This window comes from Ctenopharyngodon idella, chromosome 16 (assembly GCF_019924925.1).
Source record: "Ctenopharyngodon idella isolate HZGC_01 chromosome 16, HZGC01, whole genome shotgun sequence".
NCBI classification, from domain to species: domain Eukaryota; kingdom Metazoa; phylum Chordata; class Actinopteri; order Cypriniformes; family Xenocyprididae; genus Ctenopharyngodon; species Ctenopharyngodon idella.
In genome coordinates, this window is record NC_067235.1 from 10,962,702 (window position 1) to 11,034,790 (window position 72,089).

The 72,089-nt window shown below is 36.3% G+C and overlaps 2 protein-coding genes across 5 annotated transcripts in view; both read left to right on the forward strand.

The window, feature by feature from the left end:
• Positions 1-1,394: 1,394 nt before the first annotated feature.
• Positions 1,395-58,477, forward strand: ncalda (neurocalcin delta a). Of its 4 annotated transcripts, XM_051865280.1 has the most exons (6): positions 1,398-1,577; positions 5,211-5,288; positions 40,102-40,166; positions 49,495-49,894; positions 53,248-53,353; positions 55,931-58,477. In XM_051865280.1, the coding sequence occupies exons 4-6, from the start codon at positions 49,517-49,519 to the stop codon at positions 56,026-56,028; spliced, it is 582 nt and encodes a 193-aa protein (XP_051721240.1). In that variant the 5' UTR covers positions 1,398-1,577; positions 5,211-5,288; positions 40,102-40,166; positions 49,495-49,516; the 3' UTR covers positions 56,029-58,477. The 4 variants fall into 4 exon arrangements, with proteins under 4 accessions (XP_051721238.1, XP_051721240.1, XP_051721241.1 ...); XM_051865278.1 differs by lacking the exon at positions 40,102-40,166 and having other exon boundaries at positions 1,395-1,577; XM_051865281.1 differs by lacking the exons at positions 1,398-1,577; positions 5,211-5,288; positions 40,102-40,166 and adding an exon at positions 16,001-16,131.
• A 5,065-nt stretch (positions 58,478-63,542) lies between these two features.
• The window catches only part of grhl2a (grainyhead-like transcription factor 2a), an 18,424-nt gene continuing 9,877 nt past the window's right edge, over positions 63,543-72,089 (forward strand). Inside the window, exons 1-8 of the mRNA XM_051866344.1 lie at positions 63,543-63,829; positions 65,405-65,591; positions 65,689-65,747; positions 66,042-66,390; positions 66,531-66,589; positions 66,854-67,010; positions 67,107-67,218; positions 71,377-71,471. Of these exons, the coding sequence (XP_051722304.1) occupies positions 63,813-63,829; positions 65,405-65,591; positions 65,689-65,747; positions 66,042-66,390; positions 66,531-66,589; positions 66,854-67,010; positions 67,107-67,218; positions 71,377-71,471 (1,035 nt within the window). The 5' untranslated portion in view covers positions 63,543-63,812. The remainder of the gene's footprint in view (positions 63,830-65,404; positions 65,592-65,688; positions 65,748-66,041; positions 66,391-66,530; positions 66,590-66,853; positions 67,011-67,106; positions 67,219-71,376; positions 71,472-72,089) is intronic.

The window sequence follows — 72,089 nt, forward strand, 5'->3', positions numbered from 1 at the left end:
AAAATATATACATCAATAATTATTCATACTTACAGACTGTGATTCTGAGGAGCAAGTTGGTCCAAATAAAGTGGCTATTGTCCTATCTTTAATTCGAATTCCTAACGATTCGTTTAGGCTGTTCAGAGTCGATTCTTTCTTTTGAGAGACACTTTATTTATTTATCGTGCACTTTCGGCTTCACAACCTTGCAGATCGTTTACATTTTCAGACAGCTACATTACACATTGCATGAAAGGTAATATTCAAAAAAGCATAATGAGGCACTTTAACACCATTTGCTTTGTGTTAAATGAATAGGCTACTGAGTCACTCATTAAGACAGTAACTTGCCGCCGCCTACTGGCGGTTTTAATTTCATAATTGAAAGTTTAATTCATTTTATTGCATCATTTAATGTTTATACATTCATAATTTAATATTTAAAATATTAATCTCATAACATTATTTAGGGTATGCAGTTGTAATTGCAGTCATGCTACCTCTATGATGCACACACTTAAGGGGAAATATCAGCCCTTAATGTGATAAATCATAGAAAATATAAGCAACATTAAACATATGGAATTTACTGTAAAACTAATATAATTAATGTTTATGCATCGCACTTTTGCATTTACCTCAAATGTTTTTACCCTAATTTTATTAGCCTATAATAAATCAGAATTATAATGTTTATTATAAATTATTATTATTATTATTATTATTGAAAATGTATTTTAAAAAGTTCATTTCTGAGGAAAAAATAAATAAGTAGGTTGTGGCAAATATAAACTGTATTTGTTATTTGGTAATGTGACTTGATCCTTAGCAGGACTCGGATTACATTTTGTATTTAATCAAAATCTAATTATGAATGCTAAAATTCAGAAGTTGCCTTTTAATAATTTTTTACTCGTTAGGCTATAACTATAACATGCAGGAGTTGCTCTTAAAAATTTGATGAAAATGTAGTAAACTACACAGCGGTGAATGTTTGATAAATGTTACTGTAACATTAGACACCACTAGATGTCAGTAAATTCATAGATTTGAGAATTGAGAATTTGATTCTTGCCATTTGGGTACAAAAATATATAGGTATATATTTACGAAACATGCATAATGTCAAATCAGACGGTTTCGTATTACAGACTGCATATTTAATCCATGTTATCTTATTTAATATTAACAATTAGAATAAATTAAAATAAATAAATAGTAAAAATCCAACACGTGGATTTGATGATTAATATTAAGACTGTTATAGGAAATCTAAAAACGTAGCCTATTTGAAAACAAAAGGTAGGCGAAAATGCACCAAGATTCTCTGAATTATACAACAAAAACGATATCAATAATGTCTAAGAATAAAATCCTCGAGCTTGTTGATGCTCCTCTGCAGCTGTGAGGAAGGCGTGCCGCGCGGATGACGCCATCAAGCATTTCTCGTGCCACATTCTCCAAACGGCGCGAGGGCACGCATACGTTTTCGGTTTATTTTCTCAGTTCTCGTTTTGTTCTCTGCTGTCACATTGGACCCTATAGCTGATTTTGATTCTAGGCTTCCTCCAGCCGTCTGCAGAAAGTTTGTTACCGTAAGTCTATTTTTCTTGTTTTCCTAAACTTTTCTTCAAGTTTGCCGCAGTTTGTCGTCCTTTCTCTGATCTCTGTTTGTTTTGTTGTTCAACTCATCACTGTCGACTATGATAAACAACGTTAAAGCAGCTAAAGAGTCGGACTAACAACAAACAGAGTTTCTTGTTATTAATAACCGATAACGTCGAGTGTGTTTTTAACACAACTCGTTCTGTTTTGCGCTGACATAACGTGTGCTTTTAGCCAGTTAGCTTGATAGTAGGAAGTCTTCTCAAACCTCAACTTGTTAATTAAGGTCTATTGAACACTAAACCGAAGGGAAGCTCGTTATACTCGGTTCAACTGCTCTTCCAGCTCGTGACGCAAAAGATTTTGACCGGCTTCTGAAGAAAATGAGTTTGTCATGTATTACCGTTATGGATTAACAAGAACAGAGGATCCCTCTGTTTTGATGACGTCTGTTATCTGAACAGGACACGAACTCTAGAGCTGTGCCTTGAAAAGACTGTTTAATGTTTCCTTATTTCAATATGCTTGTTGACACGTTTTGAGTGAAGGTTCATCTAATTGTGTGCTGGATTTCTATCACTGATGACTGCCAGAGCTCAAATGGATGTCATGCTATGTCAGACATGTGAGGTTTGACATTGAAATATCTTTTAATGTTTAAATCTTTCAAGTGTCATGAAATAAGTCAATGTTTTTGTCTTAGTGTGAGGTTGTTTTGATTATGAAAAACCCTAGGAAGTATACTTAATGTGAAATATTTGCTAGATTCATTGTGATACTGATGAAATCCTTTTTAAAATAGCTATCTTTTTTTTTTTTTTTTTTTTAAATGGCTTGAATGCTTCATTTTGAACTTTTTTTTTTTTCTTTTCACTAACCATGTTTGAAGAGTCCATTCATCCCCATTACTTTTCCCAAAAAAGATGAAGTCCTGTGTAGTTTCATGACTGCGGTTGAGGAGCCGAGATCTGCCTCCTCCCTCATTCTCCCACTAATGCAGACCAGATGGAAATTAGAGCCACTGATGCAAGCCAAGTGATAACACTCACAACCGTGTGTTCCCATGCCAAATCCCCCCCAAACAAACACACGCACGTCTGTGCTATCTGTTGGCCAATTTCACTAATGCATATAATTTACTGTGAAAGAAGGAGTTGGCATACAGAAGCCAAGACGGCTGAGCATCCTGCTGTCACTTTGCATGAAGAAGAGCCACTTAAAACACGCATAACATGTTGTGGAGGTGTGTCAACCTCGCAGGCCATGAAGCTCAGCAGCACTATGGGTTGTCACCCGATGCTAGCAGGCTGGCATGCGTGACAGTGCCGATTGTGGTCAAAGAACATGTAAATATGTGGGAAAAAAAAATTATTCTCATAAAAAATTGACAGTGGTATTCCTATCAGGGCTTGATGCTAGCTTACTTTTCTCCCAAGGTGCAAAAGGTAAAAAAAATTTAGGGAGCATGAAATATCTTTAGTGGGATCCAAAATGACTTCCACTGTGGAAGGAGCTGGTTTAATTCTTTCGTCTATTTCGTTTCAACTAATGACCTGGGATGGTAAAGCTAACACCCTAAGCCCTTGGATCAGTTTGGAATCTTCTATGGAGATGATTTATTATTTACAATATTTTTCCTTCTACATCTGTTTATGCACCATTCTATAGGCTTGTATGTATGCTTGGGCCATTAAAAAAATTAAATATTAATATTAAATATAAAATATATACAAATAAAAATATACAAAAATACACAAACGAAACTTATAACAATACAATAAACTATAACTGTGTAAAAAAAAAAAAAAAAAAAAAAAAGCTTAAGGTAATTAGAAGTATTATATGCGGTTAAATGTCAATTTCTCTAATATCATACACTATAGTTGTGTGTGTAAACGAAATTCTATCTGCTGTGACGTTACAATTACAACTGCATTGTAGTCTATGGATCTGCCTGAAATGTACATGTTGAGTAGACTTGTTCACTCAGCTAAAATCGAGGGTCAAGGGTCTGTCCAAATAAACTTCCCTTGACCACTTGCCGAAGTTGAACACACTTCAAAATGGAGGCGGGGATTCCCCTGAGGGGAGATGCTTAGGGAAGTTCATGATTGTATGTCTAAAAAGACTTAAATGCAGAAATGAAAATTATACAATGATTTACTCACCCTCAAGCCATCCTAGGTGGGAAAATCTTCTTTCAGACGAACACAATTGGAGATATATTTAAAAAAATAACCTTGCTCTTCCTTTTCTTTTTAGTTGTAGTAGTAGTAGTAGTAGTAGTAGTAAAATGCATCCATTCATCATAAAAAATAATCTGTACGGCTCCAGGGGGTTACTAAAGGCCTTCTGAAGTGAAGCGATGAGTTTTTGTATGAAAAATATACAAGTTTAAAACTTTATTAACTATAATAACTAGCTTCAGGATAAATGGCGGAGGATTTTGATATAAGAAAAGAGGAGCCTGAGTTTGTTGCCCAGCCCTATTTGTTTAAATCACGAGAAGCGTCTAAGCTTACGATACTCCTACATCATGATGTTTTTCCTCCTACGTGTATGATATTTTTTAGAAGGCCTTTATTAACCCCCTGTAGCCGTATGGATTATTTTTTATAATGGATGGATGCATTTTTTGGCTTCAAAGTCTCGCCCCCCATTCACTGCCATTATAAAGCTTGGAAGAGCCAGGATATTTTTCAAATGTATCTCTGATTGTGTTCGTCTGAAAAAAGATGGTCATATACACCTAGGATAGCTTGAGGGTGAGTAAATCATGGGATAATTTTCATTTTTGGGTGAACTACCCCTTTTTTTTTTTTTTATAAAAGATATTTAAGACTTTAAGACCTTGTAAGTCTTGGTTTCACAGGATTTAAGCCAGGATTAGGCCTCAATTTGGACATTTGAGTAGCTTTTATAAACGTGCCTTAGAAAACATTACTGGTGTGCATATTTTAAGATGTCAGCGCAAGTTGCTTTTAGTTCAAAAAAGCTCAAACGTGCATTTTAGTCTGGGACTAGGCTTAAGCTTTGTCTTTGAAACCAGGGGTATATTTCATTAAACTTTTTTTTTAGACATTATAAGGACCTGTAGGGACTTTTGCATATGCTCCTAAACACATTTTACAGTTCACACACATCTATTTTAGTCGCAAATTCGAGTGAAACGCTCGCGCTGTCGAGCCCTGCCTATTTTAATATCAATTCAGCCCTAATATATTGTATTTCGTAGCTTGTGTGTTTGAGGTGTTTATTGAACCAGGTTCAGTAAACATCAAAGGGCTGATGAAGAGTCGATGGCAGATGTACATACAAAAGCAGCCAGAGCAATAGGTTCTGTTGTTTTATTTTTTGTAGCTGTTGAACAACATAAGAACAATGAGGGGATGAGTCAAGATTTCTGTTGCTTAGAAACAAGAGCACCCACCCAGAAGACACCAACCTCTTTTTTTTTTTTCTTTTTTTTTTTAACAGCATCGACCCCTTTTTTCAATAAATAGTTTTTTTTTTTTTTTTTTTTTTTTTTTTCTGCTCTCTTTTTCATAATTCAACCCCCCAATTGTGATATCTTGTATAAAACAAGTGCCTTCTCTAATGGTAATTTTTCTGTGGTCTTTCAGGTGAAGAGTTCACTGGTCGGCAGCTAAAGAAAGCAGCCTGGTCAGCTGGTCAAGCCTGTGGATTTCTTCTGGCACTTGGTGAGGATCTCTGTTTCTTTAAGAATAACTTTCATGATAAATCTATTGGTAAATCTGTTCCAGAACATTTGGTAGGTTTTGTTTTAACCAGAAAAGGCCTTACAGTCTGTGGTGATCGTCAAAAAGGAAGGAAGTGACCTTGAGGTTTATGTTTTTGTATTACTTAATCGGTTTCATTTGTTTTTAGGTAGTAATGACTCTTTCAAGAACATAACTTTCTTTAAGCTGCTGTTGCCTAGTTACAGAAAGGAAATAAAAGCCCACCTGTGTCACTCAAATCAGTACATTTCTAGCATGGTGACTGCCTATTGAGAGCACTGAAATGTCAGTTTTGAGTCATGACGTGTAGCAGTATTCATTTAATATAAGTGTTTTTCTTGTCAACACCAAGAACTCAGTACCGTCCAAACAGTTTTAGGCTGACAGACATTCATTGTCATGGTGAGCTATATGCAGATCTTGAAATTGTAACGAATAGTGGATAATAACTGACCATTCCTGACTGTCTTATTGCGTGTTCTCTAAACTGGTGAAGATCAGCTGACTTTCACAGGAATTTTCTTTTGAAAACCACTCTAGTGTCGTTGCCCAAATCATGGTGCTATGCCTGAATGATTACGCCTACTGGCTCTCATATCCGTGATCATGAATTGCCTGCAGAGCTTGAAGTCTCACGTCTGCTGTTTTTTCACTGGCTGCAAGGCTGTACTCCTGTTTGCATTCTTCTTTTTCCCAAAACCCTGCATTAGAGTCTCAGAATATGTTGTTTGGATGACCTTTTCCAGATTATTAACATAAAAGCCATCCTGTTGGTTAGAGCTGCACCATTCTGGATAAAGTCACGATTCTCCAATGATTCTACAGACAACAGAAAACTAAATAAAATAACACAGTTTACTAGAGGTTCTGACAAAATATTAATTGCTGCAATCTATTTAAAAGTGTTTAATTAGAAATCGTCACACAATTTCTGCAACCTGACACTCAAACACCAGAACCACACACAAAATCTGCAAAACCACACACTAATTCTCGGCCTTTGACTCAGTTTTCAATTTCATAAAACACTTTTTGCAAAACACAACACACAATTCTCTATGTAACACACAAAAATCTAACAAGACCTATCTTGATTTCTTTTTTCAAACACAACCATTGTTTCTGTCCAACTACACATATGTACAAAAAAAAAAAAAGTTTGCTTTCATGTTTACCATGAGTTCTTCAACATCTCTACTTTCAATCTTGTACAGAAATGTACATAGGAGCTCATGAAAGAAGAGCTTTAGGTTTTGATTAACTGTGTATATGATATATCCAAAAATAGAATATTATGATAAAGGTGTTTGCAACATAAGACAAATATTTGCTTTTGAGATGTGTTTGTGATATTCTGAATGCAGTGCTTCATTTTGCAAGAGATGTAAGGCATTTTGCATTTTGTATGTGCGATTCTTGGATTTGTGTGTAAAGTTTTGAAAAAAAAAAGGCACAGTTTTGAAAATGTGTGTAAGCAGTTGAAAAAACTGTATCAGATCTCTTAAATGAATGGTTCAATGACTTACTCATAAAGACTTCGCTTGTTTCCATTACTAGATGAATCAGGGTTTTTGAACAAATCTCTTGAATGAATGATTCAGTGATAAATACAAGTCACTTGTCGCCACCTACTGGTGTAACAGTGTATTTGATACAATCGTTATTTGAAGTGCCAAGTTACTTTCAAAAGGGAATCTGCTCTATTTCGATCACAACTGTAGACATCAGTGTTTATATCTGAACTATAAACTTTTATCCCGGTACTTCTGTGATGATTTGAATTAATGTAAGACATAAATAACAATACTGTGTGGTTGAAAAGACTGTCTGTGAAGCTATTTCATACCTATACACCTACGAGGAGGGTGAACCAGCTCAGGAAAAGGAGATGCGCTTCCTCTTTAAAAACATTTAAATAGAAAGTCATGAAATAGTTTCATATTACATGTCACCTAGCAACAACCTACACATTCCAGCATAAACTCTCCCAAGATAATTTTTTTTTTTTTTTTTTTTTAACAAAAACGATTTTCTGTTCAAGTTATTAATTAATAACTTGAACAGAAAAGCAAGCATACTATATGCGTGATTTGGTATGGCAGCCAATTTGAATAATAAATAACCATTGCCTTAACTAATGCAGCAAAACAAGTTTTATTCAAATACTGAATGGATTATCTATCACATAGAAAGCACGCAAAGAGCGCTCCCTTAATAATCGCTAAAAAGCTGTCACTCATCTCAGTTCATCACGATCACAAAGTTCTGCTATCAATGAATTTGACTGCACAATGAATCTCTTATTTAGCCTGTTGGTAAAACTGTGTGAATCTTCTTCTTTCCTTAAAAAGTGCTATGTTAAGAGGCTCTCAAAAACAGTTTGTCAGATTAATAAGATGTAAATAGCATAATGACAAGTGTAAAAAATATACCAGGGTTAACCATATCTTTGAAACCAGAACTTAACATTGCATTAGATATTTTTGACTGCTCTGCCTAATTCGTTATCTTAAAAAAAAAAAAAAAAAAAAAAAATACAGCCCAAAAATGGCATTACACTACTGTGTATTCAGTAGGTAAATACTGGTGAAATCATTCTCAATTGAGATGCGTTATGGAAGTGCTTGATGCATTGGTGAAACATGGTGGAAGGCAAATTGAGCAGTCCAAGCAAAATCCATGTGTGTAAAACTCCCATCATTATAATAAGATATAGTTTAACATTTACATCATACGTATGTTTTTGCATTGTTAAATATCAACCACAAAATTCAGTGGAAAATAATATCTCTCGACAAAATAGTGTTTCAAAATTTAAAAAATCATTCTTGAGTTGATAAATGTCTTTATTTTGTGTTTCTGACACGTTGCTTGTGGTAAAACCGCAGTAAAAATAGTGGTCTATTAGGAGGTATTTAGATTAACCTCTTAAACCCGAAGTGTACCACAGAGAAACTGAGCTTTTTAATGCATGTAACCATTTTGATCAACTTTTAACGAGTGCCGAGTCGTTCCTCTAAACCAGAGTATACTGCCGGCGGGCGACACCCTACGAAAAATTAAAAATCATATTTTTCAAAACTATTGCCTTGATCAACACAAAATGGGTGTCATTTGAAAGCTTAGAGTCTGAACTTTACAATGCATGTTAATTTGATTAACTCTAGTGCTTTTGCTGTTAAATATATATATTTTTTTTTTCCCATAATTTATGAATTTCTTTTTGTACTATGTACTGTAATGTCAAAACAGTACATAGTACACAGTACACAGTACATAGTACCCCCCCCCCCCCCCAGAGTTCCTGAGTTATTGAAGAAAGAGATGTAAAATTTCCCTTCAGCTCACTTTTTTTTTTTTTTTTCTCAGCATGAGAATGTCCAAATATAATGAATTTATTTTCTAAAAATGTAATGTTGTTTCTTTACTTTTGTGTATGTCACTTAGAAAAAAACAACTATTCCTCAAGCCCTTCAGTTTACAAATTTTGTAATCTAAAATGAGAAATACCTTGCAGCGATCTATAAATAATCTTAAGCCCAATCTTTTTTTCACCTTTTCTGAGGACAGAGGTATTCAAAACCTGGCTTAACTCCATAGCTGATCTCATTTAACCCAGTGGTAGTGTTATCGCATTGCTGATTTAGCCCACACAACACTATCTCTGCCCAGTGGGTTGGTTAAAAGGTGGTTTCGCTGAGGCAGTAAATCATTGTTTTTCTGTCCATGTTTAAAAGACTTGGCTCAGTCGAAAACCTTAGGTTATTTCAAACTGAAAAAGCAACACCTTTTGATGCTGCTGGTACTTTGTCATAAGTCCTCTATTGTCTGCTGTTGGCTGAATCCCAGAATTGCAGTGATGCCCAGACTAGTGCTAGATGTGTTCTCTTTGCTTTATATGGTTGGAAGAACTTACTAAAGAACTTGTAAGTAGTCCTCTAAAATTAATATTTGAAGAGTTCAGATGCAAAAACTTCTAAGTCTGTCTGACACATTTTCTTTTAAACAGTGTTGGGGAGTAGCTAGCTACAAGTAGCGACACTACTAGCTTAACTAAATTTTTCAGTAGCTTGTCAGTAGCTCAGTTACTTTTAAAACGGTGTAGCTTTTCCAGTAGCTAACTACTTTTTACAAGTAGCAGTGTAACGCGACCAAAGGCTACATTCCATTTGCTTTCTGATGAGTCACGAGCCTATAAATGCAGTGAAGCAGAGCAGCGTTGTATTCTTACTAGATCACAAGCTAAATGTGTTAATTATATAATCTGTTGTTATATAACGCATCTTGCGGCTTTACAGTCCGTCAACCAACAGGAGATCATCTGAAGATCACTTGAGTCGACTGTAAGTTATGCAAACCAGTAGGGGTGTAATGGTACGCGTATTCGTACGGAACCGTTTCGGTACAGGGCTTTCAGTACGGCGCACATGTGTACCGAATGCATTACATTGCAACATTAAGGTCTCCTGTTTGGAAACACTTCGGTTTCCCGGTGAATTATGACAGCGGACAAAGACAGGTGCATAAGACGAAAGCAGTACACGACAAATACAGCATTGTAGCCTAACCACCATTAACCACCAATAATCGCAATAAGCTCTGCGTTTTGTTAATTTAGATAAGAAACAATTTGTCATTCTTCAAATTCTGCCCACGAAATCACAAAATTTAAACAGAAAATACTGTTTTGACACGCTTGGATGTGGCGTGACATATCTCTGTATAGGCGCCTCAGTTCAACCGGCAGCGCGGAGCGCGAGTGAACGCGATCATCTCCTCCTTTTTAATACTAGTTACAGAATAAACATGAATAAACATCAGAAGGTATGTTAAAAGAGACAGTACAACTTACTGAAACGTATCATATCCCGTGTAATCGTTCAATCCGTGTTTCAACAGCGGAAAGACATCAATAAAACTGCTTGTAAACAATGTCACGTAGCATTTACCTCAGAAATGCCATTCAGTGTCCTCCACAGCTTGTTAGTTTGCAAGAGAAATGAACTCTTTCGCTTAATATATGCACTGTATTAGCCTATATATTTCATTATATTTTATTTAACCTGTTGGTGATGTTTTGATTTAATGTATGTTTAAATAAATCTGTCTTGAAAATGACAGCCACTGTGTATAAATGATTATATTTCAACAACGAATTGAGTAAAAACATAATTTAATAATTAGATTTAGAAGTTAATGCAAACACTGCCTTATGTACAGCTTACATGTTTACATACAATTTGTCATTTGAGTGTTGACTATTATACTAAAAATAAATAGCAACTGAATTTAGACTAGTTTGGGCTCTGTTGTTAACCTTTAATATAGTAATATGCAAGTAAGGGCTCCATACAGTTTACAGCATTAACAGACATAATTATTTTTATCCTTAATGAACTTCTAGTTATAATTTAATTTATTTAAAGACAGAGACCCAGTTTGTTCAGTAAACTACTGTTTAATAAAAAAAAAAAGCAATTTTATGTTTAGTTTTCTCTCCACCTGCTGTACCGAATCCATACCGAAACGTGACTTCAGAACCGAGGTACGTACCGAACCGTGAGTTTTATGTACCGTTACACCCCTACAAACCAGAGATTAAAACGCTGTCTACGTCGAAGAATTAAAGCACATACAGGAGGTGAATAATATACTTTTTTAAATGGATCACACTGCTTTATTGCACTTTATATCAAATGTCTATTTCTGATTTAATTTTAAAGATGACCCGCTATGGTTTAATCTGTCCCGCCACAGTTTTGTAATGAACCTAAAGATCACTACTTGAACAGAAAATAAAATCGCGATATAGTAGTGCACTTATCACATGCCAAAGGCTGGTTGCGGCAGGATTCCAAGCAAAACATACTGTGTTCACGCGAACAGCTCATGATTTGCGTCTCAGAGCGGTTCTGTTCAATAAAAATGAAAAAAAAATGTTCCACTCAACCTGAATTTACCCTGCTCTTTGAAATCATAATTGTATTGCATTATGTTTTAAACCCCAAATAGTTTACTTATAACATTCTTCATTAACAATTATTCAGTTATTTGTAACAATGTCATTGTAAAAAAAAAAAAATATATTGAAAACTTAACTTGAATATAACTTAACTACTTTAACTTATGAGTAGCTTGTAGCTTGTCAAGCGGTACAGTTTCAGAGTAGCTTCCCCAACACTGCTTTTAAATTAACATTTTTTTTTTTTATCAAGCTCCTATGTTTTGGTTCGGTAATTTCACTTTAATGGCAATGAAAAGGTTATTAGTCAGTTATTGAAATGCCTTATTTTCAAATGTCACTTTAGTCAATTCATTGGCATTTAACAAATTTGCCGCAAAACCTCTAAGTCCACCTCTTTGGACAACAAGACAATCAGTTTCTGTCAGTTTTACACAGGAACACTGTTGTGTTTACTTGCTACTTGTAAAATCCTGTTATTGCCTTTTTTTAATGATGGACAAAACATGATAACTTGCAGCTCAGCAATTGAAAGCCAGCTCATACGCACACCGTCATTCATCTTGAAATCATATGATTCAATTTGCATCTTCTGATTGGTTCTTCTGGACTTAGAGGCTTTTGCTGACAAAGTGAAGTGGCGTTTAGTGGTTTCTGCCAACGAACCGTTATTTCTGAATGGGATGACACTGAGATTTAGCGGAATTGAAGCGAAAGTATTTGATGAACGTATACTATGTGTAGAAAGCATTCGCTCAATATAATTATCTCATTTTTGACGGAAATCCCATTTAGCCGCTTTTGCATCTAAACTCTTCGTTTATGTATTAATTATTTATTTAACATTTAATATAATATATATATATTCAAATATTTTAATATTTTAGTTTTTGTTTTAGTTATTATTAGAAGTCTTGACATTAGCATTACTAAAATAAGAATTAATATTGAGACTTTTATATGAATATTGGCCAAATGCAACCATGCAAAAGTGGTATTCAAAGTACCATCATAAAGAAAGAGTCAAACAGAAATAAATAATCTATTTTTTTGTTCACCTCAAATATGTGGAAAATATTTGCTCAGGGCTTATTTGAACACCTGTTCTTTTGTATGTGCATGGGTCAGGTTTAATAGGCCCAGCAATAATCTGCGGTAACCTAATGTTTTTTTTGTGGAAAAATTTGCAGATTAATTTTTGCATGTTGTATTTAAAGAGCAGGTTCTTTGTCTATGTCTGTGACCACAAATGTGAACTGGACTTAAACAAGACTCTGGAGTGATGTGACATGAACTCAGGCCTCAGTGACTTTCATACCTTTTTAATACTACTTAATCAATGGTGGCTACTAAAAAGAGTGTGACCAGAATGGTGAAGTCAGGAAAATGTGTGCTTTTCTGCTGCAGTGCTTTGTAAGTGTGAAAACTCACAGAGAAAAATGCTCTGCCTGGCTATTTGCGTCATAGCTCATTTAAGTTTTTTTGGACGGACAAATTACTTGTCGCTGAAATCTAGCTGTGTTGTGCCTGGTTAGGATATAGTTATTAGTCCTTGATAGTCATGAAGTTTCCATTGGTCCAGTCATCTCCGTTACTACATAATCATCAAGGAATTTGTTTAAGAAAATCTGTGGTCATCGATGCAGACGTCTCACTGAGGATGTTGACATGAATTAAGCTCCCAGCCACATCCCCATTCTCACATTCAAATGTCATCTCGCACCAGCTGAGTGGAATCAATGAAAACTAAATGCAACATGACGACAAGGTGTTTTTGCTGATGGAAAAATGTATTTTCGTGTTCTGTGAGGAATTGGTTGAGTATTTAAGGGTAGAAGAGGTTTTTCTTCATGTTCTGATTCACTATGAAAGCACTCTTCTGTACATCGTGAACAGAAAACAATGAATCAAGAGTGAGACTGCAGGATAACGCCCAGCTCTGTGGGAGGCATACAGACAGCCATCCGTCGATAATGTTTTATCAAAGGCTGAGTCGATGCCGTCATTGCTTGAATAATGATGTCTGTAAATGTCATTATTATCCAGGTGGTCTGCTGAAAAGAAGTCAATAACAGATCGCTCAGCTAAGCACAAACTCTGTCAGCAGACGCATGCCTACACACTGAAACCAATCACTGCAGCACATGGCATTGACTATTGGCAGAACCTGGGCTTTATGTCTTTGGATATTATGTGGATGGAATGTGTGGTGGAACGCTTTCACTTTTTCATTCAACATTGGGAATGTTTGACCTCTGCGATTTAAATAAGACTAAAGAGTCAAATTTTTGCATTGTAAAGTTTTTCAGTCATTTTATGCTTTGGATTTTACCATAGACACTGTTCTATTGTATTAATTTTATTTGGGCAGGACATAAATAAGGTCTTTACAAGCCTTAAATTTGATTTTAAAAACCCTGCAGATACCCTGTAAATAAACTATAGAAAATTTAATGATGGCATTGGTCAAACCATCGTTGACACTAAAGTGTTTGTCCGTTGATGGAAATGCCTTGGGTACCTACATCACTTATATTATGAGGAATCAAATTGTCCTTGATCTTTTGAGATAAGAGCTCATTGTACCACCATGAAGACACGCTGAATTTCTTCCGTACCAGTAAACACGCTTCTTTGTAAGTGTCAGGTATTGTTTCTTCCACCACAAACGGAAGTGAAACAGCATAAAACATGCATCTGTTAAACTTAAAGTTTAAACTTCTCCTATTAGTATTGGTTGTTGTTACTGATTGGCTAATAGACTAATTTAAAAGGTTCACACAAAAATAAAAAAGGTCATTTAATAACTAACCCTCATGTTGTTCCAAATTCTTAAGATTTTCATTCACCTTCAAAACACAAATATAGAATTAAAGATTATACAAATAAAGATATTTTTAACATTCTTTCATAATTTTTGCTCGTCCATTGAAGAATGTTAGGGTGAGTAAATGATGACAGAATTTTAATTTTTGGGTGAACCACCCCTTTAAACACTTCTGATTGACCATTGATGGATTGGGTCATTCCGTGTCAAATCAACCAAATTTTGGAAACTTCCCCCTCTCAAATTTTTTGTTATGTTAATATTTTTTCTGTAGAAGGACAAACATACACTATATTGGCAAAAGTTTTGGGACGCCTGCCTTTACGTGCACATGAACTTAAATGATATCCCATTCTTAATCCGTAGGGTTTAATATGGAGTTGGCCCACCCTTTGCAGCTATTACAGCTTCAACTCTTCTGGGAAGGCTTTCCACAAGATTTAGGAGTGTGTTTATGGGATTTTTTTTGACCATTCTTCTAAAAGCGCTTTTGTGTTGTCGAGAAGACCTGGCTCGCAGTCTCCGCTCTAATTCATCCCAAAGGTCTTCTATCAGGTTGAGGTCAGGACTCTGTGCAGGCCAGTCAAGTTCCTCCACACCAAACTCACTCATCCATGTCTTTATGGACCTTGCTTTGTGCACTGGTGCAAAAGAATCACCCGTAGTTCAAGCCAGGGTTGCCAGGTCTGCGTTTTTTAGCTACATCAAATATTATTTGTAGCGCCTCCCATCCAATAATCGCAAAAAGCTTTGTTACTTCTGATGAGAATAAAAGTTTCAGTTTTCAAATTATGTCCATTTTATCATGAAATTCAAACAATAAATGGCATTTTGACACTCTTAAAGGTGACGTGTCAGATCGCTGTAATGCCTCAGTTCAGGCGGCAGTGCAGAGTCTTTTCTTCCTCTTCAATACAAGTTATATCTCGAAAAACATGCATGACCATCAGAGGTATGTTGAAATATATTGTACAACTTACCGGAATGTATCATGTCTCATGTAATCACTTTATTTGCGTTTCAACCACAGAAAGACGTCAATAAAACAGCTTGTGAACGATGTCACATCATGTCACATTTACCTCAGGAATGTTTTCCAGTGTTCACAGTTCCTAGCTCAGTTCTCTATATAAAAAAACACTAGAGAGGAGCTTATTTACTGTTAATTATGTTTGTGTAAATTTGCCATGAAGACAAGTGCTCATGAAAACTACCTTATGTGATGCTAAGTTTTATACAAACATTTCAGTTTTTATTTGAGTGTAATTATTATATCCGAAAATAAACAGCAGCTGAATATAACTTCTGTTGTTAATTGTAACCTCTAATATGGTAGTGTACCAAATGAGAGGGTTCCCTGTATAGTTTGCAACATTATTTGGGAGAGATTTTTTTTTTCCTTAAGAAAAACCAAACTATCAGTATCGGCCGATATCATTCTGACTAATCGGCTATCAGTATAGGCAGAGAAATTTAGTATCGGAGCATCTCTACAAACAATAGTTGTGTAGACATGGTACTTTGCATTAAACATTTTCCAGTTTAATTATTTTTGTTCATTCATGATGCAGCATATACTTGAGTGATGTGGGTTGTTTTGTGAAGCTGAGCTGTTTTGAAACAGTCTGTAGTAAGAAATGTTAATGACTTTGGCAACTTTCCCTTAATGTTTTAAATGTTTTTCATTTTTTGGACCGTTTTGACAGGAAAAGTTTCATGAGTTATGTAATATGTTCATGAGAAGTTTGATAGGAGTGTAACTTCAAATTGATTTTAGCTGTGTTGATTTGAGGTTAGCCTTTTCACTGTTATTCTGGGATGAGTGACATCAGCAGTGTGGTGACCGCTAGCGTGACACACTGTTGAGACAGAGTTGGGAGGGGTAACTAAGTGCTGCTGACAGCCCTGACTTCACACACCGCATAAGACAGATTCTGGCTTTACCCTCCTGAGATGGCGAAAGGGTCCTGGGGCATAACAGAAGCATGCTTTTGGCAAAGGTCCTTAAACTAAGAGTAAGGACTTTTTAATATATATATAAATGGTAAACCTATTTTAGCTACACTGATTTGACTTTAAAATTCAGGAGTAAGTTTTAGATTCTTGTATTGGGTGGCAGCAGACCACTGTTTCCTGAATGCATAAAATAAAATATCATCTTACATGATAATGAAATGACTTCCTGTGAAATAAATCCGTTAAACCAGTTTGGGATACTATCAAATATCTAGAAAATAGGGCTTGTTTTTTTTTTTTAAGAATTGTTTATGAAAGTTCCATTTAAATCTGCAGAGCTGTTATATAAGACCTGACAAAGAAACACTGACCTGCAACAGAGACCAGCAATGACGGTGTAAAACCGCCAACCTTGTCCATTATGTTAAACCACTACAGCTTCTCTTTCCTCCCACATTTTTTAAGTACTGAATGCATTTCCTCCATTAATGCCAAATACATTGGCTCACATATTCACACCCCCTGTTACATTTATACTTCATCATAAATTCATCATTAGTTTAGTCCATTCAATCATTTTTTTTCCCAAGATTGAAAAATCTCACTCTCTAGCAACCATTTGTATAAAAAAAAAAAAAAAAAAATGAAAAATCTGCTAATAAATGTTCCTTATTTTGTGGTGTTTGAACTTAAAAAATATATGGTTTTTACATCCTGTCAGGTTAATGTTGTAGACTAATCCTCACACTCCGACCAAAAAAATCTAACATCTTATATGCAATGATTTCTGCACTCCTGGATTTGATAGAAACCTTTTTATATTAGATGCCTATTAACTGTCTCTCAACTCCAGAATGGCACTTACAGAGACAAAAAAAAAAAAAAAAAAGACATTTGAGGGAATTCTCTCAAAATAATTTGCCACGCATGGGTGTCATGCTGTCAAAATAATTAATATTTCAAAATATATATAAATATATATATTTTGTAATATATAAATGTCTGAAATGATTCAAATAATCCTTTTCTGCAGTATTGCTAAATTGATACCACCTGCGCGTTCTTGACCTCTCTTCTCTCTGACCGCAAATTGACAGTTTGACACACACCCGCCGCCTCTCACTCACTCATCTCATTCGCTTTGGTTGAATAGTGTTGGTGTTACAGGTCCTGAATTTCATTATGGGGGTTGCAGGTATGGTGAATAATTTTACTCATTTGTGCAGGTTTCAAAATTCCTGTCTTGGCAAGTATTCAGGAAAACATAGTCCGTTTTAGAACGTAATGCAGAAAGAAAATGCATGTTGTGTAACAGTACATTGGATCCATGCCTAAGCTCTAAAAGTTACAGCAGCCTAATATACAGTACCTGCTGCTGTTTGTCATGTTAATCAGAGAACAAAAGAGAAAATCACTCTTTGCTTTTACATTTGATTACTTTATTCAACTTCTGTAGTATTTCTTACATGAATACTACTGTTAGACCCACCTGAAAAACTTAAAGCCGTGTTTAGTTCATTTGCCTCTTTGTTCTATTGTATTTGTGTGCTGTCTTTTGCAATTAGTTGATTTGTTCTTATTTTATTACTGACTGTTTACTTGTCTTTTTTTTTTTTTTTTTTTTTTTTTTTAATTTAGTTCAGTTTCAAATAAAGCTGTAAGCTATTGCAACAAAGTTACTTAAATTATCAAAAAATTATGGTAATAATAAAAATATCTATATGGCAGTTTTCCGCATGGTATGAAATACCTATATTTTTCAGGTATCGTATCGAGGTTAGAAATTCAAGTATCATGACAACACTAGGGCATAGTTTAAGAGAGATTGAGAAGTACCCAAGATGTTCAAATCCAGAAGTCATCAACCGTGTTTAACATGCCTGTCCATGTGCGTTCATCTGAATTGAATTGTAAAAGGAATCACCCACGCGGCTCTGTTGACAGAATAGAACCACTGCAGAGGGATGAATCACTCATTCTTTCATTGTTTCGTGACCATCTGCACTCTGGGTAAGGTGGTGTGGTGTGGTGTGGTGGTGGTGGTGGTGGTGGTGGTGGTGGTGGTGGGGGGGGGTTAGGCTCCACATGATGAACGGCAACGCTGTAACAAATGCATCTATCGCATCTCTGCTTCCCTCCCTACATGCCTATATGAAATAGGAGGTTCTGCTGTGTGAGTGGGCAAAGTCGTGACAGTCGTCTCTGCCGTGAGGAAGAGAACTGAAACACTCGTAGGAGTGCAGCTGCCCACACACTTTCATATAAACCTATGTGCGTCCACGACTGTACAACCTGCACACCTCAGCAGTCTCCCACATCTCCGTAGCAGGTGTCCAAGGAAATGGGTATTCAGTGGTTCATTCTGAAACGCTGTATGCGTGTCCATTGTGGGAATGATTGCGTTTCTGTGCATGATGTCAAATATCAATGCCAAAATTATGTAATTTGCTCTTTATAATAATAGAAATGAACCCAGCTCAAATAGTTTGCATGTAATTATTTTATACTCTTTAGACTTTATGTAACAATTTTATGTAACAAAGTGACATCTTGGTTGGTCCTGCACCTCTGTTTCACTCATTTGAATATAGATCGATGGCTAAACTACCAGCAGTGAAAGCCAGACGCTCACTACTTTGATATATGATATAAGATATATGGTCTATTAAGTCTAATACCTGACTCTAAAACTCAACAATCAAGTTATCATAATGACTTATTTTAGACAATGAATCGCACTGTCCTATACATGTTTAGTTCTATCTTAGGAAATATAATTTAGCCATCTGAATATGAAATAATTGGTTACTTCCAAAGAAGCATGAACATACACATTGCACTGGGTTGTCACGGTACCAAAATTCTAGTAGTCCTGTAGTCTGAAAATCTCATGGTTCTTGGTGCCAATTTCAGTACCATAGCAAAAACTGTTGGAATTATTTTAACTATTTGAAAATAAATTAAATTAAAAGTTCATTATTTATGATAATAAATAATATATACAATAATACATTATAATTAATACATGTAAACAGAATGTAGCCTTCAAATATTTGTAAGTAAACATTGTTTATTAAAAGATCACGTGAAAAATTGGTAATAAAATGAAGGATTAAGAAACACATCACATAGAATAAGTCAAGTCACCAACAGTGACATAATAAGTGCCAGGTGTGTTTGCATTTACACTCTAAGACTTAATTCACATCTATTTTGACATCAGGGGCCAGTTGCATTAACACCGCTATTGTGTTAAAGGGTTAGTTCAACCAAAAATGAAATTTGTTATTAATTTCTCACCCTCATGTTGTTCATAACCCGTAAGACCTTCGTTCGTCTTCGGAGCGAAATTAAGATATTTTTGATGACATCCAAAGGTTTCTTTATCCCCCATAGAAAGCAACGTAATTACCACATTTAAGGTCCAGAAAAGTAGTAGAAGACATTGTTAAAATAGTCCACGTGACTACAGTGGTTCAACCTTAATGTTATGAAGCAACGAGAATACTTTTTGTGCACAAAAGACTGTCTTAAAGGGATAGTTCACCCAAAAATGAAAATTCTGTCATTAATTACTCACCCTCATGTCATTCCATACCTGTAAGACCTTCTTCGGAACAAAATTGAAGATCTTTTTGATGAAATCTGAGATCTTTCTGCCCCTCCATAGACAGCCTACGCAATTAAAACGTTGATGCTTTAAAAAGTTCACAAAAGAGATCATAAGACTAATCCATATGAACTGAGAGGTTTAGTCCAAATTTTCTGAAGAGACTCGACCGCTTTTTATGATGAACAGTTTTAATTTAGGCTTTTACTCGCATATAAACATCGATCAGCGAACATAAACAGAAGCTCAGCCAAACCTGAATGATTTGTGAGAACAAACTTCTGGCAGAAGGTCAAACATGCTGCATAACCAATGAGGTTTGTTCTTGTGTGTTACGTAGAACGTTTGAGGTTCATAGTACACAATGCCTAGTTTAAAGACTCCCTGTGGTGAAAATCAAGACTTTGTCTATGTGGTGTTTTTAAAGTCCCCTGTAGTCAATAATTTTGTCCCTTAAAACTCATCTTTGATCACCAAAATCACATATTTAAAAAAAATAATAATAATAATCCTGTGAAAAAATTTCTTCATGCCTTAAAATAGCTTAAATGTAACTCTACACCCTTGCTTCATTTAGTATACACGGATCTATGAATATGCTAATTAGCCCCGCCTCCACTCACACGAGCTCAGGATACCTGATCCTCTCACTCAACTTACTGAGGTAAACGCTGCACAATGGTATCTCTTTTTACAACATCGGACACGTGACTGTAATTAATATGATTAGCCTTTTGCTTGACTATATTATCAAACAGCTGCTAATAATGTGTTGCTAATATTACACAAACCATGTTCCAGTTCTTCATCTCAGAGTCAGACAGCTGCCTTCTAAAAATCAGTATCCTTAGAAACGCTTTGAACAACTCAGAACGTCAGTGGAGAAAGGCATATAGTTCATCATAACATTGTAATATACATCATACACCCACTATGTTGCTAAATCTACCTGATTTTTCATATCTACAGAAAAATATACCGGGATAACCTGGCTTCTCTTGAGACTCCCCTGCTTCAGAGCGGTCATAGTAATAGTATAATGATATGCTAAAGGCTGCCGGCACGTTGACATGATTGGTTACAGTGTAGTTTGTGAAGTCACAAACACCAGCGATTTCAAACTGTTTTTGAAACTATCTTTAGATCACTGCAGTTTTACTCAGAAATGGTGTTATGAATTTGCACATGGTTTGTCTTAAAGCATATTAAAAACACCACATAGACACATAAACAACATTAAAAACTTGATTTTCACCACACGGTGACTTTAATATTTAAGACAAACTATGTGCAAATTCACCATTGCCGAGTATTTTCTCCTTAAATCTGCAGTGTACCAAAGGAGGTCTCAAAACATGGTTTGAAACTGCCCCTAATTCCTACCGTCACGAACATGTAACCAATCCCATCAGTGTTTGGGGTGGGGCTTTTCCTCTCATTTCTAGGGATACTGATTTTTAGAAGGCAGCTGTGTGACTCTGAGAGGGCGAATCTGTTATAAAAATTCTGTTATAATCAATAAAGTTGTCTACACTGCACAATGAATCTCTTATTTACTTAATGTCTACACTGTTAATGAGTGGATTCGCGAGAGTGAAGTACTCCGCACTGCACAACAACTCAGGCGTTTTAAGCGGTGAGTGGATTCTGACTAAATTAACCCTCTGATGGGCCACTGTGTTCAAGAGATCTAACATATCTGTGATTTCTCTATAATTCACTCTTCCTCTTCTGACTCATTTTCTGGTTCAAACATAAATGGCTGAATTAAACGAATATTTCCACTTGCCATTGTGTAGCTTTTTCCACGGTTGATCGAGTGGATCAGGCAGTCCTAGCTGGTGGACTAATGTGCATATTCATGGATACATTTATACTACATGAAGCAAGGGTGTAGAGTTACATTCAAGCTATTTTAAGGCATGAATACATTTTCACAGGAAAAAAAAAGTTTAAATATGTCATTGTGATTATCAAAGTTTTAAGGGATAAATTTATTGACTGCAGGGGGACTTATAAGCTAGGTTAGTACAAAAGCTAGAACAGAGGTGAAATGCAGAAAAGTACTTTTTTAAGCATACATTTAAGTAATTGTAAATGCCTTTTATTGTGATTGTGATTGAATTATTGAAGTGCTTTTGGAAGAGGTGTGTTTTCATCCTTTTCTGTGATGGTCTGTTATACAGTTTATAACACATTTATGCCTTTTCTATGTGTGGCACAATCTATTTGTCAATCTATAGTGCTGTTTTTAATTTAATTATGTCTTTCCTGCAACCTCTTGTTGACTAGATGTGACCAGCAACTTGAGAAAGTTGAGAAGTTTAACTATATGCAAATGAACATCAGCTTTGGGGAGCAACGGCCAATATGAGAGATGTGGATATGTGTCAGTACTACGTGTATTGTTCTTGGATATACTAATGCTGGTCCTGATGATTTATACGACCTTTAGAGCACAAGTTCTAGTCTTAAGTGTCATTTAAGTGGTCTGTTGGCATGTCTGTTTCTTTAAGTGAAAGATCAGGACAGATTACTTTAAAGGGCTCTGCAAATAGTGGTTGTGTTATGTTTTGCTATGGTCTGTTTAGTAACTAAAGGGACTTATACAATGGCCTGTTTCCATTTGTGTTCATCACACTAGAGGCCAAAGTTTTAAGGACAAGCTTGCTATTAATAGAGATTGTTATGGGTCTCACAAAATTATTACTCTGCACTCTAATCCTGGTCATACTGTGACCGTGTAGTCTGAAGAAACAGAAGAGATTCAATAACGGTTTGCAAACTTCAACTTCAGACTTGCACAATAGCCATAATACTCGTTTTTCCACTGCAGTGATGTATTTTCAAGGTTAGTTCAGTGAGTGTAAAGAGCATTTGTGTGGAAATTCCATTCAGTGCATGTAATACAAGGAAAAACTCAGGTAACTGCTCCAGTGGAAAACTAGATTATGGATGGTAAATCTATGACTGAATGAGAATGGTTTGGTGTGAAGACCAGCAGAATCAGACGGTTTATAGGTGTCACCTGAGGAACCTTTCATTTTACCACTCATTTTTGAGTGGTACATGTCAAAGTTTCTGGTTGGAGCATACCTTTTGAGGGGTGTGGAAATGGATGACTGATGCTCTAAAGCCTCTAGCTGAACCTGGTGGATCTACAGCCAAGATGTAGTTCAGCTACAACCTATGCACTTTTGTCCCCTTCCTCACTCCCTATAAGAGGATGTCTTACCAGATATAGTTTGAGGAGGAGAGGAAACACTCGAGTAATTGTAGTGCTTAATATTGTGGCTTAGAGCGTGCAAGTCCCTCCTTTCAGTTAAAAGACCCAGTTGTGTTTTGGATAGAGGCATTGCCTGTTTGTTTACTCCTAGAATGTGAGGGCAAGTTGGGTGAACCAGTCTCAAAAATACTTAGTGTGTGTGAGATTTTAGCTAAAGAATCAAACTGTAATCAAACTGACACCCCTGATCTAACCCAGTTGTAAGTGTGCAAAGGCTTTAATGCTCAGTTGCTCTGTTGCTGTGTTGTATATCATCGCTGTCGGGCGGAAACCTTGTATCTCCAAAAACGCTACTTTTCAGGAAATGGAAAAAAACACTTTTTAAAATAATTAAACACTGCGTTGTCAAAGTTGATATTGTGGCTTTATGTATGTTGTCAGAAACTCGCATGAGATTATGAACATTTTACCAAAATCAAACCAAAAATGTTTTTGACCAGCGAATTTTGGACATATACGTGTTTTGTCCGTCGACGGCCATATTTGTGGCAGTAAGTGCATCACGTTACATTTTCATCAGGTTAAAAAGTTTATGTGGGCGCTTACTTTTTTTTCTTCTGTCATTTGGCCAAAATCTCATGTTATTAAAAAAAGAAGTACCACGTACAGGCCATTTAAAGGTGCTGTATGCGATTTCTCAAATTCGTTGTTGAACACTGTTGATATTTGAAATCAACCCAAACAAACCCACCCCTCTCTTCATTGCTCTGCCTCCAAAACTCACACTCCATTTCTAACCACCCTGCTCTGAGTCAGTCTCGAACCCCGGCCCGATCACTGCTGACATGCGAGGTGAATGCACTACCAGTGATAAACACCACATTCTCTATAGCAGGTGTCAGTGTGCAGTCATTTAACTGCAAAACTCTCACTGTTACACACGCAATGGATGTCTGTTTGTCACAGCTGACGTGCAACAAAATGCTTCACGAAAAATAAAGCGCAGATGATGAATGAACAACAAGGAAGCACAATAAATGAATGTACAGTACACAAGAGTAAATAAACATGTGTTTGTTGTTAGTCGCAAACAGCACAACAGCTCCAGACAATCAAAACCCAGTGTTACTCACATGAGAAGAAATCAAAGCAGCCTCTGCGTCTATTTTCAGGCCTTCCCTCTTAGCTCTCTCCAGCGCTGGAAAGCTTTTGTAATATAAAAGCGGGTCCTAAAGCGCTTGCCCAGTCATAAACCTTCATTCCAGTGATATTCTTTTGAGCTGTATTGTATTGTGTCCCATCTCTCGTTCTATAGTTTTTTTTTTTTTCTTTTCTTTATTTTCAAATCTCCCTCTTGCTCATTCTCTCTCCTCAACCGTCATACGCCCCCTAATGCTGATTGGTTACACGTTTGTTGTTGGTGTCAGCCTGACTAACTTCCAAACAGTGTTATTATAATATATATATACACAGTGTTTCCTCTAGGATTTTTTTCCAGCTGTGGTGGCAGGCCAATTTCCACAGGGGGAGGGGCCGTCGCCCATGGGTGATGCCCCCTTCCCCCTGGTGGTTAAACATCCCCACCCAATCTATAGTCATAATCTATGACAAAAATACTATTATAAATTAGGTTCAGCAGCAAAAGTTATTTTAGAAAAATCATGAATGCACAATTTTATAAAATCTGAACATTTAGTGTGGGGGGGGAAACATTTAGTGGGGAACAAATAAAAGGTAAAATGTTGCACATTGCTCGTTGAGTTAATTTCAACAAATTATTTCATTCATAAATTAATCTGCATTTTTTTACGCGTAATTAGTTGAATGAACAGTTTAATGATGACTTATTCATAAAGACAGTCCCTTGCCACCACCTGCTGTCATAACAATGTAAAATGCTGCGAATGCACAAGCAAACTTGACTGTGCTAGTCATGAAGGTGTAACTGTTGTGGATGTGCTTATCCCATAACAACACAGTAAAACAAAGAATTCACTTTTTTTTTTTTTACAGTAGTGTTCTCATAATTTTATATAGCCTATATGACAGACTTGCATTGCACAAGTTGCACTTCACTGGATTTTCCTTTTCGAAGTGGCCTTATTGGCCTAATTTTGTTATCGGACCAATAACCATAACATTAAAAATGAATATATTTCGGCTGAGATATGGTGGCCGTTATATCGCACATCCCTAGTTTGGATATAATAATGTTTTCATGCTTTTTTTATATATTTTTCTACATCACATTGCTTCCCAAGGTCACTTTTGGAAAAGTGAAATTAATTTAAGTTAAAGCTAAATCATCTGAATAAGGCTTGAAATGCCAGCTGCTCTTACTCTTGAGTCGGTTATCTGACTCCAAGTTTTCAGCATCCCATTACCCTAAACTCTCAGTGGTAGTCTTTCATAATCCAAAGCATTATTTTGTGCAGGAGTGTGTGATGTACAGCAGTAAGCACCTTATCTAATGCATAGGGCATGTTGTCACAAACATTCATAGAGTATTCAGTGAACTGTATCTTTTTTATACATTTTTTTTTTTTTTCATCCCTGGGCATTGTTTGTACAGATGTTAAACTTATGTAAGTCCATGCAGAACTGATTAATATAAGAGCTTTTTATATTAGCCTGGTGCTAATCCAGAATTATAGTCAATTTGATTATTTTACCAAAATATTTTTACCATTCACAGACTGGTGTTTTCCTGTCTTTCTTTCAACAGAGTGCATGTGGTGTCTATTACATCCAGAACCATTTATTTTTCTAAGTTTGAAATATAAATTGACACTGGCTGTCTGTTAGACCACCCCACCAGAAACAAATTTCTTTTATTTTGCTTGCTTCAAGCATTTTATTCCCTGTTCTCATTTATTTAGCAACGTATTTTTCCTTTCATGGTCTTAAACAAACTTCCGCTCCCCTTACTCTACCCATCAACTCTTTGGGGGATGCTCCCCCTCTCTCTGTGCCAAATCTCTCCCTCCATGGTGCTCTTATTTTCTGACCTTGCCCTTTTTCTGTTGTCATCCTTTATTGCCTCATTTTAGAGGCTTGGTTACCTCTATTCAACTATCTACCAGATGGTATTCAAATTAGACCCCTTGCATGAAAGCAGATTTTTCCACGCTCTTGGGCTGGAGAGTGGGCGGGTTCACCCTGAAATAGTGACCCAGAGACCCCTGTGCTTCTCTTTCCGCTGTCTGTAAAGGAATGCAGAGACCAGGACTCACTCCCTTGGCTGCCAGGCCAATGCAGCCTGCAGAATCTTTTATGTTTCTGAAAGACACAAATACAAAAATGTGCTGCAAAGTTATGTTGAAAGGGTAACCGCACATATGCTGACAACCTAATGTTAGAGTTTAATTGTGTTTCATCCCTGAATGGTGATTAGAGTGAAAAGTGTTTTATGACTAGAGCACATTATTTTTACACTGTTCATATTTAAAAAGCAGTATTTCGGTTTCTAAATCCTGCAAATCTTCCCTTAAATCAAGTTTGGAAAACTTCTTAGCTCCAGCACACTTTAACACTGTTAAAATACTTTCTCCTATCCCCATTTAATGTGCAGAGAGAACTTTACATAAGCAGTTTGTAGTTTAATTTAAACACTGTGGCTCTGTTTCACTTTAAGTATTGCACATTGTTTGTGTAGCCTGACATTGGGTCAATCAATGACATGAGTTTGAGGCAGCATCCAAACTCATCTGTTTGTCCAAGTAATGGAAGATGTGGGGGGAAAAAACCTTTGAAACCAGACATTATTTTGCGCAATTTCGGGTCTGTAAGAGATCGCTCATCTCTAGATGTTGTTGAATAAAGTCGTTGTTTTGTTTTTTTGGCGCACAAAAAGTATTCTTGTCGCTTCATAACATTAAGGTTGTACCACTGTAGTCACATGAACTGTTTTAAATATGTCTTTAATAGCTTTCTGGGAATTGAAAGTGTTAATTATCTTGCTGGCAATGGAGGCATCACTGAGCCATCAGATTTTATCAAAAATATCTTAATTTGTGTTGCGAAGATTAATGAAGGTCTTACAGGTGTGGAACAATATGAGGGTGAGTACTTAATGACAGAATTTTCATTTTTTGGGTGAACTGACCCTTTATCCCAGAGTAAAGGAATGTTTCACACTTGTAATTTAGAAGCGGGGCTAGCACCGCTTTTTACCTGGAGTTATGAAACCTTGCTCTCGTACAGGGTTAGCACTTCTTTTGCGATGTTAACCACACATTGAGGTGCCAAACTTGTACAGTGTGAAACGCTGCGGAGTTAGAATGTTACAGCTAGACGCTTGACGACACACAACTAATCACGTACTCATATTTGCCTGCATTGGACAGTCACGGAAACACTGCTATACAGTAAATTCAGCGTTTAAAAGGAGGAATGTCAAATGCTGACTGAAAAGGCAACAATTTGAGTGAAGAGACCGTTTTATTCTTATCTTTTGTAGTCCGAAATGTCCATTCAGGATTCAGCCTTAATCAGTGTCATTCTCCAATGCTGTTTATGTTCAGTGCTTCCAGGTTCTACGTCAGAACACTGACTTATTATTGGCCGGCTCCTGCGTCAGCATCACACGCATGTGTCGTGCTGCTCACGCGAACAGCGTCAACCAGAGTCCCGACTGTAAACATGGGAAATCTTGCAAAATCACTTGAGACTTCAGAATAAACATGGCGGATGATATGCAGGAAGAAATTGCAATGATAGTGTTTGGAATGATTTTGGTATGTTTTACAGGACATGTTGTATAAACACTCGAGCTATTGCCACAAATCAACAAACTGATCCCCCGTCTCTCCTGTTCAATTCCATTTAACTTTGTGCTGTGCCATGACTGCGTTTGTTATGCTTCCATCTTCTGTCAGCTCACTTTCTGATTGGATATCGTTTCGTTTCACGTGATAATCTCCAGAGCATGCGTGCGTTTTTCCTTGGGGTTCCCCCCACACATGAGGATTTCTGATCGTAAATATTAAACATGATTCACAATCGGGGCGGCTCCGACATTCTTCTGAGCAGATTCAGTCACTTTTAACACACCTCACACCACAGGAAAATCTGATAAGATAATCTGTAGAACCATCAAGATAATCAGGACATTACCTGGGATTGTCAAAAGGAGAGAAATCGGCCCAAAATCAGCCCGATTATCTTGTGGTGTGTTCAAAATTGCTTTAAGCTGCCTGTTATGACAAGCCTGGCCTGCACTAGATTGCTCAATTTTATCAACTAGCTGTTGCAGCTCTAGTTGTAATTCTTTACAACTATTGACATTGAGCTGGACTTTAACCATTAAAGGTTCACTTTCGGTTTAAGGAATTTGATGACATACTAACTGTCAATGCATCACATAAATGCAAAATGTTCTCATGCAATGTTATAATGCACTAGGATTGTAATGTTAACATCATGAAGTGGAAGTCTGTTTATGTTCTGCCTTCCTCTGTGGTTCTGATTACCAAAGAATGTTTATAATCTAGATCCAAAGTCTCATGGGAACCATTGACTCAGCACCAGCCACTGTTCCTGCCATAACTGAGAGAAGCATGTCTGAAACAGCACTGCTTTTCACACCGCAACACTTCTCTATGGAGTGCATTACACTGATGATTTTTGTGTATTCTCGTTGCGCAAATTGTTGCACACTTCATGCGGTTTGTCTTTCATCGTTAGACACAGCTTCCTGTCTACACTGAAGCTTTTCTTCTACAACACTCGCTCATTATGACTGCGGGATTAGACTGTGGTTTTGTGAGGGTCTCTTTCACTGCAGCTCTGACAGATGACCTATTGAAATCACTATAGAACTGTCTGCCTGTTGCCAGGGCAACACTAGCTCGCTTCTGCTTTTCATGCGCTCACGTGACCGGCTGTTGACGTCACCGGGGGAGGGACGCTGCCAGAGTTTGGTCCACTCTTGACTGCATAGGGCTTCGAAGAATCTTGAGGACTTGTTGAATTCACACGGTTAGTCTTAGTCTTGGTGGTCTCTTTTCACTGTCTGTTTCCACTATCATCATCGTCATCAGGTATAAATATCCGGGTTATGGACTGTTGAAGGCAGTGGATTGCAGGGGATAAATAGAAATAGTAAAAGAGGTAAGTCATACTCCCTTATTTTTCTTTTGTAGCAAGTAGTGAGATGTTATGCAAGATGTCAGTGTGATTATTCGTGCACAGCTGTTGCATGCTGGCTCACTCCTTCACACGCTAACAGCGCATTGGGAGTCTATGAATAGGAGAAAGGATGTAGTTTAGTGTACACTTTCTGTCATTCACTCGATAAACTCCCCTACACACAGAGATCATCTCCTCCAATGTTTCCCTATCCTGTCCATCTCTTCATGTTATGGGTTTGTTTGTGGACAGGTTGAATGAATTGGAGGGAGATAGTCCACTCAACCAGCTCTAAATTTCGTCATATTGTCATAGCAAAAACAGCTACATTACAGAGCCTCAAGGGAAAGGAGGAGAGATGAGGAAGCTGGCATAATGTTTCCAAATTCTTCCTCTACTCTTCCCCAACTTTTCATTTTCACCTTCCCCCACACTTTCACTGCTCGCTTAACTCGTGCATGTGGGTGAGCGTGTGTGTAAAGAATGCTCTCTCTGAGGAGACGCACTTGCACTGAATACCAGAATAGCCCCATCCCCCCCTGTCGCATTGAACGTGGGTGGAGGGTGATCTATGGCAGGAAGAAAACATTTATTGCTAATTGCTTGAGTTTTTTTGTAGGCTCAATGGTTGGCTTTATTCAAAAATAATTGTGTTATCACTTTAAACCCAAGAAAAGAGCTTTCTAAAGTGTATTTTGCGCTTTCATTAAAGTAAGATTCCTTGGTAACACTTTTGTATGGGAAACGATTCTCACGTTAACTAGTTGCTTGTTAGCTTGCATATTGGCTGTTTATTAATACTTATAAAGCACATATTAATGCCTTGTTCTGCATGACCATATTCCACATCCCTAAATACCTAAACTTAAACGCTACAACTACCTTGCTAACTATTAATAAGCAGTAAATTAAGAGTTTGAGGCAAAAGTCATAGTTAATGATGAATGTGTTCCCCATACCAAAGTGTTACAGATTCCTTCTATTTCCAATGGAAGGATCATCATATGCATCTCTTGCTAATTTACCAAGAGCTAATTTGACCTATCTGAGGTGCAGACTCGAAGCGACTCAATGCTCTGCTTGACTCCTGCTGCGAGACATATTGGTTATTAGATGTTATCGGGTCCCTGTAGTGATGTGGCAGTATTTCCTATACACACACTCGTGCACACACAGCCTACTGGTAGTTCAGAAACACATGGCACCAAAGACAAACACACTTCTGCGTTGGAGGCCTGCTGGCAGTAGGCATGAGAGACACTGCTGGCAGCTTGTTCATCACGGCCCACGTGTGTGGGAGGAGATTTTCCTCGCTGCAACCACTGCTATTGTGTGTTATCAGCCCTGTCTGTTATTACAGCGTTTGTCTGTGTGTGTATGCGCAGTGTGTAGGTGGTGTGTGTGTGTTGTGTGTATCTATTAAATGGCTTAAATACACAGAGTGCCAAATGAACATGATTTTTTTCCATTATCAAGCCTCTAAGTGCTGTTTTAATAGCATTCTCCCTGTCAGTATCAGTCTGATGAGCACTTAATGCCATAACGTATGCATCTCAAACCTACGCTACTAGTGTTTACTGAAGCACTCTTTCATTTTCAAGATCAAAACTAAGTAAAATAAATTTTGCTATTTTAGGAGACTCTGAAATAACTTGAATTTTTCTGTTGCAAGTGCTCAAAAGTGTTAAGGCCTGTTCACACCAAGACGAATGTTTGACACAAAACTAATTATCGCATGCAATCTGTATTCTTCTTTTCTATCTCCTTTCACACAAAAAAGCTGGTAAATTCCCATAATCTTACAAGATTGATTTTCCAATAAATACACAAATGTGCTGTTCGCACAAGAAGCAGCATTCCGTCTTTATCCACCTCCACCTTCATCCACCTGGATGAGAAGCACTTTAGTTTCACTATCTGTCCAACATTTTGTTTTTACTTCTGATTAATAGATGTAAGAGGATGATCACACTGAACATTTTTTTTTTTTTTTTGCTTTTTTAAAAACTTGAGATTCATAATACTACATTTACTATAGTACGCAAAAAATATTTATAAAAAATATCCTATTCACAAGGGGTGTAACGATACCCTCATGTCACGATTCGATACATATCACGATACAATATTATTGCGATTACTTCAAGACATATGGTAAAAGGATACCAAAAAATGTGCTGTTGATTAAAATGCTAAACTTGGTATTACATTGAATAGGCTTGGACTGCCTGGTAACCCAATGCACAGGACAATGGTGACACCAGAATAAAAATATTCATGATTCTGAAGCTGAAAATACAGAATTATTTTAGAGTAATATGTTTGCACTCTGTCATTGACTAGATACATTTAAAATAATGTAAGGCACTTTTTATTGGTAACATAAGACATTTGTTATTATCAGGACCCACAATATTCCCCCATTTCATTATTATACATTATATTCAACATTATATGTAGTGTAGTACTGACACTAAAACTAAAATTGTAAAATTGATTTCTTTTTTTTTTTTTTTTTTTCCTCACACAGTAATTTTCATTTTGGGTGAACTATACACAATGCATATTGTCACTATCCACAATATATATTGTTGCATTTTTGTATTGCAGTATATTGACATGATATATTGTTACGCCCCTACTGTTCACACATGATCTCTCAACGGAAATGAGGTAATTTGCCAGTAAAGACTGTGAAAGGAGCTAATGTCACTTTGTCTGTTTGTGAGCACCACCAAGTTGAACTTTTATGTAATAACAATGGCTCCAGGCATAAAATATGCAAATCTTATTGGTTGGTCAGTGTTATTTGCAGTGCAATGGAAGAATCTGTAACAGCATGCAAATGTCTGTGTTGGTCTGAAGAGATGAATTAACAACTGTTTGTTTAAATTATCACACCAAATTTTTGCACTGAACATTTGCCTTGCTGTGAACAGGCCTTTACTTTGTGTTTAGCAGGTGCTTTTCATCCAAAGTGACTTGCATTTAGAGATCTGCACTAGGCTGCAATAACCTGAACCTGGCCTAAAAATGACACGTCACATTTTAAAACTTTAAATCACTTACTCTTTTTATTAACTTGACTGACTGCTGATTCTTACAACTCCTTTTCAAATAGTCTATAGTCTAAAGATTACAATTTGTATATTATTAGGAATATTAATATATATATTTTTTTTTTATAACCCAGTCCATTGAAAACTGAACAGATCATAACATGATACTCGACAGTTTGTCAAATCCTGTAAACCTTGGGTTGGGTGCCAAACCACTACTTTCTGTACACTAATTGTAGGGTTGATAAAACAGCTTATCTAGTAAGAAAAAAAGAGAAAAAAAAACATATTGCTCTGACAGGCTCTGTCACTACTACTCACTGTGTTTTAATTAGAGTTGGGTATCCATTTTAGAACCGGTTCCAAATTTCCAAGATTCGATAAAACACGTGCATTTCGATTCTGCTTTACAATTCCTGTGTTCACATTTTAATGTGATTGTAAACCATTTTAGTGCAAGAAGACGTGAAAGGAACTCACACACTGTTTTGCGTGCCTCGCACAGTCGCACACATCTGAAGCGTGGCTTGGCCACAGAGAGCCACTGTTCCCGTACATGTTCCCGGCCTGTGTCCGTTCTCGAACCGTTCTGTGCATTTCCACTGCAGAAAAGGTAGTTCCGGGCTGGAATTGACTTCTCTTTCATGTTTCCTTGTGCTTGAATGGACCAATATGCACAAAATTACGTCAATATATCCTTGTAAACACAGTCGGATTTGTCATAAGTGAACATAAACAGAGGTGTATGCAAAACAGTATTTTGGGTCTGTGCATTCGGTCTTAAAGGGTTAGTTCACCCAAAAATGGAAATTCTGTCATTAATTACTCACCCTCATGTCGTTCCAAAACCGTAAGACCTTCGTTCATCTTCGGAACGTAAATTATGATATTTTTGATGAAATCTGAGAGCTCTCTGACTTGTCCATAGACAGCAGTTTAACCACCACTTTCAAGTTCCAGAAAGGTTCTAAAGACATTGTTAAAATAGTCCACGTGACTGCAGTGGTTCAACCTTAATTTATGAAGCGACGAGAATACTTTTTGTGATGACTTTATTCAACAATGTTTTGTCTTCGGTGTCATTCTTTTACACTGTTTACGTTCAGCGCTTCCAGGTTATATGTCAGAACGGCGGCTTATTATTGGCTGACGCTGTTCACGTGATGTTATTCGGCTACAACGGAAGGTTTTTCAAAAAGACACAGAATAAATGTGACCCTGGACCACAAAACCACTTGCACGGGTAGATTTGTAGCAATAGCCAACAATACACTATGGGTCAAAATTATCGATTTTTCTTTTATGCCAAAAATCATTAGGATATTAAGTAAAGATCATGTTCCATGAAGATATTTTGTCAATTTCCTACCATAAATGTATCAAAAATGTATTTTTGTGAGTGGATATGCATTGCTAAGGACTTCATTTGGACAACTTTAAAGGCGGTTTTCTCAATATTTAGAATTTTTTTTCACCCTCAGATTCCAGATTTTCAAATAGTTGTATCTCGGCCATACATCAATGGAAAGCTTATTTATTCAGCTTTCAGATGATGTATAATTCTCAATTTCAAAAAAATGACTCTTATGACTGATGTTGTGGTCCAGAGTCACAAATATGTTTGATAATCTAAATGTTTGACACTTTGTTTACCCCCATTAGAATTGATAAAATTCAAACGATACCCAACCCTAGTTTTAATGATGGGTCACTTCTGCAAAGCTTTTGCCTTGAGTGATATTGTTATTATGCAACGCTCACTATGCAGAAGATGCAACCTATTTAAACTTAGGGGGAAGTTCTTATAAGTTCAGACTGTTCACAGGCTCTGTAAGGACATGGTTACAAGCTTGTTGTTCATTCTTAAAATGTAAAATGGAGAGAAATGGCCTCAGGCAGCACTGGCACTGAATAAATCTGACTATAAGAATCATCTGAAATGTTACCAGTACAGAGAGTGTGCCCACGCAAGAGAGCAGAAAAAAAAAAGAGATTTCCTTCTGTACTCTTTCGTGTGAATTTGAAACCTAAGAAAGTTCCTCTTACCTCTGTGCTATAGGTGTTACTTAGATAAAAGAGCAATGAGAAATGGAGAAGTTAGAAGAACTTTAGGCTAATAAATCTATATTATGCCATAAATAGTAAACAGGTTTAAAAACTCCATGTTTCTTGTTCAGTCACAAGAAGCCAAAAACTGGATATCACTGTCAGTCACCACAATTTCAGCAGTGACGCACACAGAACTAGAGATGGGTGATAAAAACATAACAATAGTTATCACAATATAATTTTCTTCAATGCAATTAAGGCAAAAGTTCCATAAATGTTCAATCTAATGTTTACAACTTAAAATAAATAAAGATTAGACATTTATTGTGATAATTATTGATATTGACTGACTTTTTTGGGCCATATCGCCCAGCCCTACATGTAACTATCATTTTTAAATGCAGTTGTCACTCTTGTAATTTTGAAATGTGTACGTGACTGTTCTTCCTCTTTGCAGCTTGAAAAATAAAACTTTTATTCAAATTGTGAAAGAATATAAGGAAAGCAACTAAAGATCGTTCACTTTATAATCACTGAAGCTGTCGATCACTTCATTTCAACACAAGTCCTGCAATGGCCTGAGACTGAATGGCCATAGCTATCATGAGGCTTTGAAATTATAACTTTTTTACTCACCGGCCAATTTGGCTACTAAATTTAAGTTACCGGCCATTCAGGCACTATATATATATTTGGCTATATATGGCAATGGCTTTTTTTAATGCTTTATTATCAACAAATAGCATGTAAATTAAAGTTAAAAAATGTAAATTACAGTGGCATGACACAGCCAAGTATGGTAAACCATACTCGGAATTTGTCCTCTGCATTTAACCCATCTAAGTTAGTGCACACACATTAGAAGTAGTGAGTAATGAACACACACACCGCAAACCTACAAGGGTAACTTCCATATTACATCAGAAGAACATCACATGCTTCACAATACAGTAGAAATTACAAAAAAGAGAGAAAAGAGAAAGATAGAAAACAACGGGGAGGGTACATAATATCTATTATACTATAATATTTTGTTGTTTTAGATAAACAGATAAATACAATACAAAGAACATCAAACACCACGCGGAATAAACCACGCGGTCATGCAAGTATCGCCACATTATGTTTTTTTTTTAATCTTCGCCATTTGTTCAATGCAAATAAGCGTACCGTTATGTTTTGTAGTGATGCGTATGTTTAACCAAGCCAGAAATGCGCAGATTTTGTGCAAATTCACTGTATTTAATATATCATATATCAGTTGAGTATTTGTGCTAAATTTGCACCGATTTGGCTTACACGAACTTCCCCAGCAGAGTAAGTAAACATAAGTAACCCGCCAAATTGGCTAGTGGTTTGACAGCATTACCTGCCACAGTTGGTTCTTACCCGTATTTGGCGGGTTGGCGGGTGTTAATTTCAAACCCTGGCTATCATGCACTCACAAGATATGTCTGTGATTGGCTACAATGCTCAACATCTTTTGCGAATCTGTAATCTCAGTAACTGTAATCTCAGTCACAGTAAATTTTCAGATTATTTGTGCAGCCCTTCTGTGACGTATATAAAAGTAGGTATGTAGAAGATCAGTTAAAAAAAAAAAAAAACTTAAGTGAGAGCTTATCACAAGTGGGTCTTATCACAAGTAATACCTTCCCTTAAAGTCTGTGCAAAGCAATATTAAAATGTGTTCTAAATTTGTCACACCACAGAAAAATGTTAACCACCCAGCCAAAATGAAATTGAATGATCTGCCAAGTAAATGAAATTAGTTATCAAAATCTTGAAAAAATAAATAAGCAAACAATAAGCATTCTCTGCTCTCAAACACTGAGGCGTGTCCGCTGTCGGCGCTGAAACCACACCTACTCACGAGAAAGATGCCATCTCTCTCAACTTACTTGTCCGAGTCAAACATACTGATGTATAAAAACAAAAGAATCATGTTAGAGGGTTGCAAAATTTAGTAGAGTTACTTACTAATTATATAAGCACACAAGGCAACTTGCACTCATTGGTGGGGATGTACTGCCAACTGTGGACCAGATGTCGTGCCGCGATATGGGAGGATGAAGGCCGGGATGGGAGATTAGGGCTGCACGATTATGACAAAAATCATAATTGTCTATTATTCCCATGAAATTGTAATTGCGATTATTAATTACGATTATCACAATTTACATTGAATGATGTATTGAATAGCTTTATACCATTGTTTGAAGCAACCGCATGCCATATTTTTGTATAAAAATAAAAAATAAAAAACTATCTGAAAATACAATTTATTGTTTTTCTATAGCATTAAACCTCAAATGTCAACTATATATTGGTTTGGTTTCTTCTTTAAATAATAATAAAAAAAAAAACAGGGGCTTTCGCCACCAGTGTGGTTCCCCGAGAACTAATGTTCCCCTAGGCCTGAAGTGATGTAAACTGCGCTTGTTGATGTTACTTTTATTTTGACGGCACAGCAGACTTTTATTTTGACGCCGCTGAGAACAGTTCAGACAGATCCTGAGCACACAGTGCTCGCATTCTCCATCTTCATTAGTTTACGATCTGTTTAACAGTCCTGTCTAATACGTTATTAGATAGAACTGTTATTCAAAGAAAGTAGACAGTATATGAAACAGTATTAGCTTTTGCCGTGCCCGTGTGGTTGGTTGATGCCCAATGTCGCTAGCTTAGCAGAAATACACAATCATGTTTTGCTTGGTCTGCTCAAAGTCGCGCTGGATTTTCTCCTTAGCGTATGGTTCCGAGGTCCATCTATCATTTTTCCATCTGTTTTTCAGGTTTGTAGAGTTAGTTCGTGGAGTGTGTGTATGTGTGTGTGTGTGTGTGTGTGTATATATATATATATATATATATATATATATATATATATATATATATATATATATATATATATATAGAGAGAGAGATATATATATATCTCTCTCTATATATATATATATCTCTCTATATATATATATATATATATATATATATATATATATATATATATATATATATATATATATATAGAGAGAGATATATATATATATAGAGAGAGATATATATATATATCTCTCTCTCTCTATATATATATATATATATATATATATATATATATATATAATATAAATAGGCTGTGTACACAGCTTTTAAAAAATGGCGGGTGCTAGTGTTTCACGTGCGTTTGACATATCAGCGTACGCCTACGTCACTGGTAGCTCCTTTTATGCTGGGTTAGACCTTTTACATTCTAAAGTAAAAAAAATAAAATTAGACCAAGTAATCATATAGTTTAATAGAAAAACATAGTTAGTAAAATGTAGGCTGTATTAACAAACAGTAATGACAGTAACTCACGATTGAGCAGGCGAGCCACTGATACTAATACGCTGTAGTTATCATAGTGTTAGGGGCGTGGCCATGCTTGGTGGCTCCAGTGCGTCAAGCCACCGTTTTAGCCCCGCCCAAAATATCATGAACACAAAATTGGTGAAAAACTGTTTAACGGTCCAACTTCACAATTCAGTACTACATAGTTTACGGTCTTTGTAATGTGTTTCAGCAAATCATTTGTAACATTTATAATGTATTTAGAAACAATTCTCAGAATTGACTTTACACAGACTTCAACAAAAGTTTCTAGAATGAGTTTTTGCACTTGGGATTAGAATGATCTTCAGGTTGTGTATTAGGGCTGCACAATATATTGAAATATCGCAAATGTTCATATCGCGATATGCATATCACAACGGCTTACGTTATCTGAATGATTTTGATAGGCTACTTCAAAAAGTTGCAAAAAGTCAAAGTTTTTGGTTGACTCAGAGCAGAGAATAGACTGGGCATGTGACTGTTACTTAAGTGTGACTTGCTTGACGTTAAAGGATTGGTTCACTTCAGAATTAAAATTTCCTGATAATTCGTGTCTTTTTTCAGTCGAAAAGAAATTAAGGTTTTTGAGGGAAACACAGGATTTTTCTCCATATAGTGGACTTAACTGGGGTACAATGGGTTGAAGTTCCAAATTGTAGTTTCAGTGCAGCTTCAAAGCGCTCTACACGATCCCAGCCGAGGAATAAGGGTCTTATCTAGCGAAACGATCAGTCATTTTCTAAAAAAAATAAAAATGATTTACTTTTTAACCACAAATGCTCATCTTGCACTAGCTCTGCGATGTGCCATGTATTACAAAATTATGTTGGAAAGGTCAGGCGTGACGTAGGGAGAAGTCACATCAGACCACATTTTTCAAATGTGGTCTCAGTCTTTCTCTTTCTGAAAAACCAAAAAAAACAAGAAACTGACCTTGATCAATTATATAAATACTCATGGAGGGAAATGCAGCCAGGCTCCTAGTTTAGACTGGTGCCATGGATAATGAGGGCAAGGCCTGCTGCTGGACAGAACTGTGACTGAATGCCAGAGTCCTTGTTATGCTAAATAAATAATGCTAAAACACTGCTGTTCACTTTAAGAAGTTTTAGTGATGCTTTCTTTTCCCAGAAAGAATGTGAAACTTGTATGTATATATTGGTTATATAATTTTCAGTTTTTAAATATATTTAAATATAATTTTAATTGATTTTACACACTTTATCGTATCGGATCGTATCGTTTTTAATATTGCATTTTCTTCAATATCGTACAGCCCTATTCTGTATATTTCTGTCTCTGCTTGTCTTTGAGTAGATATGATGAACTTTGTTAGTATGTCTGCTGTTTCCATTTCAATTCCCTTTCAGTTGCTGAAAGTGTCTCAGGACCAAAAAAAAAAAAATGCATTGTGAAAGAGGTTTGGATTTGCTCTCAGTTTGAAATGAATAGGAGTCATTTTTTTGCCCTGTTTATGTCCAGCTCATTCTCTGCAGGGCTCCTCATGTCAGAAAATATCCTCCACCATGCTGAGAGCTGGACACAGCTGTTCTTGTTTTGTTACGCTCATGAGTGTTGCACACTGCTTTTTCCCCCCATTTGTACATTTCTGGAATGATGCTGTAGTTTATATAAATGTAATTTATAGCTTTAAGTCTGTCACTAGATATGCATTTTTTTTTTTTTTTTGTATTCAGAGACAGAGTGGCTTAAACTAGAGAGAACTGAAATGATTAAATTGTACCTTTATTATCACCATATTTCTGGTACTTCTCACATCAAATGCATTGCCATTGCTAAAAATACGGTTCTCAGAAAACTTGGAAATGGATACTGTAGCGTTCCTTCTTAGTTTGCTCTATTTATGAAGTGTTAGTTGGAAGTGTTAATAGTCATTCTGTTTGTTTCCTTGGCTCTCCTCTCTCTGTGGGAAACTTTTTTTCCTGTGCTATTGTTTATTTGCTGGCACGCCAACATGAAATGTCTGGTATTATTATATTAATCATTCTTCAGGCCGGTTTCTTGGTTTCAGATCCCTTTTTTTCAAACGTGGTCTCAGTCTTTCTTTTCTGAACTCCAAAAAAATGCAAAACTGACCTTGATCAATTATATAAATACTCGAGGAGGGAAATGCAGCCAGGCTCCTAGTTTAGACTGGTGCCATGGATAATGAGGGCAAGGCCTGCACTGCTGGACAGAACTGTGACTGAAAGGGAGAGTCCTTGTTACACTTTTCATCCACAGAACTAGATGGTTCTGCTCAAGAACTAGATCTTGAGGTTATACCTGTATGTTGTCTTACAGGTTGTCCAGGTATGATCTTGTCGACACTGCTAATAAAGAGAAAGATAATTTAGCCTAATGATTAGGACTGCTAAAACCTTTATTGCAGTATCATTCATATTGCATTTAGGATTCCATCAAGTCATTTCACGTATTGATTTTCATTGTTCATTCATTTTATGCTGTTCAATCTGAATATCCGTAAACTCTACGAGACATAGTACTGGATAAAAGTGTAATAAACCATGCACAAGAGATTGAAACTGTTGAACTATGTTCCTCTACTGTCTATTTCTCTGTGCAGTGATGGTGGATGAATGTGAGCACAATGAATGATTTGAAAAGCTACAAGAGTTGATGACTACACCAGTAAGTTTGTCATCACAACAGATCATCATTGTTGCCCTGGGTTATGTCACCCAGACAATTCAGGAGAAAAACAAAATATCAGAGACAGGACATAGTTGCACTCATGGCAGAATAGGTCAGGATATTCTGTGGAACAAGTAATTGTTTCCTTTCAGGAGAGGATGGTTTCCTCTTTAACCTCTAGAGCATTTCAGTTTCCTTGTGATCACAGAAATCAGGCAGCACTGTTTTTAGGCTTAAAGTTCTGTTCATATAAGCAGTTAAAACGTTTGGAATAATTACTAATGACTGCTAAGAGCTAGTAATTTGATAATTCCCTATAGTTCGAAGTCCCCACAATCATGAAAATTCTGGATATATCAAGGAATTTTAAGATTAAGATTTTCAGGCTTGGAAATGTTGTGTTTTCTAGTTATGCTTAGTCTGAAGTATATATTTGGTAATCGCTATAAAATATTTATCCAGTAATCAAGAACAACTGGAAAAGTTGTGGATTCACTGGACAAAATGTGCGGGATCATTACATCATGGCAAGAGGCTGAAAGCAGCAACAGTGTGGACATCAAAGATAAACCTCTGTTCATCAAGAGCTTAATTAGATGAATTTCTCTGTCATTAGCAAATTACCACCCAGATCGAGGGCCTTCTTTTTTTGAAGATCTGCTTTCAACCTGCCGATATGAATGTTTGTGGCAATTATACAACATTTTATGAAGGGAAAACAGGATTTTGTTTCCACCAGTGCCCTGCAGTGTTATTTTGGTATAATTTATGTATTATATTTAGTATAATTTATATTTATATATTGTTATAGTATTTTTATTCATATTTTGAATTGGCTTTTACTTTAAGTTGTTCATGTGCTTTTATCATTTTTATTATTTTTTTTATTATTGTTTTTTAAATATTCCTTTTTATCTTTATTTTTTTTAGATATAGTAATTGTAGTACTTCAACTTATTACAGTACTTCAACATTTCTGATGTAAAGGCTTAGTTCACCCAAAAATGAAAGTTATCCCATGATTTACTCGCCCTCAAGCCATCCTAGGTGTGTATGATCTTCTTTCAGACAAACACAATCAGAGAGATTTTTAGAAATATCCTTGCTCCTCCAAGCTTTATAATGGTTGTGAATGGGGGGCCACATTTTAAAGCCAAAAAAATGCATCTATCCATCATAAAAATAATCCATATGGCTCCAGGGGGTTAATAAAGGCCTTCTGAAGCAAAGTGATGGGTTTTTGTAAGAAAAATATCCATATTTAAAACTTTATTAACTATAATAACTAGCTTCTGGCGGACAGTCGAAGGCATCAGTTTGCGGCGGAAGAGTAAACTGTGACCCAACGTAAGGACGAACATGGAAGCTCAGAGGATAGAGCAAAAAACAAAACACCGGTCACAAATTAGAAGTCTAAAACAATAAATTTTTAAAGAGAAATGTCGGAGGATTTTGATATAAGAGAAGAGGAGCTTGAGTTTGTTGCCTAGCCCTATTGTTTGAACCGCGAGAGGTGTCCTAAGCTTACGATACTCCTACATCCTGTGTCATACATCGCTTCACGGGTTACTCTTGTAGCGCAAGTCGACTTGGGCAGTATGCGTACGGTCGTCTATTGGAAGCTAAATATTTGAATTTATAAAGTTTTAAATGTGGATATTTTTCTTATAAAAATGCATCTTCCCTTCAAAATGCCTTTATTAACCCCCTGTAGCCGTATGGATTATTTTTTATAATGGATCTGATGGGGGGCAAACCCCTCACCCACCCCGCCCTTCACTACCATTATTACTTGGAAGAGCCAGGATATTTTTAAATTTATCTCCGATTGTGTTCGTCTGAAAGAAGATAGTCATATACACCTAGGATGGCTTGATGGTGAGTAAATCATGGGATCATTTTCATTTTTGGATGAACTATCCCTCTAATATTTATTTTATTTCAGCTTTATTTCAATTACAAAAAACAATTTTTAAATAGTTTTAGTTAACAGTGAAACACTGGTGTCCTGCTAGTTATGTTTGCCTTTTCTTGTCTAATTAACCTCACCAAATCCTAACACATTCTTATCAGCTAAGATCCAGATAAGATGTGGTTCTGCTCTGCTGTAGAAGTGATAGGTTGAGGTGTGACTAAGATAAAGCAACGAGCTGCTTGAATTTTTAATTTTTTTCCCCAAACATGCTCCTAGCTAATGATTTAAGGATTACGTTTGCTTGCACTGGATCACAAACAAACCAAACTATGGGTAGGAACGGTCAGAAATTCAATAGTTTCCTTGTGCAACACTTTCACTGTACCAGTAGTCTCTTCTCTCCAAACGGCTAAAATCCCAATTTTATAAGGAAATCCATTAGAAGCAGCAGTGTTCCTTCTAGAGATGCAAACATCTGTAGTCTCATTGATTTATTGTTTTCTCTCAGCTAACCAATGCTGCATGGAGTGTCTGTTTCCATAGCAACATGGCAAGAGGTCACAGAGTTTCATTATTGTACATGATGACAGCGTTGCTAACTGCGTTGTAATTAAGCCCCAGTCTGTCCTCTTTGTTTAAATTTGATGTTCAGTTTAATCAGGAGGATTAATGCTGGATGCTAATAAATGCCTGTCAGCCATGACACCTCTTAGCTGAAAACTATTTCCTAGCACATTACATATTAAATATAAGATGTGAATGTAGCTCATAGCGGTGTGACCTCAGCATCTGCTTTCCTTATCAGTTTGCAGTTAAAAATGGTTTAAACACGTATAGCACTATAAATATTCATTTGGAGACAAACAATCGACCGTTTCAGTCTTCAACTCAAGGGCTTCTTGTTTGGACTCCATGTTCTGAGCTCTCTCATGTGACTGTTGTTCTGTGGTTACCGCTAATGGCTTCTATCATTAGACTGAATGGACAGGTTCCTGGGCAGACATGCAGTGATTCAATAGGGAGTTTGGTTCCTGTATGCTTTTATATGTAGTTAAAGAACAATTTGGTTGTCCTGATTCTATCCTCCTCTGGTTCCAGTCTTTCTATTTGCTTTTATTCTTGTTCTTTGTTCAATGTTGAAATGGCGTGAAGTACAAATATTATTAGTCAAACCAAAAAAAAGGTGTGTCTGGGTTTTGCCTTAAGGGGTTAATGATGTATTGTACAAAGCATCATATGTTCCATGACACAAACGTCAGTACCAAACCTTCATTTCTAGTTTAAAGTTGGCATGAAATCAAAATTGACAACTCTTATTTTTTTTATGGAATATTTTAGTATTTATTATCAATAATTTATCCGTGCACTTCATTATTTATTTTTTTTAAATTCATGTGCCCTCGTAATCTTTAATCAAAAACATTAACCTGCCTTCCCCCCTCAAAACGACTCATCATCTCTTCCTGTCACATGTTATAGCGCGAGGGCGGAGCTATCTGGAACTGACAGCAGATCCAGTGACGTAAGGGGAAAATGCTGTTGCTGGGGCTGATGCCAGTCATTGGGGTGTGTACAGTACTCTCAAACATTGAAAGGAACCTGAGGACACGCACAGTCAGTCAGGCTGTGTGTCCACAGGAGCAGAGCAACCGACCAGAGTGTTTTTAGATTCATTCCTATGGAAGTTGAGCGTTACGCGTAACTTACGCGTAAGCGTGAGGCTCAACCTCCATAGGAATTAACCGAAAACGCTCGCTCCACGCCAACGGACACACACTGTCAGTCAGTCAGTCTCTCTCTCGCACGCTCTCTCGCTGTTTAGTGCCGTTGACAGTCCTCATCATCCTCAATAAATAAAGTTCTTACAGTAATGTGAGTCCGGTGGAGATAAATCCCCCACAACTGACTACAAACGGGCATTCAGATATGTCTCCATTTTGTTAGCAATGCCCAACTTCCAACGATCCAATCAATTCCTGAAGGACGAAATCAAGTCCCGCCCTCTCATTTCAGATGCTGTTTCACTCGGATAGACGTCACAGTAGAGAAGAAAAGACAATCTTCAGCTTCATGCGACTTTGAGTTACTGAATACTGTGAAATTCATACAATATTCATATATTTATTTATTCATATATTATATAAAAAAATATAAGAGCAGTAAAACTGCCATTTGTCATCTCTACAGTTTTTACTACCATTCAAAAGTTTGGGGTCGGCAAGATTTTTTAAAATATTTTTTATTTTTTGATTTATTTATTTTTTTCACTTTTTTTAATAGAAATACAGTAAAAACAGTAATATTGTGAAATTATTACAAAATTAATTTAAAATAACTGTTTTCTGATGTATTTTAAAATAAAATTTATGTCAAAGCTGAGTTTTCAGCATCATTCTCTCATCAATAGTCTTCAGTGTCACATGATCCTTCAGAAATCATTCTAATGTGCAGATTTGCTGCTCAAGAAACGTTTCTTACTTATCACAATTGAAAATGGTTGTGCGGTTTAATATTTTTGTGGAAACGGTGGTACCTTTTTTTTTTTTTTTTTTTTTTTTTTTTTTCTCAGGGTTCTTTGTATAAAAAGTTCAAAAGAACAACATTTATTTGAGACAGTAATTTTATTCTTAATTTTATGTACTGTCAATATCCTTGCTGAATAAAAGTATTAATTTGTCTTCTGTATTATGTATTAGTTTATGTATTTGAAAGGTTTGAAGGCAGCATGTTTCAGTCCCAAGTGTTTGAAACCTTGACAGAATTTTAAAGATATCTGGCTGATTGTTGGTATTTTTAAATCATTGTCATCAGCAGATACATTTTCCCATTTAGTCAGTTAGTTTCACAAGCCTGACTTTTGACAGTTTCAAGAACTGTCTACTTGGATGTGAAGGAACTGTACTACTGCATGCAAAATAGTCAACCAATATTTGTTGTTACATGTCATTGTTTCATGCCAGCCTATTACTTGGTAACACAAAGTTTCATTAGAATGGCATTTGTCAGAGCCACAGCAGATATGTAAAATACTTTTTTTTCCCTCTCTCTCACTAGTTTCCTTTCACTACTTTGTCTTATGTTGAAAAGGTGAATAGCATGTCTACATTTAGTCCTGGTTTGCTTAGCATTCAGTCATTTTTAATAACGAATCTAAAGGAAAGGAACAAAGATACGGTCACAACCTGATTGGACAGCTTTTATAACATATATTTTGTAACAGAATTTACCGAACATCCAAAACAATGCTGTGTGCTGGGTTAAATGCGCTCATTGTATGTGTGTACATATAGTGGTATTTTTTTTTTTTTTTTTTTACCAGCTTAAGAGCTCCTGAGAGCTTAGAAAATGTGTAAATGAATCAAAACAGTGCCAGGAATTCCTCTGTTACACACACAAACAAAGATCTGCTGCAAGGAGATGGCCATTCCGACGCCTTTACGCCTGTAACCCAAATCCTTTTAAATTCAGACTTGGAATAGCTATGATTTATGTTCAGAATAGTTTTTCAAAAAATCTATTTGTCTGAAATTGGCATAGAGAATCTAAAGAAACTGATGGATGTAGACATGTGCCGATATTCGGTAATACGATATATCACGATAATGAATATGCACAATATTGTTAACGTGGGCACTTCAAAATACCGTGAATAATTATTTATTATGAATTATTCAAATTTTTAGAATACATTTTAAGAATACTTTACCCATCAACCGTATAAAATGCACTACACCGCTGTATGCTGCGTCGAAGGGACACGCGCACTCAGATGTAAACAAGCCCAACGTGCATGAGAAGCAGATGGTGGAACGAGTGAAGGAGACTTAATAAAGAATTAATAAAGCTTAATCAGACACGAGGCACTGGATTCAAGAAAAATTATAATGATTATAAAGTTCAGAAAACCTCAGTGCTCAGTCTTGCATTCATACAGGAGGCTGTCTGGCAATGTGATGGCAATTTTTTCCACAATGAATGTGGCTCTTTTTAGACTGCACCTGTTCCATGATGAAATTGCTACGACATTTGCCTGATTATTATTTGGTCTGTTTTTGTGAGCTTTAGGGGATTTTGTTTTGTGTTTTCATTTTCAGTTTCAAGTTTTATGAAGCGAATGAAAGGTTTTTCCCTACATTACACCAAACTGTTAAGACAGGATGTAGTGTACTTGTGTGGGTCATTCAGAAAAGCAGTTTTAGATCTACAAGTGTTCTTACGTTTAAAGAGCTACACTCCAGTTCTAATGAAACAGAGTGCCATCTCCTCTTCTGCCCTAACCTTCACCCCTCAGTTCTAGTGAACGATTCATTCGGCTCATTTAAAAGTATTTACATTTTACACTGTGTATTGTTTTGTGTGTGTGTGTGCATGTGTCTGCCTAGAACATTAGTAAGACAGTTGTCTGATTAGTACGAAGATCCATGACCCAACTGAGAAACAGGAGTCACTTCCTGAATATAGACGCATCAGAAGTCACGTAACAGCTGATGCTCTCCAGACCTTCCGGCATGAATGGAGGCTCTACAGCTGGGGACTGTGAATGACCTGTTTCATGGACACATTTTTCATTTTTGTTTTGCCATTTTTATTGATTGCTAGACTTTTATGTCTAGATATGTTTTGTCCTTTTTTAGATTTATCAGAATGTTTTTGTTGGTTTTGTTTTGGCATGTCTTTATTTATGTTCTGGCTCCTTTGTCTGATACTAAATCCTGAAATGTGTAGTTAACTATTGCAACTTTTATAAAGGAGAAACCTGAAGTACTTTGAGATATGGAGGTAGAAGTATTATATATTATTATAATTTGTCTCCCAAATGACCAGATCTCAAAATCAAGCCTTTAGAAGCAGTTTGAGTACAGAGGAAAGTGTCCTAGTGTTTATGATTGTTTTTTTTTTCTTAACAGAATTTTTGTGGATATTATCATTCTGCAGAAAGGAAATATCTCTAGGGATCTATGTTTGCATGATAAAAGGTGTCTTGTCTTGTCTTGTAAAATCGACTCATATTCCTAGGAGTATATGTAATATGTTTTCTGGTATCGTTATGGAGCCCCACAACACAATCTTTAGATGATGGTGTAGCTGCTATGCAAAATGGATTACTGAGCAGAGAAATTTGTGTATGTCTTTATAGTTTTGCTTTGTGTATCTTCTGTTGTTAAATGTAATTGGTCTGTATGGGTTAGGGTGAAAAGTTTTCATTGTCAAAAGTTACTGCAGTGTTTAACGAATGTGCATTCAAACGCGATTTCAAATACCCTGATGCCCGCAAATAATATACAACATAATTACCCAACTGTATAATTGCGAAGGAATGCAAAAGCATTGAAATATGTTTTGTTTTGTTTTTTCTCCCATCTCAAATTTTTTGTCATCACCGTGTGTGTGTGTGTCGTCCATTGTCAAACATTGCAATTTCAGAATCAATCCCACATATGTCTGTCACTTCTGAAACTTTGCAGTGTACTTGGCAGCATGAAAAATAACACTTTTATTCAAGTTATGAATGGGTTATATATAGAAAACGAGTGAAGAGAGTGCACCCTTTATAATAAATGAAGCTGAAATCACTTCAGTTCAGCCTCAGCATAAGCTCACTGACTAAGTAAAATCTCCCATTATAATCAAAAAATCTGTCTATACTGCACAATGAATCTCTTATTTACATCGTGTTTATAGTTTGATTATAATAAAATTATTTGCAAGCGTGCGGAGCTCACGCTGAACAAACTGCCGTATTTAGCGGATTCTGACTAACTTAAACGGATCTGATTGGCCATTGCATTCACACAAACATCAAGCATGTTTTGATTGAAGAGAAGTTTATGTTGTAGCCAGTGTTGCCTACATTATGCTACAGTATCTTACATTAAGGCGTGCTCCAGCGCCTTGATTTCTGTTGGTAATCGTTATATTATATTGCTACTCGTTGTCATAGTTAACCTTATTAACTTGCATGACTGGACACACTTGACAGTCACTAATGTTACAGGAAATCACAAGCTCTCATTGAAAAGTGCCATTTTATGGCTTTATTTCATCTGTTGTTTTATTTGTTTTCTTAGCTGATGTCTAGAAGTGTTCAGTTTCAGAGCTGGTTGGCTGGCACTAGAGTGTAACAACATTCAAAGATGGTCTCTGATTAGCCAAGTCTTTCATCTTATCAAGATGTATTTGATTGGCGAGGGCAAGTCTCTTCATGGAATAAATATGCAATCAGATCCATTGTATGTATCTCCAGACTGAAAACCACATAGATGTAGCTCAGAAATCACAATCTTAAAAATAAAGGTTAATTATTGACATTGATGGTTCCATGCAGAACCTTTACTGCCCATGGGACCTTTCCATTGCAAAAAAGGTTCTTTAGATATTTGAAATGACTAGGGGGAAAAAATGTTGTTTTTTGGCATCGCTGTGAAAACTGCATTTTAGAAAAAACAATCGGTTCACTCTGAGCAGAATCAGTATTTAAACATTTCTGTTTATGCGTTCCTTCTGTAACATTACCATTCAGAAAACGGTCGTTGGCAATACAGCCTGTGCAAAACAATATAAAACTTTTATATTACAAGATTTTGGCCAAATGTATTAAACGAAAGGAAAAACTGAGCAGCTACACAGCTACAATAAACTTTGAATCCTGTAAGTTGATTATGTTTGACCATACATAAAGCCACAATAATAATTTAAATAATTAAAAAAAAAAATATATATATATATATTTTTTTTTTTTTTTTTTTTTTTTTTTCATCTCTTGAATGGTAGCTTTTCTACACTAACCTGCAATTTTCACTGGTTTCAAAACACACCAAGCTGGATATTACCTGCCATTCATTTTCACTTAAATGTAGTGCTTTAACAGTTGGTGACATTTTCTGAAAAACTCCTGAGATCCAAAAGCTAATGCCAGTGCATTGCTATTGCAACTTAGCTATGATGAGTTGACAGCTGAGCATGGGCATTTCACTCACGTTGGATGCGTCAGCATCACATTTTTTTTGCATAGGCCGTACTATTTGAATTTACAATTGGTTGACTGCCAAATTGAAATATTGAAAAGAACCATAAAATAATATTATTAACTGGTTAATGGTCAGAACGATTAAACTTAATTTCATTTTTGTTTGTTCCTGTTAATTTTATTAGTTTCCGTTTTTGTTTTCGTTCCTTGAACTGGTTTAGAGCCCTAATCTAGGGTACTCTTATGAACTAAATTGAAATGTGGATGATGGCACTTTGTCAAAATAGGGCTGTTATTGTATTCTTGACTGTGCCACAAATAAATTTGGATGATGGACATTTTACATAAAGGATCATAGCAGAATAGGGTACCACAATATGTAGAGATGAATGTATAGAGCTTTCCATCTATACTCATTTTCTCTCTTCCCTTTCTTTCGCCAGCGCTGTCTCGTGAAACGAAAACATGGGGAAGCAGAACAGCAAGCTCCGCCCTGAGGTGATGCAGGACCTGCTGGAGAGCACGGACTTTACGGAGCATGAGATCCAGGAATGGTACAAAGGCTTTCTACGGGACTGTCCCAGTGGCAACCTCTCCATGGAGGAATTTAAGAAAATCTACGGAAACTTCTTTCCTTATGGAGACGCCTCAAAGTTTGCAGAGCACGTGTTCCGTACTTTTGATGCGAACGGCGATGGCACGATAGACTTTCGGGAGTTCATAATTGCACTGAGTGTCACGTCACGAGGGAAGCTGGAACAAAAGCTCAAGTGGGCGTTTAGCATGTATGATTTGGATGGAAACGGATACATCAGCAAGTCAGAGATGCTTGAGATTGTGCAGGTATGTCAGGTTACCTAGAGCTTTTAAGATTTGAATTTAATGTTGGCACTCTTTAAATGCTTTTATCATCATCGCCATGATTGCTGAAGTCTTAAATAGAATCAGATATCGCTTAAGGAGACACAAAAGAGATCCCAACCGAGTCGTGCTATGCCCAATTTTCACATCGCATATGTTGTTATTTCTCACTTGCAGAATGTAGTGCGTTAGCAGCAAGGATAGCCGTGGTGTTAGACTGTCAGGAAGCTCCATACTGTAAAGAAAGCCCAAGTCTTATTTCTGTCTCTGATAAACAGGCTTTCATCAAATTGCACTCCTTCACATGGTTATGTTTGCTGTCATTGCAGTTGGCATGATTTATCTTTGCTTTCTTGCTGCAAATTGTAATTGTAAGCAACAAGTTATGGCTCAGATCTTGAGGCCCTGGTGAAACCAAACCAAGTTTGAAGACTTTTAACTTATAGATTACATTGTACCAGGATATTTTTCTGTAACTAGAAAAAAAAAAAAAAAAAAAATGTTACACCCACAAATGCTATTAAAATAACATTAAAGGGTTAGTTCACCCAAAAATGAAAACTTCTATGATTTACTCACCCTAAAGCCATCCTAGGTGTATATGACCATCTTCTTTCAGATGAACACAGTCGGAGATGTATTAAAAAAAAAAGATCCTGGCTCCTCCAAGCTTTATAATGGTTGTGAATGGGACCCAATATTTTGAAGCCCAAAAAAGTGCATCCATCCATCATAAAAGTAATCCACACTGCTCCGGGGGTTAATAAAGGCCTTCTGAAGTGAAGCGATGGGTTTTTGTAAGAAAAAAATCCATATTTAAAACTTTATTAACTATAATAACTAGCTTCCGGCAGACAGCCGTACACATTGATTTGCGGCGGAAGAGTAACCCCTGACACATGACGTATTGACGAATGCGGAAGCGCAGAGGATTGAGCAAATCACCAGTCACAAATTAGAAGTCTAAAACAAGAATTTTTAAAGAGAAATGTCGATAAAAATTTCGGTTTATTTGTTTAAACCGCAAGAAGCGTGCGTCTAAGCTTACGATACTCCTACATCCTGTGTCATACATCACTTCACGGGTTACTCATTTGGCAAAAGTCAACTTGCGCTGTATGCGCAATTAACCCCCCGAAGCCGTGTGGATTACTTTTATGATGGATGGATGCACTTTTTTGGGCTTCAAAATATTGGGTTCCAGTGGAAGTGCCAGGATATTTTTTTTAATAAATCTCTGATTGTGTTCGTCTGAAAGAAGATGGTCATATACACCTTGGATGGCTTGAGAGTAAATCATGGGATAATTTTCGTTTTTGGGTGAACTATCCCTTTAAAGGTTTAGTTGACACATTTCATATAACTTTATAATGTATAAAAATTAAATTTACTTCTTTTTTGGTGGGTATAAAGGATGCAGTATGAGACCATCATCTTTCATGTCTTGATGGCTTTTTTATTTTTTATTTTGATACGTGGTTCACCTCCTCGCCTGGAAGGCTGATGTAAATCTAATGATGTGCTGAATGTCTTGTCCTCTTTTAATGATGTATAGCCAGGTAGTGTGTTAAAGAGGAGCGCACTGGCTGCAGGTCTGTAATGGAGCCCATCTGTAGAGGGAAGACTCAATAACTTGAAGACCTGCACTTTACAGCACATACATTTCTTCCTCAGATGTTAAAGTTACGGGAAATTAATAAAAGTATTCCAGTATGTGTTGCAGATGGTAAAAGAGCCTTTAATAATTAATTCACCTCTCTTTCTGCTCAGCTGCCATTGTAGTTGAGATAGGATTGTAGAGAAAACACAAAAGATGAGAAAAAACACAAAATGATGCGTAGTCATGATAGTGACTATTCGTAGTAGGGATGTTCTGCATATTTTTAAAATACCTAGTCCTTGCATTCAAAAACAGCAATCAACAATAAGGATTTTTCCTGCTGGCCCAGTTGCTTGCTCGCTTGATTTGATTTGATTTGGTATTTTCATTTTCATTATCAATTCATTTCTTTTTTCTTTTATAGTTTTGCTTAATAATTTTTCATAAAGGGTTCTTTACATAATAAAAAAAAAAAATATATATATATATATATATATATATATATATATATATATATATTTTATATATATATATATATATTTTATATATATATATATTATATATATATATATATATATTAAATATATATATATATATATTTAAATTATATATATATTAAATATATATATATTTAAAATGAATGAAAAATGTGTGTGTATATATATGTGTGTGTATATATATATATATATATATATATATATATATATATATATATATTTTTTTTCATTCATTTTAAATTGCAACAAATGCTAAACTAAACAACAGTAATGCAGGCCTAACATTTAAATTTGCAATGCATAAAAATTGATGTACTAAATCAATAAATGTAAGATATCTTTGTGGCTAATGGGATTTGTAAGGTTCTATTCTTATTAAGCTACTTTGGAGCAGAATTTATTTTGAAAAGTTCTATACAATTATATTGTAGTTGAAAAATTTCAGTTGAGTACCTGTTGCCTTGCTGAAGATCATCATACTGGACATGTTTCTGGACGATCTTTATACATGCCACATTAGTTGTCTGTAGATTCTGTGTGTTTCTCTGCTGTCAGTCATGCGCTGGTATTCTCTGCCTCTTCTCTGGGTGTGTAGTCAGTACTGTTAGTGCACTAGGTCTTATTCTAACTTTCACACGTTTATTCCTTTGATAGTAAAGTCTTTTAAGTGTTGATTTGAACAGGAGCTATTAGAGGCAATAATTAGAGGGGAGAAACGTATCTGTTATATGGGATAGTTGAAATTGAAAATTGAAAATTCTGTCATCATTTACTCACCCTTAAATTATTCCAGATATGTAATATTTAAAAGAATATAATATATAAAATATAAGAATTTTGAAGAATGTTGGTAACCAAACAGTTGATAGGACCCCATTGACTTCCATAGTATTGTTTTTGTTTTGTTTGGTTACCCATATTCTTCAAAATATCTTCTTTTGTGTTCAGCAAAAGGAAGAAATTCATCCAGGTTTGGAACAACTCGAGGGTGAGTAAATGATGACAGAATTTTCATTTTTGGGTAAACTATTCCCTTTAAGGCTTTCTACCTCGTTATATTGAATCTGCTAGATTTATTGTGCTGTCTGGCTCACATATTAAAATTTAACGTTTTACACACTTGGAGTATGATAATGCTGATGTTTGTTAGAGTAGCATTTATATTTGGGATTACTGTATTTTGTGATGTGATATTATTTTTGATGGAGGGAATCTCTTGTGTATTCTCTCTCCCACAGGCGATTTATAAGATGGTATCATCAGTGATGAAGATGCCAGAGGATGAGTCCACACCTGAGAAGAGAACAGAGAAGATCTTCAGACAAATGGACACCAACCGGGATGGTAAACCCTTTTTTCCCTTTATCATGAAACCTATTTGGCAGTGGTATATGAAAAATTACATAATACGTGGTGGTCTTTAAGGGTTGAAATCATCGACCAAAACAGTGATGTTTTGTTAGCGCTTCTCCGATGGCACGTTTTGACTGTCAACATACTGAAATGTATTGTCAGCATGCTTCTGTTTCAGTTTTGCTTAAAATGAATTCGTTTTGGCTTGACATATAGCAACTTTTTTTTTTTTTTTTCATTCTCGTTCTGTTCTGAATACCGTTAAAATTAAAGGATTTATTGTGGAGTGAAGGGAACTTAAGTAGCCTATAGCTATGTTTATAGTGTTTATAATGTTTGTAAACATTTTGCGTTATTTATTTATTTATTTATTATTTATTTAGGCCTACCAGTATTTTACATTAATGTAATAATAAAATGTGACAACTTTTTTTCTTAACCATGCAGCAAAACGTTTTCAAAATATCTTGAAAAATTACAATTTAACTGATAATATCGAACAAAATTCTAACAGTTAGTTAATTATGAGCATCCTTAGTCCATAGCTCATTAATTAGCCTGTAAAAATAATTTATTCATTATTTAATGTATGTTTGAATAAATCTTTCAAGATAAGTTTTTATTACAGCCACCATTTAAATGTTTATAATTCAACAACTAATTAAAGGTGCAGTGTGTAAATTTAAGTGGCATCTAGTGGTGAGGTTGCGAACTGCTCACCCCTCCTTTCACGTGATTTGGGAAGCTACAGTGGCCGTCTGGCTGACACAAGTCAAAGATGTCGTCGTTTGAGATGGCAGAGAGTACGTTAGCGAGTCAAGCAATGAGGTTTCTTCTTACTTCTAACAAAGAACGATCTTTGCTTCTAATAAACCAGACGACTACTAACTACTGCTTCTTTTTCGTTTGTATTCAACGTAGTGACGATTCAAGCTGCCTCTAAAAACACAAACGATTTAGAAGAAGAACAACATAGTGACTAAATGCGTTCTGTAGAGTGTTTGTCCGTTTAGGGCTGCTGTAGAAACATGCCGGCGCATAATGGCGACTTAACATGTAAGGTGACCCGCGGCATATGAGATAGAAATGGCTCATTCTAAGATAATAAAAACACAATGGTTCATTAGGTAAGGTCTTTATACACCATTGAAAACATAGTTATGCATATTATATTGCATTTCTGTCAATAGATCTTCCCAAATTTTACACAGTGCACCTTTAAAAACATAATTATATCTCTAAAAAGTTGATATAAAAACTGCCTAATATGCTATTGAAATGTTTCTGAGTGGTGAGTGTTGATTAAATTTGATTTCTGTTTTTTGATTTTGGGTGTTTTGGTAAAAAAAAAAATATATATATATATATATATAATTATATTGGTGCATCAGTATGTGAAATTGTTTTTTTGTTTTGTTTTTTATTATTATTACAAAAAAAAAATTCTAGCAATATTTTTTTTCTTGTGTAAAGTCTGTGTGCTTGTTTGTGCACTCTAACAAAACCCATTTAAATGCATTATGCCATTATAAAAGGTCTGAGATTGAGTGATTTGAAAAGCCCCATTAGCTGTTAAACAAGGCTGTCTATGTGCGTGCGCATGAAATTGATGATCAAAAACCAAACAGATGCGAGTATACAGAAAGACAGTGGAAAGAGTGTTCTGATTCTATGGTCAGTTGAACTTTTGCATTTCCTGCTCTCTCGAGTCACATGGGACGGAGATTGTGCGTATATTTGTGTATCTGTGGGCAGTTGACTGCGTAAGCAGCATAAGCGTGTTCTCACTCAGATACTTTATTAATCACAGTGAGGAAATCAAAGAACATAAAAACACCACTACAAATGAACATGGTCTGATCAAAATAAACCTTGCAGTCCAAGCATGAACTACAATGACATGAGCGATGAATGCTAATGTTATCACAGAGGACCAGTTTTGTACCATTTCATCACTGCTCACTGGAATAACAGTGTCTGTATGCATCCTTTGATTCTTAGCATTCCTTCGCCACCTCTCATTTTTGAATGCAGGGAGACTGCAGTGCCACCTGCTGACTGATGCTGTACATGCCACTTTTGGGGAGCTTCAGTCACTACATGTTTTTAGGGATGCCCCATATGAAAAATCGATCCTCTCATATTATGTCCGATATTAAAATGTTACTATTTTTGTTGAAATAAAATAACAATAAAAACTAAAATAAATGATTTTAAGTCAATTTAGAAACATTATAATAAACAGTTTATAAATGGATATTGATTTTGAGATTACAGATTAAAGATTACATTTAACAGTGTTATTAATTACTTTTTTTTTAAAAAATAAAAAATAGTGACAATATCCTGCCCTTTTTTTAACCCGAAGACCTGAAGGCTTATTAGATTTAATAGAAACACTAAAATCTCTTCCATTTGTTTCCATAACACATTTTTCTCTACCTACATTTTTACAGGTTGATTCAGATTCTTACACAACGAGCCGGATATCGGAAAGCTAGCCATCATTTTTCTATTGTAAATAATATGATCTTCTAAGAGCCTGTGTCCTCTCCTGTTTTATTCTAGGAAAACTGTCTCTGGAGGAGTTCATCAAAGGGGCAAAGAGTGACCCGTCCATCGTGCGTCTGCTACAGTGTGACCCCAGCAGTGCAGGACAGTTCTGAGATCAGCCTCCTCTCATGCTTCAACCTTTTATTTATTTATGGGTTTTAATTTAGTTTTTGATATAGTCGCAGGGAAATGATGGAGGGTCAGGTTTTTTCCAGACTAGGGCATCTGGGTCTCGTCAGACTGAGCTTGGCCAGGTCTAGTAACACACACACACGCGTGCGCACACAGAGTTATGGGCTGCGTTATCTCTGTAGGGAGCCGCAAGAGGCCTGTGATGGAGTGAATTAGGGGAACTAGAGCATTCATCTAAGCTTGAAACACTTCCTGATTAGAAAAGAGGTTTCATGTCATGTTAAATACATAGTTTTATTCTTATTTTCTCTCTGTATTAGATGCGACAGTTTTAACAAAGGCAGGAATTTAAGATGGGAAATAGAGAAGATAATGTTTTATTCCTAATTCTTTTTTTAATGAATAAATCTGATGCCTGAATCATTCCTCAAGCAGTGGCATCACTCTAGTTTTTGTGTGTAAACACCTCAGCCTTAGAGATCCGAATATTGGGGGAGTTTTTAACTTTATTTAGATTAGATTATATCGTTTCGATCAACTCATAGTTTGGCCAGCTATTATTGGCAGATCACAGTATTATTATCCAATGGGACCAATAAATCAGGCATGCAGATTTTGTAATTGTACACAGAAGATTCCCCGCATTATACTTAAGATCTAAAGAGCCTTATTAGTGCTGGAAGCGCACATTCAATTCTGTGTGGATTAGTTTGGTTTTAGTCGTACAGTCTACTGTTCAGATGACATGAATTGAACTGCGTTCTCTTTTTCCAGTTTTCTAATGTTTGTACTCTAGTAACTGTAGGCCTGTATATAAATCTGAAATATCAGACACGCATGCAAAACTGTACTCAAGAGTTCCATCTTAGGATGCAGCGATCGGTTTTATTGACGTTTTTAGCAAAAGCATGTAACACCAAGTTTATCTGCATTTGTGGACGGGAGAGTATTTGTGTAATTTGTATGCATGTGTTGTGGTTAATATCAGTTACAGCCCTGTTTGCTCACCCTGGTTATAGGTGTCGTGATGCATCGTTTGCATTATTGCAGAACGTTTTTGTTATTGAAAAAGAACTAAAGCTTTATTGATTCAAAGCTATACTTTGATTATTAGAATCACTTTTATCTGCTTACAGTCAGTCTTTAACTCTGGATTGTACACATGAGCATCAAGTTACTGAATTGCCTTAAACGCACTCAAGTGTTTCTGTGGGTGAGTGGTTTTTATATGGCTTTTTTTTTTTTTAAATCAAGCTTCAGTTGCAGTAAATTTGCTTGCATCTGAAATTAAATTCCTTCACATGTTGGAGAGATTAACTCTGCTCTTCCCATTCACCTCTTTAATAGATGTAATTATGTTGACGACCTCTCATTGTGTTGTCAAAAGTACCAACTTCGATACCAAGTCGGTACTGAAATTTTAAAAATGTGACGCTTTGAGCGCCGCTGAGCGGATTCGTAAACGCCCCTGATTGGCTATTGTGTTCACGCGCTCATCAGATATGTCTGTGATTAGCTACAGTGATCAACGCTTCAAAAACATGTAAATAGTCATCAATGACGCTCTTTGCCGAGCGCTTAAGTGTGTTTTCAAGTTGATCAAGTTCGAGTTGATCATTGTAGCAGACATATATGTTGAGCACATGAACGCAGTGGCCAATCAGAGGTGTTTACGAATCCGCTCAACAGCGCTTAAAGCATCACATTTTAAAAAATTTCAGTATCGAAGTCGGTATTTTTGACAACACTTGGAAATAAGACCCGTTGCTTTTCAAAATGCCCCTTGCACTCGTGTGGTATCTATACCTGTATACATTTCACTTGAATTCAACAGTAGTTAGAAAGCATTTATTCAGAACTCCTAATAGTTCCCATATCTCCCTCTGTCCTGCTTTTAGTAATCATGCCGAAGCCTCAGAGATCCACACTTCTTCTGCTGATGTTCAGTGTTTTTGAATGTCCCTGTGAACATCAAATGCCTCACCACAGTGCATTTGGTTCTGCTATACTGTTAATGAACATAATTGAATGTTTTTATTGTTTTTATTTTACTCATTGAACAACTGCTGTTTTTTGTAAAAAATAATGAAAAAAAGAAAAGTTAAAGTGGCAGGTCAAAACTGCTCTGTTATTTCATGTTTTATGCATATTTTATGTAGGTTTTTTTTTTTTTTTTTTTTTTAGTTTTCTTTTTAAACATCTGACGTAACATTTCTGTATCACAATTATATCGTGGTCAGGTGCCAAAAATATGAATGCAGTATTGTATAAATTTATACTGTACAATTGTTATTTGTCAAACAAATTGTTTGTAATTGTTGCATTTTGTAGATTTTGTATGGTAATCTGTATTTTGTGACTGTAGATTTGAGACATAGAAATTTGTTTTGGTTATCATATTGAGCGGAAATTAAATCTGGAGAGAACAGAGTGTTTTGTTTTTGCATTCATTTGCTTTTAGAATAACTTTTCCCCCAAAAGTGGTTGAAATGTAGTAGTACCTATTTTGGCCACAAGATGTCAGCTTACTTAAAGAAAAGGTTCCATATAGAACCTTAAAGGGTTCTGTCAGGTGCTTCATTTTTAGAACCTTTTAGGGGTTCCCATCATGGGATCATTTTATGGATTTAGTTTTAATTAATTTGTTTAAATAGTTTTTTTTTTTTTGTTGTTGTTGTTTTTTAAATGGCTCGTAAATATACTTTATCACTGGAACCTGTTAAACAAGAAAGCATTATGCAATAATTTGAGACATTTCTCCTTATATAGAACATTTATGGCATAAAGGGTTCTTTAAATTGAGTCTGGAACCCTAGGGTTCTATGTAGAAACATTTCTATTTTTATTTATTTATTACTGGTTGATTCTTAAATTATTCCATTTGATTCACTCTAATCCTTATGTGGTTTCATTCTTGGGTTCAATGAATAAAATCTAAACATAAATGGATGAAAAGCAAGTAAACACTACAAATAATTTATTGATTTTGTATAGTTATGCATTCTAAAATATTTATTCTATCATTTAACTGGATATTTGTTACATTTGTTTCCTCAAAATTGTCCTCTTCTAAAATAGCACTGACTTCATACTTTTGTTTGACACATTTAAAATTCCATCACTTTTGAAAGTCTTTTATTCTTCCCAATGTTGTGAGTGCTGTTGAGACGTCCTGCCCAGCCCAGGGGCTTCAGTGAGGAAACATTACACATGTCTGAGACTCTCGCTGCTACTCTGAGCAACTCTATATCTGTCTTTGTGGAGCTGTAAGATTAGATAGGTGATGAAACAAATCTGAAATTTCCACTCCTACCCACCACCTTTATGTAACTATATATAGTGCCTTGCAAAAGTATTTGTACCCCTTCAATTTTTTTCACATTTTGTTTCGCATCAATCTACAATCCATACACTATAATGTAAACACAAAACAATAAACAGATTTGTAATAAATGTGTCAGATTACTAAAAATAAAACACTGAAATAATTACATTGAAATTAGAGTGCTCCTGAGCTAAATTTCAAGTGCACTTGAAATTTAGCTCAGGAGCATTCTAATTTCACTTATAGATGTTACTACACTTTGAGTGGAGTTAACCTGTGCAAATTCAATTGAATAGAGAGGCACAAACCTCTCAATAAAAATGCATATCAGCAAAAACCAAGCCATGAGGTCAAAAGAACTGCATGTAGAGCTCAGAGGATTGTGTCAAGACACAAATCTGGAGAAGACTACAAAAAATATTCTGCATTGAAGTTTTTAAAGAAGCATGTAGCCTCCATAATCCTTAATGGAAGAAGCTTGGAACAACCAGGACGCTTCCTAGAGCTGACCTCCTGGCCAAACAGAGCAATCGATGGAGAAGGGCTTTGGTTAGAGTGGTGACCAAGAAGCTGATGGTCACTCTAGCTGAGCTCCATGATCATATGTGGAGGACAAAGATCACTGCAACACTCCACCGATCTGGGCTTTATGGCAGAGTGGCCAGACTCAAGCATCTCCTCGGTGAAGACACATGAAAACCCACTTGGAATTAGCAAAAAATCACCTAAAGGACTCTCTCAGACTGTGAGAAACAAGATTCTCTGGTCTGATGAACCTCAGTTCCAAGGGTTTTTTTTTTTCAGCGGCAGGGACTGGGGGACTCGTCAGAGTAGAAGGAAAGTTCAATGCAGCGAAATATAGAAATATTCTTAATGAAAACCTGGCCCAGTGTTCAGAACCTCAGACTGGTCCACCTTCCAAAAGGACAATGACCCTAAGCACAAGACAATGCAAGAGTGGCTTATGGACAATTCTATGAATGTTCTTGAGTGGCCCAGCCAGTGCCCAAACATGAACCCAGTCGAACATCTCTGGAGAATCCTGAAAATGTCTGTCCACCAATGGTCCCCATCCAACCTGAGAGAGCTTGAGAGGAACTGAGGAGAAGAATGGCAGAAAATCACCAAATGCAGAAGATTGTTGCACCATACCCAAAAAGACTTGAGGCACAAAAGGTGCTTCAACCGAGTACTGAGTTAAAGGGATAGTTCACCCAAAAATTAAAATTCTGTTATCATTTACTAACCCTCAGGTTGTTCCAAACCTGTATAAGTTTCTTTGTTCTGTTGAACACAAAGGAATATATTTTAAAGAATGTGGGAAACTGAACAATTCTGGGGCACCATTGACTTCCATAGTATTGTTTTTCCTACTATGGAAGTCAATGGTGCCCCAAACCTGGTTACAAACCTTCAAAATATCTTCCTTCATGTTCAGCAGAACAAAGAAATGTCTACAGGTTTGGAACAACTTGAGGGCGAGTGAATGATGACATAATTTTCATTTTTGGATGAACTATGCCTTTAAGGGTACGAATACTTATGCAAAGTACTTATTTCAGTTCCTCCAGTTTCTCCATATGGTAAGTAATTCGAAGCACTTACGAATGATGTCCTTCATACAGTCAAGATTTCTGCTTCCACCATAACTAGACTGGACCACCTCCATGTTTGACCCTGGAGATGGTGTTCTTCTGCTCATAAGCTTTGCCGAATACCACTCTTGATCAAGAAGAACATAAAAGGCAGACTTGAATATGCTTAAATTCATTTGGATATACCTGTGGGGTTGTGGAAGAATGTTTTATGGAGGGATGTGACCAAACTGGAACTTTTTGGACCCATGGATCTGGTGCAAAAAAGGCAAAGCTTATGAGCAGAAGAACACCATCTCCAGGGTCAAACATGGAGGTGCTCCAGTCTTGTTATGGGGGTTCTTTGCTGTTCCAGGAAGTAAAAATATTGACTGTATGAAGGACATCATGAATTCTTTGAAGTATCAAGCCATTTTGGCAATGATGCCTTCGGTGCAGAGACTGAAGCTTGATGATCAATGGTCTTTCTTGCAGGACAGCCGTCCCAAAGTATACATTCAAATCTACTTAAGCTGGGTTCAGGGATCAGTCGTAGAATGTTCCTGAGAGGCCTGTACAGTCTGCAGATTGAAATCTCATTGAAAATATTTGGTGGAATTTGTAGAAAGCAGTGGTAACATGGAAACCAAAGACTATCAGTGATCTGGAAGCTTTTTCCAAGTGAGGAATGGGCCAAGATTGCAGTAGAGAGGTGAAAGAAGCTTCGAAGCACTTACGGGCAGCGTTTTTTAGAGGTTATAAAGAATGAAAGATTCTGCACAAAATGTAACTTTTGGGGGTTGAATAATTTTGTAGACGTTTGTTTAGAGCCAGTTTGATTATTTTTTTTTTTTTTTTTTTTTTTTTTTTTTTTCATCAACTTTACATTCTCGGAATCACTCAAATGTGTATTAAGAAACTTTGTATAATAGTTTACTGATGCATTTGATGAATGGTTTTCATACAATTTTGTTCTCAGCAGCAAAATGTCTTGCAAGTTAAGGGGCTTGAATAATTTTGAATGCAACTGTATAGAGAGAGAGAGAGAGAGAGAGAGAGAGAGAGAGAGTAATAGATGGATTGAGAACAATGCCATATTAAATAGTTTTGTATTTTCAGGAGGCACGAGTCACTGTTGTTGTAAACTTTTCTGGTTTCTGTAGCAGTAAATTGGGGCGGGCCTTGTTCTCAGGCTCAGGCAAGAGATGACATCATGTGAATCATGTGAGTCAGCAGGGTTAGTCCTGAATTGCTCTCTGATATTTTCCCATCAAATTGCATTTAAGGCCTATGTTATATATGCAAGTGACAGTAAGCACATACAAGCGTAAAAGTCTTAAAAAGGTAGTGTGTGAGAAAGATTTTCTTCATTTGAATTATCTAATAATTAACAGACACACAACATGAGAATACTACTGCATAAGACGTTATAAGAAGACAACTCTCCAGAAGTCTCTATGTTTATTGGACAGGTGTGACTGGTAAAATGTGTCAATTCGGTGTGTGCGTTTGTGATGTATAAACTACTGTCACATTTTGCTAACAAAGCAGAATCGTTACCTGTCAGACAGGTAGAAGCTGAAGCGTTTCTCCAGGTCAAAACAGGTTATTTTTCTTTTGAGGCATGCCACGCCTCTTGTGAAATGTCCCATGAAGTGTGATAAGGATGCGGATCAAGTGTTTTTTTTATTTTTTATTATTATTCATGACAGAACAAGACAAGCAATGTAAAACTATGAAAAACAGACTGATAATAAATGTACTTTTATATGCCTCTGTCTCTAATGTTGGTGAAAATTATGAAATATTTTTCTGCACTCAGGTGTCAGTTTCGGTTCCCATGACTGACAACAGTAGGTCATTAGTAGGTTTCACCTCACTTCTAGTCTTGTTGAAGCCTGCTCATCTATGATCAGTCATGTACATATAACCACTGAAAACACTGAATTTTTTTGTATCATATTTTTTTCTCATTTAAAGCATACATGGTACAGGAGCTGAGCCCAGGCCAGGCAAATCCCAGATACCCCAATCCAAGCAAAGAAAGAGCACATTTGAAGTCTTTAAAACAGAGCCACACCTGTTAGTCTAACAGACACTTTTATTTGCAGCCCTAACAAACAAATAGCAGTCTGCTGGTCAACAATAGCTGTATTTGGATAAGCTCAGACAGAGGGCTAAACGTGAACAAACATTCCCTTTCCCAATTCAATGGAAACAGAAGTCATATTTCACTATACTCGGTTAAATAATAATCTGCTCTGCCAGCTGTCAATGTTATGTACAGTACAGACCTCAGGATCTCGCTCCTTGCTGAGCTTCTCCAATCATTCATTTTGTTTTACCTTTTTTACTCTGTAAACAAAACGTATTATATATAGGTTATTTGATTAACCAACATTTAAACGTTTGTCATAAAACACGCCTCTCGAGTGATATTGCGCAATTAATGGAAAAACTCCCACGAACAAAATGCGATTATTTCAGATGCTTGTTTTAACAGTAAACGTGCAGTTAGCTGACACGCCTTCTATACTATACAGCCAATCACCATTTCCGAATCAAAGCAGCTGCGTGGGGATTGGCTGGTTCGTCCCCTCCTTCAGGTAATGAGAGCGCACCTTTGCTTGCTCACAATAACAGTCACCTTGAGACTTCCTAGAATTAACACAATTTACCGCTTGATCCTGAATGTTCGGCTGCTCTCCTTTGTGCGGAACAGACGGAGGATGCTGTAATGAGAGTCGGATGCGAGAAGTTGTTTGACCTGTAGTCCGAGTTTTCTTTCAGCCGTTCCCTGCGACTCACCTGCCGCATCTTCACCGACCTGAAAGTCCAGTTTCACTGTGGGAGCCCCGCACTGCACATGGCTCAGGAGGAGAAGTAAGTCGCCAATGTAAACACTAATACAATCATTAAGAAATTGCAAACTTAATTAAATTAAATAGCAAGAAGTTTTTAGTCTAGGGAATTTCATGACGTGTTGTATGTTCATATGTGACGTCACGTCATCGCAGCAGGTTGTTTTGTTTGAAAAAAATGCTAATTTTGATCCGGTGGTTCTATTATTACATTCCCTAAAGATAACCTAAAAGGAAAAAGGAAGAGGCCCAAGAATAGAACCCTGAGGAACTCCCACTATATTTTATTGTTATTAATGTGTTTAATTAATTAATTATATAAATATTTGTTTTTATATATTTATTTAGGTGATTAGGGGTTCCAAACTGTATATATATTGCAACAAGAACAATTTTGACAGATTGATGGTTTTTCTTTTCCTTTTCCTCTTCTGTTTGTGTTTGTTTGCTGTGGAACAACTATAACGGTGGGCCCGGACAGGTGTCTTATATTAGCTAACATCCTTGTACAGCCCCTCCCATGCAACCCTTCCTCACTGTAGTATCAATATCCAGCAGGATATAGTCCATTGTCCCACAGAAAAAAAGCAGTTGTGTGGAAAATGTAAAAGGATAGTTCTGGGAATTTCAGTTGTATGATCCAGTCCTTTGTAAACTTTATGAACCCTAAGGTATAGAGAGAGGTGGTATTATTGGGATCAAGCCTGATGTCCACACCGTTTGTTTGTTTGTTTGTTTATTTATTTATTTACATTATTTTGATAATATTTTGCCTTTTTGTCTATACTTCAGATTGTTTAATGTATGTACGTGTATATCTTCAATCTTGTTTTCTTAAATATCTTTCTTTAACTATACTATATGTATGTATGTATGTATGTGTGTGTGTGTGTGTGTGTGTATATATATATATATATATATATATATATATATATATATATATATATATATATATATATATATATATATATATATATATATTATACACACATGCATACATACATACATACACACACACACACACACACACACACATATATATATATATATATATATATATATATATATTACATATATATATATACACACACACACACACACACTGTATATACAGTCAAACCAAAAATTATTCAGACATTTTTTTTTTTTTTTTTTTTTTTTTTTATACATTTTTACTAGCGGGTGCAGGACACTATAGTTCATTTATGTAAGTGTTATCTGACATAATTAAGATTGTTTTTTTCTGATACAGTTTAACTCTGAGATCTTGTTGAAAGAAGTCTCTTATGCTCACCCGGGCACAGTAATATTGAGATTGAAGACTGGAGTAATGATGCTGAAAATTCAGCTTTGCCATCACAGGAATAAATTTCATTTTAAAATATATTCAAAAACAAAACAGTTCTTTTAATTTGTAATAATAGTTCTGTTTTTACTGTATTTTTGATTAAATAAATGCAGCCTTGGTGAGCAAAAGAGACTTTTTTTTTTTTAAAAAAAACATAAAAAAATTGTAAGGTTTCCAAACTTTTGACAGGTACTATATATCATACTCATACCTAGACCCTTTTTAAAATAACGTGCCTGTATTTTACAGTAAGCGTCTGGTTGTGGTGCTCCCTAATGAGTTAAGCATTCCATCCCGCCGTGCCTTCACGAGTGAAGATGAGGCATGGAAATCCTACTTGGAGAATCCACTGACCGCTGCCACCAAGGCCATGATGAGCATTAATGGAGATGAGGATAGTGTGGCCGCCCTGGGAATCCTTTATGATTACTATAAGGTGAGAGGTCATCTGTAACACTACAGTTAAGAATGAAATGAATGTGCCTGTTAGGGGTGTAAATATGGAAGTTATTATACCATCACTTTTCCTTCAGGTTCCTAAAGAGAAGAGGCTCCTACCAGTACCCAAACTTCCAGAAGATCATGAAAAGAGGTCAGTCAAGCACACAAGCATATAAGCATAACAATTTGAGTGAAAGGTTGAACTGAAAAATTAACATGAACATGATCCATGTTATCCAGCATGAGTTGAGAATGATCTAAAGACCATCTTGTGCTTTGATAGAAGCAAGTAAATAATTTGCTTGCATTTTATTTTTTGAAATCTTAAATATTTCTTCATTTTAGGCCATACATTTCTAGGTAGCTATAAACGAAAAAGAAAATTCCATGTTCCGATTGGAATAATTTGGACTAACCCCTTTGATTTCTGACCTCTTTCTTTTAGTCGGATCGGTCAAGATGGTTTTGAGTCCACAGAGAATCGTATTCATGTCCTGAAGTCACTTCCAGTCAACCTGTCCTTGAATACGGACATGCACAGTGCAGAAAATAAACAAGACCTGTACGATACAGTGCCGGTTGAGGAGGGTGTTGTGGCCACTGTGAAGGCTGAGGTTTATGCCCAGTCATTCTCCAACCATCACCAGCAGCAGGGGCTTCAGTATCAGCGCATGCACTACCACTCGGCTTTGCAGGATTCAGCGAGTGCCAGCCACGACGCATACATGAAGGATGAACAGTGTAGTACACCAGATAGTAGCACCTTTGAGGACTCCTACCCTGAGGAGACTATGGTGAGGCTTCTAACAGTTTATGACAATCACTGGTAATGGTAGCTACAGGCCATTATACATCTCAGGGATAATATGTAATGGGATTTAGACCCATTTGTTTCTTCAGTACGCTCACATGTCCATCATATCATGTTTTTCAGAAGTACAGGGTGCCCACCACACTAGGCGCTGAAAACTTCATCCAGGAACATCCAGGGGTGTAAGCACAGCATGCCAAACCCTTAATCTTTATTTACACTACAGAATTTGGGGGTCTGTAAGATCTTATGCTCACCAAGGCTGCATTTATTTGATTAAAATGCAGTAAAAACAGTAATATTGTGAAATATTATTATTGTGCTGCTTAATAGTATGTCGGTGTAGCATTGAGCATAGCTTTTTTTTCACAAATATGGACCAACAAAGTGTTTTTTCCTTTCTAAATTTGTTCTATTCACGCCAAAGTATTCCCATCCTCTCCTAGAGAATTGTTCCAGTACAATATAGAAGCGAGTCGCTCTGTGCGCGAGAAGGCCGGCGAGGGGCCCATGATCTATCTGAACAAAGGCCAGTTCTACGGCGTCACTCTCAGCGAGACCGGGGCCAACAAGGGCCTTCGTCATCCCATCAGTAAAGTGCGGGTAAGTTCTGCTGTTACCATGAAAGCACTCTTAACCCTGTTGCATATTTAATATTGAGGACCAGAACAATTGTAATGTAACTCTTGTCTCTCTCAGAGTGTAGTGATGGTGGTGTTTGGACAGGAGAAGTGTCGAGATGAGCAGCTAAAACACTGGAACTACTGGCACACCCGTCAGCATACGGCCAAACAGAGAGTCCTTGACATAGGTGAGATTCTGCTTTATGTATATCTTTTACATATGTCTTAAAGTGCCCCAATTATGCTATTTTAAAGGTTTCTAATTTTGTTTCAAAGGTCTTCTACATGCATCCAAAGTCAAAAAACACTTTAATTTTCTCATTATGTACATTGCAGCATCACCTCTTTTCTCACAGTGTCTGAAACGGTTCGTTAAAGGGGTGGTTTACTGTTTTTTTCTAGGCTTGCAGGCTTAACATGTCTTAATGCTTCGTTTAAAAAAAAAAAAACGCTGTATTTTTCATATATTTTACCTTTATTCTACACCGCTGTTTCCATTGTCATTTGAACAGCCGGTTTGACTTCCTGGTTCTAAGATATCACTCCCTCCGAAATAGCAATGGGCTCAGATTGGTTAGCTGGCCCAGTGTATTTTGATTCGCTGAAGCGTCCGGAAACGCCACACCCCTTACCATTAGTTGTTACATGTGCTTCAGAGGAAATGTAAATAATGGGGTCTATATTGCCATATCAAATTGAGCCAGTCTTGTTGTCAGAAAAAGGAATCAAAATTAAGTGACTTTATGCTTAAAACAAGAAAAAATATCTGCCAGTGGGGTAAGAAAAATAAAGTTGTTTTCCCTTTAAATTAAAGGATTAGTTCACTTCAGAATTAAAATTTCCTGATAATTTACTCACCCCCATGTCATTTAAGATGTTTATGTCTTTTTTTCTTCAGTCGAAAAGAAATTAAGGTTTTTGATGAAAACATTCCAGGATTTTTCACCATATAGTGGACTTCACTGGGGTACACCGGGTTGAAGGTCCAAACTGCAGTTTCAGTGCAGCTTCAAAGGGCTCTACATGATCCCAGACGAGGAATAAGGGTCTTATCTAGCAAAACGATCGGTCACTTTCTAAAAAAAATTATATACTTTAACCATAAATGCTCGTCTTGCACTGCTCTGCGATGTGCAACGCATTATGTAATCATGTTGGAAAGGTCAAGCGTGACGTAGGCGGAAGTACCGATTCAGTGTCTACTAAGTCAAACGGCCTTTACAAAAAAAAAGGTCAAACATCGTTGTCGGACGATTTTGAAGTTGGAGGAGAAAATGAGATGAAATGAGAGTTTTTCACCCTACCGCGGTACTTCTGTCTCACACGTGACCTTTCCAATGTGGCTACGGAATGCGTAGCGCATCGCAGAGCAGTGCAAGACGAGCATTTGTGGTTAAAAAGTATATAAATTTTATTTTTTTTAGAAAATGACTGATCAGTTTGCTAGATAAGACCCTTATTCATCAGCTGGGATCGTGTAGAGCCCTTTGAAGCTGCACTGAAACTGCAGTTTGGACCTTCAACCCCGGTGAAGTCCACTATATGGAGAAAAATCCTGGTAATTTCCTGGTCATTTCTTTTCGACTGAAGAAAGAATGACATAAACATTTCGGATGACATGGAGGTGAGTAAATTATCAAGAAATTTAAATTCTGAAGTGAACTAATCCTTCAAGGGTGAGTAAATGATGACCGAATTTTTGGGTGAACTATCCGTTTAAATTTTGCTTCTCATCTTTGCACTGAAGCAAGACTGAGGAAGAAATTATTCTTTTGCAGTGCGCAAAATTCCCAATAGTGTGGATTCCTGTTAAAATGACTAAATTTCACCTGCAATAATTCACAGAACAACAGTAAATATGACCGTACCTTAAGAATTATACCTACCCAGTGTTTCGGGGTGTGTCTTTGTATGTGTGACTCTGTGTGTGCATCATTATAGGCTATTCTTTTTTCTCTTTTATTCCCTGCGTCTGTATCACTGGGATACCAGATAACTGGAGTCCCCTCCTTTTGTTCATCTTGTTTTTTTTTTTCTTCCCAGTTCTTCATTCACAATATTTGAGGTGTATCCTAAAAAAGGGTCTGCAACTTTAGCACAATGCTTAGGGCAAAGTATTCCATCATAAGTCCCAGTTGGGAACCATAAGGACAATGGGGGGTCAGGTTAAAGGAAGGGGGGTGTTGACACCTGGGGGGCATTGTGATGGTCTTCTCCATGGCAGCTGGCAACCTGACGTGGTTTGGGCATGATTTTGGAAGAAAGAAACCCGATCTGATGATCCTGATGTTGTCCTGATTTGAATAACAGTATCCAGGGATTTTTCATAGTGCCTGAGGCTGAAGATCAGGATTTGAATAGGAGCGTTAACCGTTTGGGGGGGGGGGAGGTTGTATCCTCAGACAAACGGGGGCTTGGGAAAGGGTCCTGCTCTTTTGTAAACGGAAGGCTTGAGTAACATCTGCCATACATTTAAGCGGAGTTGTATTTACACAGCAGGCAGGTACGTGAAGCGTGTAATAGAACGCCCGCGTCTGAGGTCAAAATTCATCTCGCTGTTTTTTTTTTTTTTTTTTTTTTTTTTTTTTTTCTTTGAATCTTTAAATGACTCTAAATATAACCTGAAGTGCTCAAATTTGTTTGCAGCTTTGCATACCATATACATATTTTACTCGGGGCAAAACAAGAAAATGCTGTCTTTCCCACATTTATCTTGTCTTCATGTTGTTTGAAAATACAGTGGGCTGCAAAAGTCTTTGTGAAAATGTAGCATTTTGCAACTAATAGCAGCATAACTATTTGAGTGACAAGTTTAACTTGAAAACTGGCATGAATGTCTTAGTATTTAGTCTACCTTATGCTTTAATAAGAGCAGCACTCAAGCTGGCAAAACCTGATGATCATGTTCTCCAGCATGATTTGAGATTTGAAATTGTGCTTCAATGAACTGGACTTTAGCACTAAGGAGTTCAAAAGGTCACAAACTTGATTAAAGACTTAATGACGTAGAATAAAACATGTAAATAATATAAATAATGTAAAATAATATTAAAAATTTCTTATTCATTTACATCCTGTCATTTCTTGTTTTAAAAAAATCATAATAAATAAAAAATAAAATAAATACAATTTAAAATAAATTTTAAATGCAGTATTTTCAGTTTTTTATAATCAAATCTAAATATAATTAGATAAATATATTTTATACTATACTTATTTTAGTCATTTTAATGTATTTTGAATCCCAGATTTACCATGTAGCCTCAGACATTTCAAAATAAAAGTTTTTATATTATTTATCTAAATTTAGATTACATTTATTAGGTTCAATTTATTTTGTTCATTGAAATAAGATCTTGAATCCCAGCTTTTTTTTTAATATATATAATTTATTTAAATGTTTATAATTTTATTCATTTTAATGTATTTTATTTTTATTCATCTAAATAAGTCCTTGAATCTCATGTGGCTTTTGAGACATTTGTACACTGCTAAAAGGTTAGTTCACCCAAAAATGAAAATTTTGTCATCATTTACTCCATCCAAACCTGTAAGACCTTCATTCATCTTCAGAACACAAATAAAGATCTTTTTTGATGAAATCTGAAAGCTTTCTGCCCCTCCATAGTCAGCTACATAACTACCACTTTGATGCCTTAAAAAAAGTTCATAAAGAGATCGTAAAACTAATCCATATGAATTGAGCGGTTTAGTTTAAATTTTCTGAAGAGACTCGATCACTTTATATGATGAACAGATTTAATTTAGGCTTTTATTCACATATAATCATTGATCAGCGAACATAAGCAGAAGATCAAACGAACCTGCTTGATGCGTGAAAACAAACCTCATTGGTTCTTGCGGAAACTCAAGGGTGCTGCGTAACACACGAGAATGAACCTCACTGGTTCTCGCACGTCAAACAAACATGCTTGAGCTTCCGTTTATCATAACTGATGTGTGCGTTGATGAACGTTTATATGTGAATAAAAGCCTAAATTAAATCTGTTCATCATATAAAGTGATCATGTCTCTTCAGAAAATTTGAACTAAACGGCTCATTTCATATGGATTAGTTTTATGATCTCTTTATGAACTTTTTAAAGTGTCAAAGTGTCAGTTGCATAGCTGTTAATAGAGGGAGAGAAATAACTCCAATTTCATTAAAATGTCTTCATTTGACAGGTTTGGAACAACATGAGGGTGAGTAAATGATGACAGAATTTTCATTTTTGGGCGAACTAACCCTTTAAGGCTTTAAGAAATTATACTAAAGAAAGATTACAACTTAAAATTATGAAATATAACTAATATAATGTTTTCACAACTCATTTTTCACCCCTCAGCTGACTATAAAGAGAGCTTTAACACCATTGGCAACATTGAGGAAATCGCATACAATGCTGTGTCCTTCACCTGGGATGTCAATGAAGAGGCAAAGGTGAGACTTCAGTTTTTACCTGGATGTTAAGTTTGTTGTGTGTAGGTCAAGCTGAAGTTGTTTGATAACAGCCGCTCAGCCTGAGGAGATTCCAATTCCCTTCTCCTCCTCTTCCTTGCAGCATCCTATTCATTGTCAGGAGGATTTTCCTTCTTAGTTCCAGTGCTTAACAAGCTTACTTTAAGTGCACACTTAAAGGAGGAGGTCCACCCAGTGCTCATGGTCAATATTTGTCTTTTAAAATTAGGCTTTTTAGTTTCCTGATTCAGAAGATGGTGTTTTCTGAAATTCTTTGATAAAGTTTGCAAAAATATAAACATTTACATGCTTTCAATTTTAAGAGCCAACTGATGATGATTTGATAGTGTAGAAAGATGTTGTAAGATTTCAGTGATACTTGGTGTTTGTTCAACCATCATTTGCTCACATGCACCCACATGCACATTCACACAGAAACACAGAGCCCACACTATAAAGATTTGTTGTGAAAGATTTGTCCGTGTAAGCGTTTGCTAACGGATTTCTGTCAGAATTGATCACGTGGCCCTGAGAAAGCAAGTCGTTCTCATAACATTGAACAACAAGCTCCTCTATGAAACAACAGCTACAGGCACAGAC

Excerpts from the sequence above, each read along its gene's own strand:
- ncalda (XM_051865278.1), top strand. The coding sequence starts at position 49,517 with ATGGGGAAGCAGAACAGCAAGCTCCGCCCTGAGGTGATGCAGGACCTG. Across the intron at positions 49,895-53,247 it reads AGATGCTTGAGATTGTGCAG|GCGATTTATAAGATGGTATC; the intron begins GTATGTCAGGTT and ends TCTCTCCCACAG. Across the intron at positions 53,354-55,930 it reads AATGGACACCAACCGGGATG|GAAAACTGTCTCTGGAGGAG; the intron begins GTAAACCCTTTT and ends GTTTTATTCTAG.